The sequence below is a fragment of the Eretmochelys imbricata genome, chromosome 10 (genome assembly GCF_965152235.1).
Source record: "Eretmochelys imbricata isolate rEreImb1 chromosome 10, rEreImb1.hap1, whole genome shotgun sequence".
In the NCBI taxonomy this organism is placed as follows: domain Eukaryota; kingdom Metazoa; phylum Chordata; order Testudines; family Cheloniidae; genus Eretmochelys; species Eretmochelys imbricata.
This window is the reverse complement of record NC_135581.1, coordinates 8,580,700-8,652,336: the sequence shown is the minus strand read 5'-3', so window position 1 is coordinate 8,652,336 and position 71,637 is coordinate 8,580,700. Positions and strand designations below refer to the sequence as shown.

Here is a 71,637-nt window from a genome sequence, read left to right as displayed (position 1 = left end):
ACAGCCAGACTGGGTCAGACCGACAGTCCCTCTAGCTCAGTATCCTGTCCTCTGACATTGGTGAATGACAAATGCTTCAGAGGGAATGAACAGAGCAGGGCAATTATCAAGTGAACCATCCCCTGGCCTCCAGTCCCAGCTGCTGGCAGTCAGAGGTTTAGGGGCTCCCAGAGAATGGGGTTGTGGTCTGACCATAGTGACTAATAGCTATTGATGGACCTAGCCTCCATGAACAGAGCTAATTCTTTTTGAACCCATTTATACTTTTGGCCTTTGCAACATCCCCTGGCAAGGAGTTCCACAGGCTGACTGTGTGTTGTGTGGAGAAGTCCTTCCTTATGCTTGTTTTAAATCTGCTGCCTATTCATTTCATTCTTCAATTGTATCAAACAACTCCATCACCAATGCGACAGATGGAGCTGGATTCAGCATCTCACTCAGTGAGAATCTGTGTCCAGGTCTCTCTCTAACCTGCTTCCTGCTAGATCCCTGCAGTGCAGGGGCCGTAAGATAGCACTGTGGCACATATTAGGCATGGTAAACACAGGCCACGACACCATGATGAGTGAGTCATCCCACAGCAGACAGAGGGGGACCAGGGAGCTGGTGGTCTCCCGTCCTTTGCCCCCTCTTGTTGCTGATGCTCAAGAGCAGCGTCTGGGGCACGTTCCTGCTTATTCTCCTTTCAGCACAAATGCTGCTTGACCATCCCTCTGCAGAACTGTACGTTCTGATTAGGTGGCGCGTGAGGGAAAGCTGGGGACATGAGGGGCGCACTGAGGAGAGAGGAGATTGATTTGATTTGTAGTCTCGGCCCTCGGGGCAGATGGAGAGGAGGACTCCCCTGCTGCCTGGCACTTGGGTTTCTATCTGAATGTGATTTATAAAGAGAGACAGAGGAGAGCAAGTGCCACGGAGCTCACAGAGCTGGAACCAGAGACCAGAGGGCCACAGCTTCAAGTAAGGGAGAGGCAGCGTGTGGTGGACATCTGGACTCTCAACTGTAATCATAATATTAAATAGCTCTTACATCGTACTCTTCATCCGCAGCTCTCAAAGCGCTTTACAAAGGTCATGGTGATTATCCCCATTGTAGAGATGGGGCAACCGAGGCACAGCCTGAGGAAGTGACTTGCCCAATGTCACCCAGCAGGCCAGTGGTGGGACTAGAGCCAAGGTCTCCTGAATCCTGGCCCAGAGCTCTAGCCACTTGGCAATGCTGCCTCACTTAATAAGCCAGTAAGGGCTGAGGTGAGCGGCACTTGTTCAAAAGGGGCTTACCCAAGCTTGCCTCGGATGATAAATATCATGAGCTATGAATGTTTCTACCCTACCAATGGCTTACAGCTTCCCATACGACTGCCCAACACACCACTGGATTCCAGATTCCATAGGCCCCAGACCTCCTCCTTGCATTTGCTTTGAACGGCTAAAAAACAGAGGGTCCCCTGCTTTTTTGTATTAGTCGAAGAGCTGCATGGCCACCTGTATTTTTCCCAAGCTGCATGTCCCCATGGCAGAGCAAGCCCTTCTCCCGAGTACACCGGTTAGCCCATTAATCGTCTCCCCTGGATGTTTTGATTACGACTAGATTTGACCCAGTGAGCTGGACGTGAAAGGCTCGGCAGACCGTTGCTAAGCCCTGATTCTCCCCACACCTGTGTCTTCATGAATGAATGAGGCAGGCATCCCCTAGTACAAACAGGATGTGCTCACACAATTCAAGACTGTATCATCATGCGCACGCACGAAGGGGCTGAACCGAGGTGGCACGGTCAGCCTCAAACCTGGCCTTGCCTAACTTTGGAAAGTCTGACGCTGGGTCCAGAGGAAGGGGCTTTTTGAGCAGCTTTTGGCATGCATGCCATGTTTGGATCCGGCTGGCTGAAAAATTCTAACCTGAGGCCAGGAGCAAGCCTGGAAACTGTCCATCCAACCAGTTAAAGTTCATCAAAGATCTTGGCAGCTGGAAAGAGAAGGTGGTAACTGCAAAGTGTGGGGCAACCTTCCCCTAGGCATCGCTTCCAGCTACTCCTAGACTAGAGCAAATTCGTGTAGCAAAGTGCTTCAAGGCACATTAAAAATCCATCTCCTCGGACACACCTTCTGATAGCTTGGCTGTTTAATTCACTTTGCCTTCGATATGACAGAGCAGCTGCTAAGTGGAGCAGCTCCGAGGGCACTGACCATACAGGAGTTGTACGAGTGCCAACCGGAAAGGGAACAGCCTGTGGGGTGGGGAGAATTAGATCCTCTAGAGGGCTGTTTCCCCCTTGGGTGGGGGTGTAGTGCCCTCCTAGGCAACAGACTCTTGAGAATACGGAGCCCCAATCTCTGGGGCTGAAGACCTGCCGGATGCTGGTTTTCCCAGCGGGAGGGGCCCCTGCTGTTGCAGAGCCTTGAGGGGAAATGACTTGCCCAAGGTCACGCAGCAGGTCAGTGGCAGAGGTGGGAATAGAGCCCAGGTCTCTTGAGGCCTAGTCTTCTAACCACTAGGCCACGCTGCCTCACTTAATAAGCCACTAAGTGCTGTGGCAATCTGGGCTGGAGAACCCCTGTCATACGCAGGTGTTGATGGGGCTTCCCGGCTCACGCTGCATGGCCGAGCAGAGGCTGGATCCAGGTCACTCTTCTCGTGAGCCAAGCTGCACAGAGCAGCGCCCAAAGGCGTTTAACCTCAGGCCGCTCGCCCTGGGAGGCTGCCGGTGGCCACTTTGCATCCCACACCCGCTTAGCTGATCTGTAAGACCCTCAGAGGCCTTTCGCTGCCTTCCCTGCTCCTCAGCCCTTTACACCTTTCCCACAACCCTATTCCGTCTGGTGCTCTTCCCTCGCTATTCAAACCCCACCAGCTTCTTATGTCCAGCCCCACAGCCTCAGACCCCGGCAGTGCATGGGTTAACCCTGCTGCACCCCTACCCCAGGCTCTCACATCCCTAGGTTTGTGCAGCCCAGCTGCCTGGCTGTGTCCCAGCCCTTATTCACATGGGCTGGAAAGAACAATACGGGAACCTGTCGGGTGCTGCTGATCTGAGCGATGCCCCAATTACAGACTCCCCTGGTACTTTTCAACCCCCCCGGTGTCTCGCCCCCACCCCCCTTCCCTGCCGCAGGTTTCCTGAGTCAGCTCCTTCCCCGCCGAAGAGCAATTATTGCCAAAGTTACAGTATCTTCATTAAACCAAGCGTGGCTGAGCCTCCCCGGAGGAACGGGACGGGGCGGCCTGCCGGCTCCTGGGAACACGCCGGTGCAGCAGGGCAGACGACGTGGGAGAGATGAAAGGCTGTTTGAAAGCCAGAGGGGCTCTCGAGAGCCTGCTCCGTACACGCCCCCTCTGCAGCGAGGCAGGGCCTTGTCCAGCCCGGCAGCTGGCAGAGTCAAAAGAGGGACAGGGACAGACACACTGATCAGCTGGAGGGACCAGGAGGATGAATTATTGGCCCACTCGCCGCTGTCTGTGCAAAGGGGATGGAGCACGCTGAACGGGCAGGTTTCACACCCACCTTGTCCTGGTGTCAGTGGGGACGCCAGGCGCAAGGCAGGGGTGAATCAGGGTCACAGACTAGGCCTTTCCCCGCAGCAGGTACGTCTGTCCTGCCAGTAGCAGCGTGTCCAGGACCAAAAGGCGCCGGAGAGTGAATCCTTCTCTCAGCCCTAGCCCCGGTGACTCGAACAGGAGGGCGGGGTAACAGCGGCGCAGGATTGACATGTATTGGCAAGATCACGCTGGGAGCCGGGACTGGAATCCCAGGGGGCAGCGGGTTGGGACTGAGGGGCACTGGCAGAGCTGTGGGAGGACCCTGGACTGGAATTAACAGGGGACGCTGGGATTGAAGAACATGGGCAGCTGGCGGGACCCTGGACTGGAACAGCATGGACATGCGAGCTGGGACTGAGGTGCATCTGGCCATGCTGGGGGAGGCAAACCTGCACTCACCCCCTCCCCACGCCAGGCCCGGCTCTAACTGCTGCTCTCAATCCCTCAATTTCATGAGCACTTAAATTCACAGGGGAAAAAAATCAAGCTATATTTGGCTGGTAGTTCCTCTGGGAAATGATAATAATTAGCAATATTCAGGTGAGAGAGCGATAAAAGTGCTACAACCTGTCAGTCCCTTTCATCGGTGCCTTCTCCTCTCCCCAACACACACCCTGATGCCCTGTGTGCCCCCAGTCTCCAGTACCCCACTGCATCCTTTCCTTGGCTTGCAAGTTGCGTCCGCCCCCGTCTGATTTCAGGTCCCCGCTTTTCCCAGTTCTCTCACTTCCTTTCTTTGCCTTATTTTTAGAGGCGGGAGAACCCACTGGCATCGCAGAATTCTTTACATTAATTGCAGAGCTGCTAAACGAATAGCTTCTCCCCGGGCTGCACCTCCACCCGCTGCCGTAGGCGCTTGGCAAAATCCTTGCAAACTAGGCTCCAGATTCTAAAGGGTCCCGTGGGCATCGCAGCCTCCCAAGCCCGGCAGAACCTCTGTCCGGTGAGCGACTGCTGCAGAGAAATCCCTGCAACTGTAGCTACTGTCAATGCATACAGGATTGCGCGCTGTGCAACTTTTCCTCTCTCTCAGGTGCAAAGCAGGGGAGAATCAGGCTCATAGACTAGACACCAGCTCCACGGGCGTCCTTCTTGGCAGACTCAGCAGAAAGGCCAAGGACTGAATGGGCCGTGGACAGTGAACGCCCCTCTCGGCCCTAGCCCAGCACTCTAAGAGCGGGGACGTGCAGCAGCAGCAGGAGATGGAGGGGCACTGTCAGGACCATGGTGGTCTGTAACTGTAGGGGGCTGCGGGTTGAGATTGAGCAGGATCAGCAAAATCAGGGCGACCCAGCGCTGGGCGAGCAGGGTGCAGGTCTGACTCCCTCCCTACAATGCACTGCGGAGCCAGCCAGTCCTAATCTTCTTGTGTTCCCCTGTCCTCGATTGTGTCTCTAACAGGAACGTGAGCCCTTCCTTCCTCAGCAGGCCGGGGAACTGTAAGGAGTTTTGCGGGTGCATGTCATACAGGGGCAGCCCTTTGCAGTTAGTGATGGGCCCGGGCAGGAAAAGCGGGTCGAGAGCAGAACCAGAAACAGGCCCAGATCAGAATCTTTCCAAAGCTCTGAGCTGTTCGGTTCTGGCCCCTCGCTGCTTATAAATAGCTCATAGCCCTGGGGCACGGCAGCCAGGCACTAGGTAGAGAAGCGAATGCCCCTGAGACGGTTGCAGCTAGAGCCTGGCACAGAAGGGACTGGAGATAGCTTTTTATTGCAGCTGATTGTTTTCAGGCTAACAGCAGCAGCAAAGTGCCTGACTCAGCATTACCAGCCGGCCTTGCCAGCCTGATCGATGTGGGCCCCGTTCTCACCAGCGCCGCCAGCCGCCCCGGTCACATCATTTGCATTGCAAAGTTGCCACATGCTGGCCCACTTTAGGTGCGTGAAGGATGGCGAGCTGTCCCGATGAGCGGCCGGGGGGGGGGGCACTTTCAGCAAAGAAGGGCAGTTAACACCAACACAGTCATTAACTCGAGCTCCACCCAACTCTGTCCCAGAGCAGCAGGGGCCCCTGGATCCAGCCGGGAGCAAGCTCTCGTCTGGGGAAATGACTGGGGTCCATGGAAAGTCCGCACGGCTGGTATTTTGCTTGATGAGTTTCTGCTGCTTATGTGAGCAAGGGACTCATGGGGGGGATCTTCCTGGCCCACACTCCTAGAGGGACACTCTCACTCCCTGACTTGTAGCAAAACTGGCGCCAGCTGTCTGCCGCACGACGCCCAGCGTGCTTGGTGTCAGCCAGCCAACCTGCTGCCAGACAGCCCTTGCTGCTGACGCATGCAGCCCTCTGGCCGCTAACCCCACCCGGCTCCTTCCCCCCGGACCCAGGCTGGTCTGCGAGTGGCCCAGAATGACACGACTGTCCCAGCCACTCGGGCTGCGTCACTCAATAACGGTACCGTAAGCAGCGGCCGTCACCGCATCCACAGCCACCGGACCGGCTGCCGCTTCCCCCCGGCCAATCACTGGCTCTAGAACAACCCAGGCAGGAGTCGGCACAGAATCCGGGTCACCGGGTGCGGAAGTAAATGGCGCCACTTCGCCAGTCCCCTCTCTCCATTTCTTTGTGGGAGCAGGGCCAGGTCCTGGAAAGGGCCGGGCGCCCTCAGCTCCCCTCGACTACAGCAGGAGTCCAGGGCCCACAGCACTAGGCAGGAGGGACTCAGCACTGCACAGGATTATGCCTTGAGTGGCTCCGTCTTGCTTCAGACTTCTCCCAACACATGAGTCAGAACATCTGCCATGTCCCGGCAGCCCCCGTGGACAGAGGAAGGGAGTGGGACAAACTTCAGGTCCAAACAAGCCAAGGCTCCCACTAGCCCAATCTTTGGAGAGACAATGTCTCGTTCCTAGATGCTGGCCCTTGGTTCCTACTCAACACGCACCCAGCGGGATCAGCAGGGGCGTTTGGTCACTTGGACCCCGAACTGGTGGAGCTGATTGCTCAAGTGTCAGCCATGGGGAGGCTGTAAATGCTGTCCCTTGAGAAAGCATTGCTCCCTTCTCCTTCCCCACATACCACAGACCTGCCTCTGCCCCCGTGTCCTGCTGGCTTGTAAACCCCAGTGGGCTTTCCTCAGTACCCTCCGGCAGGCTAAGGATGGCCAGTCCTGCTGTGAGTGGAGATCCTCTATATTTGTGCCAGGCAGGCTCACACTCGCAGTCACTCCATCCTCCTAGGTGACCCTCCCCACTCCCCTGGGAGAGGAGCATTCATCCCACCTTCACGCCTCCTGCAAGCATTGGGCCTGATCCTTCCGCCTGTTCTCTGTAGCTTCTCATGCGGCCGGAGTGGAGTTTGACTCGTCTCGTCAGCGGGTGCAGGACTGCGCTCGTCACCCAGGACCACGCTGCCCCCCACTGGCAATGAGGAGGCTCAGATTTTGCAGGTGCCTCCAGCTAAGCTGGGGGGTGGGGTTCCTTTCAGAGGGGTTTTGCTTACGAATCTCAGGCTACCACAGCCCCCACTTTTCTTCCCTGCCTGAATCAGCATTGCCTGCTGCGCCCTTTCGAGCCCACTTCTCCTGCCCCCTCCACACACACACACACACACTGGTGCCGTGCATCACCCTCCTTTCCAGGCCCGTCACCGCTCTCCAGGCTACCAGCTCCCATAGGGACACACAGCTTCCTACTTGCTCTTTGTTCCATCAGCATCCAGAGAACAGGCTGCTCCAGACGGTGGGATGGTGCTACCTAGCACTGCATCCCGGCTTGGCCCTGTCACAATGCCAGCCCGCTATCGATCCATTGCCTCAGAGAGGGGAGCCGCTGGATTTACATGGCAGCTGCTGTGTGTTTACACAGCAGTTACATGCCCTACAAGGTAGGAGGCTCAGCGTATCGCCCAGGGGATTGTCAATTGCACTTTATACCATCCCAGGATAAGGCTTGGTCTCCACAGCCCAGAATGGAAAAGCAAATGGGCTGAATCTCTGTCAGGGAAGAAGAACCTGTGCTGGCAGGTAGAACCAGCCTGAATAAAGCACGCAAGGCTACTCTGCAGGGATCCGGCCCACACAGCCGGGAGCTGGGCTAAACCACATCATCCCCTAGGCCTTTTCCATCTCCAGCCTGTGTCTATGGAGATTTCCCCTCCTCCCACCCACGTACACAAAGCTTTTAGTCTGGGCGGAATATTAGACCAATATGGAAAGGGAGCAAAATACCAGAACCCTCGTGTCAAGGCTGGGATTGCGCAATTGCCAGTGTAAAGCCAGTTTTATTCTCTAGCCCTTTCCCCAAGCTGTAAAGTTGGAGCTTCGACTCACTAGAGCTTCATTAGAGCAGCAGTCGCTCCCTTTTGGGCACAAAGGGCCTGTTCCTGAGGGCCCAGCCACTAATTACGAAGGCTGGGGAAGCGGCATGTTCTGTAGATGAAATGCCGTCAGATAAATAAGTGATAAAACCATCTGAGCCTTATGTGCACCAGCATTTTCACCATTCACCCCCCCACACACACACTGGTGTTGGTGTCAATGCACAGCGGGTAGCTCTGCATAATTCAATACGTCTTCTTTGCAGAGGCACTAAGCGATCTGTTGCCTGTATCAGCATTCTGCATGGCTTTGGATCGCGTAACCAGTCCAGCTGGAAAATTATGGGCTGGCAGCAGCCATCTGCAGTCTGTGACTCTACAGAAATAAAGAGTTTGGCTGCTGACCTGGTGTGTCCTCTGATCTATCTGAGAGTCAACGGAAGTGCCCCGCATAGCAATGGCTTCTGTGCTCAGATATTGCGATAGCCACACGGGCTTGGCGGGTACACCTAACACAGACTGTGTTACACCGCAACGGGGCATCTGCTGCGGGGGTCACAGGGCATTGCAGGGCTCCTGCCGGAGCAGCTGGCTAAACCAATTTTGCAGTTAGATCTGGATTCCGGGCTGGGAAAGGCTCGTGCAGGCCAGTGCTGTGAGGTGGCTGCAGAGCCCAGTTCTGCTGACAGCGTGGCCGGGAGCGAGATCAAACAGCACCCACGACTTAGAGAGGGTCTGGGATCGGAAAGGGAGGGGCACGCTCACCGAGCGGTCACTCAAAGGATGCAGTCCTGTGACCTAGCCAGGGCACCTGTAAAGAGACTGAACTCCGGCCACAGCCTCCAGAAGCAGCAGAGAATGGAACGTGTCAGCTGTGACAGCATGAGCACTGGGATAATGGTAACACCTAGCACTTAGATAGCGTTTGCCATCAGTAGATCTCAACGTGCTTTACCAAGGAGGGCAGTAGCAGTAGCCCCATTTTAGAGATGGGGAGAGCGAGGCACAGAGCGGAGACGTGACTAGTCTGATGTCACTCAGCGGACCAGTAGCGGAACCCAGGTGTCCTGAGTCCCCGGCTAGAACATCATCCATTAGTTCACACTCCTTCCCCTAGCAGAACTACCTGCAGGCAGCCTGTTAACACCAGCCACATTCAGTGATTATAGGGGTGCCAAAGGGAAATGGCCGACCTCGTCACACTATCCGGAGGCGGCGAGGGAGTGGGTGGGACGCTCCCCTTTTGCCCCAAGCAGCACCAACATTAGGGTTTCCATAGGTCGGGATCCTTTGGGTCTGCCCCTCACAGACAGTTCTCAGCCATCAATCAAACCCAAACCGGAGTGGGTTGCCAGACTGGGGCCTGCACAGACAGCCTGGCCAATGCAGTTACCGGGGTCTGGAAATAAATGGCTCCTTCAAACGCTGCTTGAAATGGCCGTGGCATTTCAAGAAAGGTTAACACAGCAGGTGCAGCTATTCATGGCGCTGGCAAGCCACCAGGCAGGCATGCCGGAGTACTCAATCCTCCTTCACAGGGGATGAGCTCTCCCAGCCCTGAACCACTCCTAACATGCCTCCGGCCCTCCCAGAATCAGGTCAAAGGGGTCCCAGCTCAACATTCCTCAGCATCAGGTATTTCAGGCGACCCGCCTAAAAGTAGCTCCCCTGATGACCCCTCTCGGGGCTCGAACCAAGCAAAGGAAGCGGCAGAAAGGGAGGGCAGTGGCTTGGCTGGAGAGCTGCAGGGCTAAGGGGAAGCAGGAGTCATAGAATTCCAATCCCACCTCTGACACTCCCCTGCTTCCGTGACCTTGGTCAAGCCCACCTGTCGCTGTTCTCATTTACTGCACTTGCTGCTGTCTCTGCTTCTCCTATGTGGTGTCACTCACAGCAGAGAAGAAACACAAAGTTCCCCAACGTGGGGACTATAAAAGCCTCTTGATTGAAGCTGCTGGACACACCTAGGCCAGGTGGTTCCCTCTGGCTCACGGCCCGTGCTGTCTAACATCAACACATCCTAAGTCTTAGCCTAGCAAGCAGACATGGATTGTTAACTGCACCACAATTTGCCCATCTGTAGATTAGGGACAACAGAACCTGCCTCCTCATGGAGAGGCCAGAGTCAGGGCTTGAGTCAGTAGCAAGATAAAATGCTCCTTTCCAGGCTTGTCAGAGGGGCTTTTAGAAGTAGGTCAAAATAGAGTTTAGCCAGGAAACTGGCCACTAAAGCTCACTGTACAGTGCTGGTGTGGCCAATTCTCGCCATTTTATTTTTTGGTGTGTTTCTTAAAGCTCCAACTTCTGGAATCATGTGATTGCATCAGACTCTGAGCATCCATTTAGGAAGGAAAAAAAAGTTTCTAGCCCTCCTGTCTGCAGAGAAAAGCTTGAAAACAGGATCCCGAAAGGCTCAAAGACAATAAGAATACCACATCTATTATTGATTTAAATCTCACGGGCTTTGGGGTGGATGGTTCTGGCCATCATGATTTATCGTAAGGCCGAGTGCAAATATGTGATGGAATTGAGAGTCTAATCCACGGGGGCTGAAATCTTGCTATTCAGCATTGTCAGATCACTAGCACCTAGCTGCTACCATGGAGGGGTGTGTTAGAAGCGTCTAGGGTAGATAGCGATTAGAGAGCAGTAGAATGATAATTGTACACATAGGATAAGCCTCTGGCCTGTGTGAATGCTCTAATGCAGAGTGGTTACTGAAAAGGGGCCTAAAGCCCCTGCAGAGCAAAAATACCCTGAAACTGGACTCTGCAACTTTCCTATAAACCAGGACACCAGAATGTTCCCCATTTTGTGAACACAACTAGTTAGCTAGACGCCCCCCCTCAGCAAGAGGCTATTGAAGAGCTAGACCGTGTGGGCATTTGTACAGCACCCTCATCAATAGGGTTCTGATCTCAGCAACAATAACCCACAAGAGCCGGCAGCAAGAGACAGAAAACATGCCCCCTTTGTAGCATTTATATCATGCCCCCTTTGTAGCATTTATATCATTTATATAAATGCTACAAAGGGGGCATTTATATCATGCCCCCTTTGTAGCATTTATATTATATGTACAGCAAAGTGGGAGATCCCCTTTGTAATACAGTGAGCATGGTCCACACAGAAGCAGCCCCTTCCTTGCTGATAACTTAGTCCCTATTAGCTCAGCTCTACTGCAGTGCTGCATTCTTATAGAAACTTTTGTTCCCAGCATGCCTTTCTGGTGGGGCGGGGCTGGCCCTTTAAATCTAGTACAATCAGCCAGCTGCAGCCTTAATATTCCCATTCTCCCTTCCTCTGGGTTGGGAGATGCTCTTCTCTCCTGCTATTTTTGAAGGAAGAGCACGTTCTCCCACCCTTCTAGGAAGGGGTTGGTTTGAGGGAAGGCTGCGCATTAATGTCCAGGGTGATCAAAAAGGCCCTAGCAATATGGCTGGCTCAGCAGGCCTGGGATAATCCAGCAAGTAGGGAAGCAACAGATGGCAGGGGGTGGAAGGAAATAGCCTCCTTTTGCTGGTGTTCAAAAGGAAATAGAGAAAAATCTTTGTCCTAATAAGGTAACTTTAAGGGATGAATTTTGACTTTGGCTGAAAGCCTTTCCCTTAGAGTCACTAATACATTTTTAATGCTCCTTGATGTAGCTATTAAGAGTGTAATTGAAACAGAAAGTCCTCCCTGGCTTTATCTGGGACCCAGCCCTGGGCCATCCCAGGAGATTTATGATTCTGTCTTTGACCCAGTGTAACCCTTTCTCCCTGAGTTCTCCCTCGGAAGATGCTGCAGGCCCTGCCCACTTGGTATTTGTTGCTAACATTGTTTCAGCCCCTGTCTGGAAAGCGTTTTTCTTCCCATAAGGCTTGTGTTGTCTTCTCTCCCTTCATTCTGACTGCCGGCAGGGAGAATGCCGCCCAAAGATGACCATCCCTGGCTAAATGGTGCACATGTGGGGAGCCAGGATTAGAACCCGGCTCCTTCCTTTCTGCAAAATACACATCCCCAGCTGTGAGTAGAGGAGTAGGTTCTGTAGGCTGTCTAGGAGCCAGTCACTAGAGAGCAGCACTGATCTCACCCAAGCATGCCCAAAGCCTTCTCAGTGTAATGGGGTGCTGGAGATGAACGGTCTCGCTGGGGGTTTTCCTGGCCCCTGGCCAACATGGAGGCAAATTTAAATGCACAGGTCCAGCCTGCCGCATGCCCTCCTTGCCATGGGCCTGGGGCTGTTTGCCACACCTGCATATGCAGGCATTCCTTCTTTATCCATTGACCTCACAGTGCTTCTCCCTCCTTTGACCGTGCTTGGGGCTGACTCGAAAGCAAAACGTCCATCCCCAGAAGCAAACCCCTGAGTGAGACTCCCTACCTAGAGGTGAGCTGGCTGCATGTGTTTTGGGGGATCCCGCTTCTCCTGGCCCCACAAAGGCAGAGAGCAGTAGAGGGAAGAAGGTGAGAAACGGATGGACAGAGAGCCGGCAGCCAGCCTTTCTCCCTGGTCATTCTGATTACTAAGCAGCCTAATCTCCTCCAGCAAAGCATGCACCGTCTTGCCTGCTTTGCTTATCGGAGGGGGTCCCCTGGCACCCCACCTCCCATAATTAGAGCCTGGCAAAAGCTCATTGAAGATGAGTGCTTCCAGCTAAGGGGAAAGTGGAGGCTGGCTCAGGGAGAGCACGAGGTCTGCTCCAGGCACATGGGAGACAACCCTGTTGCTAGCAACATTAAAACTCATCTTGGTAAAGCACTGATAATACTTGGCCTGTCTCTACTGCTGCAGCTTAGGATTCTGCTGATGAAACGGGAATCAATGCTACAGCTGAAATGCAGCCGCCTCTGGGGTGCAGCCCTGCAGCTCTCTAACAGCACACAGCCGTGCGACACAGCAGTTGAGAGCAGGACGTGAAGAACACTGCGTCCAGATGATGCTATGGGGGAAGGTCCTAAGGTACTAGGCAGAGTGTGTTTGCCCGAGGTGGGTTTTGGGCAGGATGCTGGGGGTAGCACCCTTCTCTCCGGCCTCCTGGACAGAACACTGCACTAGAACTGGGGAGAGCTAGGTTCCCTGCCTGCCTCTGCCAGCGGCCCACTGAGTGACCTTGGGTGAGGAGTCGCTGCCCCTCACTTTTCCCATCTGTAAAATGGAGGGAATGAGAGTGACCGCCTGTGTGAAGTGTCTTGTGCTCTACTGCTGAGAAGGAGCTAGATGCTCTGATACACTGGGACCTTTCAATGGCCTCCTGTGGGCAGGACCTGTTCCTCCAGCCGCGCCTAGCCCTGAGTCTGTACGGACACAGAGAAGAGCAGCACTGCCTGGCTTCCCGATACCACTTCCTGCAGCACCTGGTTTTTCTTCCACTGACCAGGCCCACTGTGGCTTCACTTTAGAGCAAACCAGCTCCCCCTAACACAGTGGCACAGCTGCAGACGGTTAGAAAGCCCCTCGTAGGCACCAATCCTAGATGGGCTCCTGGAGCCATGAGGTCCCTTCCAGCTTGACTTCCCCCTGAAAAAATTCTGTACATAGCTAGCAGGCGGGGGTTAGCCATCCCTCTATGACCCGGGCCGTTCCTGCTGGACTTTCTATGCAGGTGTCTGAGCATCTGCCATCCCAGTCCAAGCTGGTGCACAAGTCACCCCGACCCTTATAAGAGGGGTGAACGCGTAGCACCCGCCCTTCACTGATGGGAAGCAGATAAGGCCTCACATATGGGCCCACCTGTCCCTGAGCAAGCAGATTAGGGGGATGGAGGGCTGAAAGCAGAACTTCAGATGCTCTGCAAGGGGCGGAGGCAGGAAGTGAACCAGATAGTGCTGGAGACAAGACACTTCTCCCCTCCCTCCCGAAATGCAGGCAGGAGAGTGGACAGGGGAAATTGTCTCCCCCCAACTCAGCCTTTGCCCTGACCCCAAAGCTCCTTTGCCTTTAATCTCAGATAAAGGGAGCAGGGGGGGGCAGAGCTGACCCTAGCACCTGCTCCCAGCTGGCTCGCCCCTGGGGGTTATTTGCCCTCCTCTCATGGCAACCTCAATCACCTAGACAATGAGAAAGTCTGGCTCTAATTACATGGTCTGGTGGCTGCACCGCAGCCCTCCTCCTAGATCTGTGAATGACAATCCTTTGGCTAGGAAACACAATGGCCGATCCCCCCCAACAAACACACCCCCACGGCCTTGACATTGACATGAAATGACTTGTATGAAAGCAAATTCCCCTATGGCCAAAGCACAAGTGGGGCCGCCTTCTCTGACATTGCCCCGTGCTGCTCTTCTGCTCCATCCCCTAGAGACGGACCATGCTTTTCCTACAGCTGACAGAGGTGCTGGGCCCAGAGGCAGGTGGGGAGGGACAGGCTCAGGGTTCTGGGTGCTCCAGGGCACAAGAGCATAGGAGGGCTGCTATGTTTCAGACAGATGCTTGATTTTAAAGGCCAAAGAGGGGGAAAGCAGCTAACGCCCGTCCGTGGGAGTCAGGACTGCTGGGTTCTGTTGTTGGCTCTGCGTTGCTGACTCCCTGCAAGATCTCTGCCAACTTCTCAAAAGCAGCCACTGCAGTGGGTACCCAGCTGGAGACACAACGGGCCTGATCCTGCAGAGGTCCCAGGCACCTGCAGGCAGGGTGGCTGTTCAGCACCTCTTGACTGGGGCCCCCAAACTGAGCGGCAGCTTTGGGCCCTTTGCGCCATTGGCCTTGTAGGGCCAGGACCACTGGCATCCTGGGGCGGGAGGCTGCATGTGTTTGTAAAGTACAGCAAGCTCCTGGTTAGGAAGGCAGACAGGAGCGGTGTTGCGAAATAGCCTGATCATGGCTCTCGCCGGCTCCTTTGGGGGCCACAGGGAGCCAGCGTAGTCCCTGATCAGCAGCTCCTGGCACATGGCCCTTTGCTCGGGGAAGAGAGAGGGATGCTGCGGCTGAAGGCTGGCCCGCACCCTCATGCTGAGTCAGCAGTTCTACCCACCTTGCCTCCTTTCCCTCTCTGCTGGCAGTAATACCAGCTACATGGGCTACTGCACTTGGGATGGGCAGGGCTTCTTGCATTGGCTTGGCCTCCTCTGACCCAGTTTCTGTGGGTACATCAGTCACCCGTTTCATAGAATATCAAGGTTGGAAGGGACCTCAGGAGGTCATCTAGTCCCACCCCCTGCTCAAAGCAGGACCAATCCCCAATTTTTGCCCCAGATCCCTAAATGGCGCCCTCAAGGATTGAGCTCACAACCCTGGGTTTAGCAGGCCAAAGCTCAAACCACTGAGCTATCCCTCCCCCCTCAGTTTCCTGAGGCTGCCCCTGAGCAGAGCCCCAAGGATTGCCTCTGCACTTCTCACCCCTTAGGTTCCCAAGAGCAAGGCAGTAGCGGGGAGGGAGCCCTGCCCAGACAGACTGCCCCCTGCAGCGCCAATAGCCAAGAAGGGTGTTGGGGGTGGGGAGGGGGGATGGATCAGATACAAATCCAGGCAGCAGGTGGCAAAGGAGTGAACGATTCTGCCCAGGGATGGGGCCGCCTTGCCAGCTGTTCCTTCCTCTGCTGCCCTCGGTGTGCTCATTAAACACACGAAGCCGAAGTCTCTTCCCACCAAAAGAGTAGAAGGACCAAGGCGTAATGAGCACGGGGCAGGTGCCAGCCACCCGCAGTGCAAGGGATGAGCCTTGCCCTGGGAAAACCACCTTCGTGATCATGGTATCTCCCCCACCAGGCAAGCTCCAGGCAGAATATAGGGGCCCAAGACCCCTGCCTTGTAATAATTGCTCAGCGCTGGGCCTCACAGGAGATGGAGGAGGCATTGCAGCAGGGGAAAGCAATGAAAAAGCACAGGACTATAGAGAGCCAGCCCAGCAAACACTAGCCACTACCTCCATCTAGTGGCTGTTTGGGAGGATAGTCTTCTCTCTCAGGAGCTGGGCCGGGTCAGATCCAAAGCCATTGCTAGGGGCCCAGCACGTAGGTACAGGCTCATCTCTGAGCTCCTCCCGCACCCCAGATCTTCCGCAAAAGGTCAGGTTAGGGTTTCCCCAACCCTCTTAGAAGGGAAGGGAAGGTTTGATGAAAGCAGAAGATCAGCGCTAGAGGGCCAGGAAAGGAGATTGGCTAGGGATGGGAGGGAGGTCCTGTCTACACACTTCGCATGTAAGAAGCCATGAAAACAAACCATGGGTGGAGAGTAGAATAGGCCAGGGGAGGCTAAGCCTCCGCAAACCCAGGCTGTGGCTCTGCCTCAAGGCCCCACCCTTGTTCCACCTCTCCCACAAAGCCGGCAGGGGCTCGGCTCAGGCTGGCAGCCCAGAGCTCGGGGCGGCTAGTGGCCAGGAGCAGCTCGTGCTGCGGTGCAGGGCTCGGGACTATTCTGGCTCCAGTAGGCCCGGGTCAGGGCCTTGGGCAAGGGACTAGCCTCCCCAAACAGGGGTTGCACCTCCCACCTATGAAACAACCCCCAAATTTAAGTCAACATCAGCTGAACGCTCATCCCACAAGGCAACGGGAAACTCCCACAACATTCCCACTAGAGAAGGGCAACTTAGAAAGTGGGTGATTAGTCCCAGAGTTTCTATGCAGCTGTTCAAGGGCAGTGAGGGGGATCAGGCAGGAGTCCTATTCTCACAGCCTATTAAAAAAACAAAACAAAACCCTAGCCTCTTAGATCAGTGTTCTCATGAACTATCCCTGCCTTGGAACAGCTCAAGGGTTGGAAGGGAGTGAATCCTCCACCACTGACTAGAGTTAAATGAGTTTGCTCCTAACTTCCTCCAAAGCCTACTTTGTCCATCTTCTTTGTCAACTTGACCCCACCCCAAGGTACTTTTCAGAAGGATTCAGCGGATTAAGCTCCGTCCACTACTGTTTTTTTTCTTTTTTATTATTCATAGCGATGCTGGCTCACTCTGTTAAAAATGAATACGCTCCAGTGCCGTTTCCACACAGCGTCTGCAGTGCTAGGGAATGGAATGGGGCCTGCTTGACAGCTGATGCGGGTGGCCAGAGGGATACTACACCAGCCTCAATCCGATCCCAATTTCTGATCAGAGCAACTAAGTGCATGGAGGGGTGTCGGCGGCAGGTGTCTGATCTCAGAGCGTCTGGGGGATGCAGTGACCCAGTGGAAGTATTAAAGCCCCATTATTATACCTCCCTGCTCCTCCTTGCAGGAATTAACAGGTGTTTGGGTAGCTACAGAACTGAAACACAGATGCCCTTGGCTCTGGAGGACAGAATTTAGACTGCCTGCTCTTCCGGGCAGGGACTGTGCGATGTTGGTACAGCAGGGCCCCAGGCACTACTACAATACCAATCAACAGCCATGAGAACCCCTGCTAGCTGGTGTCGGGCCACACACTGAACTATTTAACCTCTGTCCTCCGCAAAGTAGCTTAAAATTCCATTCTGCCAGGCCAGGGCAGGGTTGGGACTCTGGTTACTGAGCATGACTAACAGCAGCAGCAGCTAGCTCTGCTAGCCTATCTTATCTACAGCTTGTTAGCCATAGTTTTCAGAGCGCTTTCCGCAGCTCAGTGTCACTATCCCCATTGCACAGGTGGGGAAACCGAGGCACGGAGTGGCAAAGTGATTTGCCCATAGTCCCTCAGCAGCCCAGGAACAGAACAGAGGTCTCCTGCATCCCACTTTAGTGTTCTATCCATTAGGCAACACCGCTTATACCAGTACCTCTACAAACTGCGTACACCGCTGTTGCCCTGACCTTCCCCATTTGTTGCCTGGCTGTGTTGTCATGTGTTAAACTAAGACTGCAATCTCTGGGGCAGGAGCTGTCTTTTTATGTCTGTACAGCGCCTAGCACCATGGGGCCCGGCTCCAACCGGAGGGGGCATTCCTGTAATACACTTCATTTGTTTCAATACCAACTCCAACACTGAAAATAGACAACTGTTTGGGGCAGCTAGAATGAGCAAGTATTGATGTTCCAAGAAAAGCTCTTGAGAAGCTGGTTTGGGGGCTTATTTTATTGAAAACAATGACCAAGTTAATGGTTACAGACCATTCTCGTAAGCACAAGGTGAGAGGGCCTTCTCTCATGGCAACAATTCTCTCTCTCCAAGCTCAGCTGGGTTCCAACCAGTTACTTGGAGTTCTTCCACCAATCCACGGAGGGAAAGCAACAGAGCCAGAAGAATAAAGGCCTTGGAGCGGAAGAAAACAAGGGCACATACCAGAACGGTAAAGCTGAAATAAAATTTAACTAGCCCAGAGCGAGATTTACTCCCGGTGCAGGCAGTGAGAACAATACCTTGGCATCACGTCAGTCACAGGGTGCGAGATTTGCTCCCCAGATGGGATTTCCCCATACACAGGCAAAAGGAAAGTCCTTCCCAGGCCATCAGGAGTACAGCTGGAATCCAACCAGAGCCAGGGCTTTATCAGGCAAGGTGAAAGGCATCCAAAACCCACGCAGTAAACGATAACCAATCCCCAAAACACCCAAGGGGGAAATAAAGGAGGGAAAAGAGCTCAAAGTCAAAATAAAACAATCCCAACTAACCAACAAGGAAAAATACAATCGTACAGCTTAGCAGCAAAGCTGCCGTCCCAAGCCTGTAGAGTTGCACCTACAGGTCTCATGAGAGTTCCAGGTGGTTTGCAGAGTGGGTGAGAGGAAGGAGCAGCTGAAAGCGTTAAATCACTTTCTTACAACAGGTAAATCTAAAAAGGTACTTTGAACCATAGAACAGAGCAGGGCTTAGCCATCTCCAGTCAATAAACAGCGCTGGTTGTGGAAGGCATGGTCTAAAATGGGACATTAGCCAGAATAGCTATTGCAGAATAAGCTATTCTGCAATAAAACCACCACTGTGGACACTATTCCAGTGCAGTCCACTTATCCTGGAATAACTGCTCTGCTCTGGAAGTGCACTAATTGTGATGAAATACAAGTGACTCATTCCAGTATAGAGTCTCCACAACGGGAGCTACTCCGGTCAATTTCCCCTTGTAGAGAAGCCCTTAGATTGACTATGCAGCAGAACAACAAGAGCCATGAACTTAGGGGACCTGATTTATAAAGGGGCAGAGCACAAGTTAATGGAGCCGCACCCTGAAAGCCAGATCTCCCACGTACAAAGTTCCAAGAGGTGTCTTTAAAGAGGTTTGGTTAAAAAGATGCATTTTTATCAACAAAACCCAAACTACCCCACAATTTTTACGCCTTGTTGTGACCCATCCCGGCCACCCCAAATGTAACCAGAAAGTTGCTTGCATTCACCAACCCACTAGCCACATATACATTTGTATGTTCATCAGTGATTTAAAAATATATATATATATATATACACACACACACACACAAATATGTATTAGAAAGGAAAAAAAAATCAGAAAACTCATTCCATTTTAAAAACATCATCCACATATGGCATGTGCATTCTGTGATCACATACAGCAGAAGTCAGATAACTCCTCCATTCCCTGGCCCATTCAAAGGCCTCTATGGCTGCGGGAGGGGGGACCCATCTGGTTTTCACAGTGGATTTGTTAAGGAAGGGGGAGGCCCCCTCCTCCCACAAGGAAAGGGTTTAATTTATAGCTAGTTCAATTAAAACTAGGAAATGAGTTACAAAGTCCATTATATATACACATCAAATGTACAATTACCAGCACCACCTCGACACATCATTGGCTTTACATAGATTTTTTTTTTTTTTTTTTTTTGGTGAACACGGTACCGAATAGGCATTAAAGCAACCTCAGAAATGAACAAGAGTCACAGTGCTGGGTCAGTTCTTGAGCTCCGGGTGGGAGGGCCCAGCCACAGGGGGCAGAGGGGAAGGGGGAGAAGTCATAGCCTCTATGAACATCTGAAACATCGCTGAGGGTGGGATTTCGGCACCTAACTCACTGACTACCAATGGGAGCTGGCCGCCTAACTGCCTAGCCAATCTCAGCCCGGTTTACTGGGGCGGGGAAGGGCTGCACATGGAATCCTCTCCCCAAATGCCATGGGCCTGTGTCTGTTTGGACAGGGGTCCACTGGCCGGTGTGAGTGGGGAAGTGGTCCGAGGCGGGAATGCGGCTGCCCAGGGAGCGTGGTGCAGGAGCTTAGAACAAGCTGGGACCGTTTGAACAGGCTTTTGAGGGGGAACAGGGGGGTCTACTGTAACAGTCTAGGGAGACCTGACCCGTTTGTGGATTTGCCTCAAGAGGGCTCTGGGAAGGGAGGGGCACCTCAGCTGTGGAGCGGCCTTGGACAGCCGCGCGCTTCTGATCCTGGAGCCACGACACCCCCCGCCACCTCTTCCACAAGCAGCAGCAAACTGCAGCTGTGCCCAGATTTCCACAGACCCCTTTCTGAACAGAGCCCTGTGGGATCCCCGCAGCGAGGGTACCGGGCGGGGAGAGCAGGGCTTGAGGGAAGGCAGAACAAGACTGAACTCTGATGGAGGCAGCCTGTGCACCCTCAGGCCCCCAGTGGCTCAGGAAGAGACACCCTCCCACCCCTTCCCCAGGCCTCGGAGAGGTGGGGACAGGAGACTAGAGAGTGCCAGAAGAATCTCTTGACTCTGCTGCATAATGGAGGGAGCGAGTGCAAATATTCTCTGGACCCTTCACTGCCGCACCAGAATGGTATTGGGGGAGGGCTATTTCACACTCCCCCTGCCCCATCCTCAGGCATAGCAGATTCCTCAGCTCAGATACACAGGAGTCTGGTTCCCCTGACACAACTGAGGAGGAATGTCTGGCACCAGCAGGTCATCTCCCGAGCCCCCTCCATCCCATGGGTTAGTCAGTAACAGCACTGACTACTGTGTGTGTCAATTTCCACAAGGTCCTTCCTGTGTAACTTTCAGCATACAGGTGATAAAAACCAGAGTGCCCCCGCGCCCAGCTGGCTTGGAGACGCACACAGGCTGGGGAGATGCAATTTGTGCAAACCACTGTGAACATGAGTCCGCATCCTCTCTTGTGCAGGGAAGCCAGGGCATTGGGTTGAAGTGACTGTACGTGGCAGCGAGTCTGGTGAGTTAAGCGTCTTCCCCAAGGATCTCTGTCACAAAGGAGACCATGTCGGTCTCTTTGGCGTTGTGCAAGGTGAAGAAAGGATGTTCCTGCCAACAAGAACCAGGACGGAGTCAGCTTGAGCATGAGGAAGGACAAACACTGAACACAATTGTGGCAGCAGTCACAAAGTCAGCAATACATTGTGGTGGCCCCCCTGCCCCTCTCCCCCCCCCGGCAAATACAACAAGAATGCCCAAGGCTGGTACATTGATCCTTTTAGACAGCAGGTCTGAGGCCCTGGGCTGAATCTCAGAGGACACTGAGCTGAACAGATTCGTTGCACACTTTGTGACCTCTGCTTTCAAAGTACATACAAAATTCTAGGACAAAAGTCAGACATCGGGGACAACTCAACCACACAGCATCACAGGTGGCAGAAACCAGTGTAACCAGCTGATGGGCGTGTGTTACAGGTCCTCCTCTGTGCTGGTCAGCAGATTATCTGGGTTCTTACAGCCCCAACTAGGGAGCCCTCGTTCACTAGTTCAAGCTATAGCAGCTCATGCTTTTAGCTCTGGAGGTCCCCAGTTCAACCACAGGTGTGTCAGCCACGATAGCAGCTGTCACACCAACAGCTGAGATTGGTCCAAGCCAGCCAGCAGCAGAGGTGATGGGAGACGGTGGTGAAGGGATGGAAGTCTGAATACCCATGATGCACCTGGCTGGCAGACACCTCAATATGCCTGTTTCATCCGCACCTGTTCCATGTCACTGACTTGGGACTCAGCAAAAGAGTTCAAAGTGTACAGATAGCCCGGAGTCTAAACTAAGCTGTGTAGCATGTTGTACCACTGGTCTAACACTTACTGACTATTCATTTAGCTTTAGTTACAGGCCAAGATTTTGTGAGATCAAAAAATAAAAATCCATGCTCACCATAAGTTCTAAATAGTTCATTCGTTCTGCAGGGTTCTTCCTTAAGCTGGAATAGGGGGAAAGAAAAAAAAAAAAAATGTCCATGACACAGTGGCTTAATCTTTGCTGTCCATTGACTAAATAGGATGGGACAGGAGAGGGAGATCACTAGCCAGCATCCCCTTCTTTCTATTAGGCTACTACCAGTTCTTAACTCCCCTTGGTTACACACGTATTGGCTTTGAACCTAAGAGCCTAGCAAATCAATTAAGCAGGCAAACAGGAAAGCACTGTCAGACAGCAAACACGTTCCTGGCCTGGCAAATCAGTCACATGAAAACCTCACCCTTCACCTTGTACAGCCAGAACACGTGCAAGCTATGCCCAATATAAGAGGGTCTGGGTACCACCCAACAGGACAGATGCTGCATGCCAATACCTATGCCAGAATCACAGGCCCAGCTACAGCCCAGTTAAGAGCTGAAGGCTACTGCGGTGCAGATTCTAGGTGCGCTTAAAAAGTTGCGCGAAGCCCAGCATAGCTGAGATGTGCTTTATCCTCTGAAAGTCACAATGAACCTTCACCTAATTCTAAGTGGCAGCCAAAGGCAGCGTCAGGCAGCAGATGCATCAGGATGCTGCAACTGGGTTGAGTTTCTGCAGCTGAACAAGTCATCACCGAAATTCCAACAGGGTGAACCGTACAGAGCAGAAGAGCAATCTGTTCCTTTTCAGCCGGCCCAGGCAAAACCAAATGGATCTGTGGAGCGTTTGTGGCACGGATTGCAGGACAGTGGTGATTTGGGACGAGGGGACAGGAAAGACTTACGGGAGTCCCGAGGCAGAGTAAAGGTAAGTTTTGTGCTTTGATACGGGAGACCAGCACTCAGCATCGGGAAGCCTCCGTAGACTCAGACAGGAGACTGATGGGGTTCAGTTCAGACACTCACCACTGTGCTGTGAAGTCCACAAACTCCTTTGAGAAGCGATCAGCAGGGAGCTGGGGCGAAGGCTCCTCTACTACTTGCTTGAGTTGCTGGAAGGGGGTGCCCCAGGACTCGTAGGGGAAACGGAGAATTGCCATCTCAATCTAGGAGGGGAAGGGAGGGAAAAGAAGAAAAAAAAAAGACAGCCATGAGGAATTGGCTATACTGCATGTCCATGTCCTCAGACTGCTCCGCAGCATCATAGTACTTAGATAGTTCTCTGGGGTAGGGACTGTCTTTGTGTTTCTGCTAGCACAAGGGGTCCTGGGCCATGACTTCGGTTCCTAGACACTACAGCAATACAGTATACCAGCTTCAGGCCAACAGCCCCAAGTGTACACGGGCACTAGCAGTTGATAGTTGATACTGTTTCGGTGAAAAAATGGTGACATTTTTAAATGAACTTTTTGACCAAAATGAAAGTTTCCTGCCAAAACTTTCCTGTTTTTCATTAAAAAATTAAACCAGAAGCTAAAGTGCTTTTCCACAACTCCAATTCTTTTTCCAGATTTTGGCTTCTCACCCACATATATTATATGTTCTCCGAGGAAATTCTGAAAACGGGATTTATTTATTTTTTTTAAAAGGTTCTCCATGAAAAATGAGGCAGTTCTGAGCTGCTTTGCAGCTGGCCGCTTCGGTATTACTCAGCCCATTTTCAACATGTCCATCACGTGGCATTTGGGCATCTGAAGATTCCTAACACCCTCCTGAGTTTACACTAACCCCCACCGGGAATATTACTACACAAAAAGACACGCCCATGGAATAGGAAAGCCAATGGAAGAGAATTAGTTAGCAGAGAATCGGCTATTCCAGTTTGGACCATGAATCCACCAAACCTGCTATCTTTACTCTATCAGCAGCCTTTGCTACATGTTTCAGAGGCAGGCAAAATCCTACCAGGCACCCAGAGGCATCATGTAATGCCACATAGAGAAAGGATATTTATTTGGTGATCGGCTCATGCCCAGAATCAGGAGATTCAACCACCTCTACCCTGGCCTGCATAATTTCCAGTGTTCTCGGTCAAAGTCAGGCTGCCTAGTCAAACCCAACAAAAATCTCCAGCCTCCTGCACATTCCAGAGGCTTCTTTTCTTTTAAGTCTGATGGTAACTTGGAGCTCGTGCAATGGAAGCAAAACAAGAACAAGGATTGATCCCGCTCCAAGTACGGCCTACATACTTGCTGACTGCCCTCCAGCTCTTTTTTCAGACCTAAACACTCAGCCTTCCTTTTCTCCTTTTGATTGCAAGTTCTCCCACATCTCTAGACAGCTTCGCTGCCCTTCCTCTGGGTCCACAGCCGCAGCTGTATCTTTAAGGTACATCACCACGAACCCTGTCTCGGTAGCTAAGCTCAGTTAGGGGGCTCATGCGGTTGGCTCCTAAAGGAGAACTCTGCGGGCCAGTGGCAGAGCAAGCTCTGGAAGGGTTTGGAATGCATAGAAGCCAGAGTCTAGCCAGCTTCATGGCCCGATGCAAGCTGTGCTAAGTTTAGCTTCTGCTGTTTATGTCCTTAACCACTACAATGAGAGTTGCCCTGTAAAAATTCTCTATAGTGCTGCGAGGGATGGCACCGTGTTACAAAGGATTCGTTCCTGCCCTCAGACAGGCACTGTTACCTGCTGGAAGAGTCACTGACTGCCTGGCACAGGCCAGGATGGGAGGGCAGGAAGGAGCCCTCAATGAGCTCTGACACCCCGCAGGGACACTGGGCACACAATGCAGCAGCCCCAAGAGGCTTTGGTCTCATGATTGGTGACCAGTCTGGATTCGGATTCCTGCTGCCAGAAAACTCTGTGCAACCCACCCACGAAAAGATCCTATTTGGTACTAGCCAACAGTCCTGAATACATGCTGGCCCCTAGGTTACAAAAACAGGAAGCCAGCCCAGAGGAAGACATTAGTAAGAATCACACAGGCTGGGGCAAAAACCAGTGGCCTGCTGGCAACATTTCAGTGGAGCCCTCTCTCTGGCTTTTACATAAGCCGATAGATTTCCTCATTCACACAATTGCTCATTGCACGGCTTCCTGCATTTTGGGAGGAAAACTGAAGCATGATCACATTTCCAGGCTGCTGCGCAGGTGTCCGATCAGCTCAGCTCCAGACTGAATGCAAATTCGAACAGGCAAGTGTTGGAGGTTGCTTTTGTGGGGTGGTGGGAGGGACGGGATGATGGGACAGGGACGGACGACATTTGCCAAGGCAGTCCTTTGCCGCATGCACAAACCAACTTCATGAATCTCACAGTTAAAAGCATGGGGGAAATCCTTTAAAAAACAAAAAACAAAAAACAAACACACACTACCCCCTCAGCCTCTCCATCTCTTGGAAGGGGAGAAAACATTTCCCAGGCTTTAAATTCTTTGAGCCACGAACCGCGATTTCCTTCGTCCATTGGTGCCAGAAGGCTTTAGATGCTCACTGAAACAGCAGTTTCTTACGCTTGGTAGATAAGCTACCCTAAGCCACCACTACTCCAAATCAGATTTATAACGAGAGAGCAGCATGGCTGGCTTGAAACATTCCCTGTGTCCACGCATCATGAGAGTTGTGTGTTCCTCACCCTCCCCAGCTAGAGGTCTTGAGATGGGTGCAACTCACTTCTTGCAACACCCAGATCCCCAAAGCTCTGCTTTCTGTAACTGGTTGGGCTGGCCCTCCTTCCTCCCATCTCTCTGGGCAGTGACATATCCCACATCGCATTGACCCACCTGTTACTCTGTGTGCATGTTCTCTGGGCACTATGGCATGACTGACCCAGATACTCCCAGAATGCACTGCTACACAGGTCAGGCACATGGTACAAACAGCTGGGTTGGCAGAACAGTCGCTCCTTGGGTACAAGCTGAACCACATTCCTTGTGCCCAGCTACGGAGACCATGCCCCCAACTAGCACACGAGGGAACTGGAGGGTGGACAGGGCCGTGAATGTGGTGTTAAAAGCCTGGAATCCTGGCTTCCCACAAGAGGCACCAGCACCCTCTTCATCAACAGAGCCAGCCTGGACCCAGCACCCCTGGGAGCCCACAGCCCAGCCTGCCATTTTCATTTGCCTGCCAAGGGATTTAAGCCCCTCTGGAGTGGAGGGGGGCTCAGAGCTAACCTGATACTGCCCAACGTACTTGTGAAAACCACAGCCCCAGGCAGCAAAACATCTGTACTGGGGAATGCAAGGAGAAGTCTGTTGAGGGCCAAACCCCGAGGCCCTTACTGTGTCTTCATGCAGTCCTGCTCCCATAGACGTGAACAGGAACTGGCCTTAGGATTTGGCTTCTACTGGAAGATATCCTCCTGGGGTAGCAGTTTCCAAACCACTTTAAGCATGACCAGGCTACAAGCTGGAGGTAGGCCCTCCCCAGCGTGGTCATACAGACCACAGAGCGCGAGCACCATTACCATTGTGATTCCAAGACTCCACACATCAGACTTCACGTTGTAGCCCTTCTGGTTCAGTTCCGGGTTTATTCTCTCAGGCTGTAATGACAAGATGGAAGATGCATTCAACTCAATCTCATTTGCTCAACGTAGAAGACAGACAGACACCTACCAGCATATATTCTGGACTACGAAACCCAGCCTAGGTGGGCTCCCCATGGGCTGATGTTAGGGTATAGGCTCCCCCGAGAAAAGTTACCTCTAAACAAGACTGATCAAAGCAATGTCTTGATCAGCCTTACCCACATTAATTTTGTTCTTCTTTCCCCACATTCCAACTCCCAGAAATGGCTTCAACTGCAATTGCCAATATCATCAGTTATGGTGGCCCTCCTGGTGCGAGGCACTGTGCATCCATCTGAGAAAAGGACAGTTCCTGCCCCCAAGGAATGTACAGTCCGCACATATAACAAGACAGCAACAGGTGGGTAACGCTGGGCGGGGTGCTGGGAGGACAAGGCAAGCAGTGAAACAATCCTGATTAGCTCAGTAAGTAGAAATGTCAGCACACTGTCTAGCCAATGAGGAGGCAGCCAGCCAACAGGCGTCTTCTGCCAACGGCCAGGCTAGTAAGACGATTCCCTGTGCTATTTTGAGGATAGAAGATGGCAGGGGAGCAGCCTGGGTTACAGAGACAACGCTTGGTGCCCAGTCCAACAAAGCCCATGCTTAACTACACGGGTAACCCCGCTGACTCAATTAATCAGATGTGCAGTGACTTGAGTGGGGCCCATTACATGCTTCAAGTTAAACCAAGTGCTTTGCTGAATCGGGGCCCCCAGAGAACATTCTGTGAGCGGTTCAATTTCAGGGCAGGCCAAGGGGAGTGGGCAGGTGGTTTGTTTTCATTCTGTTCCTACTTAAAATTAGGAGCTGGGGAGGGGACAGAGCCACCCACAGCTGATCCAAGGCAGAATGCAGGCTCAAAATGACAGACCAGATTACACATCCACACACACTTACAGCCATGTAGGGTTTACAGCCAGCATCCATGGTCTTAGCAACGGAGTCCACCAAGTAGCCACTGATTCCAAAGTCACACATTTTCACGTGCCCCTCCTTGTTAATGAGAACGTTGGAAGGCTTCACATCTAACAGGATTACAGAGAGGGAGCGGATTACATCTTCCATTTAGAAAGCACAAAAGAAGTGGGCTACAGAATTAAGGAGGCTTAAAACCAGGAAGTCAATGTTCCTGTCTGGCAGAGACTTTGCAGGGAATCCTGGCTGACTCAAGAGAGAGAGGATAAGCCAAAGGAAACAAGATCAGAAGTCAAAAGCCCCACTGATCCTAGATTTTAATATTATACGCTCTTATTTTTAGTATACTTTGCACTTCTATAGCACCTTATACCCCAGGATGAGCTAAGCCTCTACCTCAAGGGTGGCCAATCTGAGCCTGAAAAGGAACCAGAATTTACCAATGTACATTGCCAAAGAGCCACAGTAATACGTCAGCAGCCCCCACATCAGCTCCTCCCCACCCCCGACTCCCAGCACGTCCCGCCCACTGGCAGCCCCACCCAATCAGCACCTCCCACTCCCTCCCCACACCTCCTGATCAGCTGTTTCGTGGCATGCAGGAGGCTCTGGGCGGGAGAGAGAGGAGCAAGGGCAGTGCAGGCTCATGAGAGGGCGCGGGAAGGGGTGGAGTGGGGGCAGGGCCTGTGGCAGAGCCAGGGGTTGAGCAGCGAGCACCCCCTGGCACGCTGGGAAGTTGGCGCTTGTCGCTCCAGCCCCGGAGTCGGTGCCAACACAAGGAGCCGCATAGTAACGTCTGAAGAGCCGCATCCGGCTCTGGAGCCACAGGTTGGCCACCCCTGCTCTACCTCCTTAGGCGACAGACAGATCTCTTCTGATGCAGAACCTGAAGCGCAGACAGAATAAGTGACTTGCCCAAGGTTATGCCTCTGCTATAGCAGAGCAAGGAAGAGGACCTAAGTCTCCTGACTTCCAGTCCCTGAGTTTTAGCCATGAGTTTATCCTTCAGCCCCCGGCCAGCTGCAAGGAATCTGAGGGAATTTTTCTAACAGTCTGCAATTTATGCTCATTCTTCAGGAGCTGAAGTTGTGAGTGGGAAGTATGTGGAAATAAAATTGTTACACATTCGAGCTGGAAAGGGGAAAAGGCCCAGAATCATGTGGTGGGTTAAAAATAAGGCTACATTTTAGTCATGGGCATTTTGAGTAAAAGTCATGGACAGGTCACGGGCAGTAAACAAAAATTCACAGCTTGTGACCTGACTATGACTTACTATATACCCCTAACTAAAACTTGGGCCGGGTGCTCTGGGAGGGCAATCTGGGAGCACCATGGGTGCTGGAGGTGGGGGGTGACCCGGCACCCCTGCTGGTGCCGGGGGGGTTGGGGGGGGGGCAGCAGCACAGGCCCAGGACCCCTACTGGTGCTGGAGGGGGGAGCGCGGGCGGGGGCATGTGACCCAGGATCCCTGCTGGTGCTGGGGGCTCGAGCAGCCCCTGAGCCAGCACCAGCCATTGCAGAAGTCACGGAGGTCACAGAATCTGTGTCTTCCGTGACAGACAAGCAGCCTTACTTATAAGGAACAACTTCAATGTGTCATGGGTGCAAAACATCCCTTAGGGTCAGGCCCGTAGGTTTGAAGCTTGTCTCAGAATTCTAAGCACCTTCTGCAAAATGAATCCAGGAGCCAGCCACACCCAGCATCCTACAGGATTTGAGCCCTTCTAAAATGGATTCCAAGGAGAGAGAATCATGCAGGCATGTCATTCTAGTCACCCAGCACTTACCTCTGTGAATCACTGACAGTTTACTGTGCAAATGCTCCAGTGCTCGCACAATCTAGAGATCAGAAGAGAAAGAACTTGTCAGACACACTGAACCTCACAGAGTAAGCCTTTCCCAGCAACACCGCCACCAGCTTCTAAACGAGTATGTGTTTGAACAGGTGGCGTGTGCCATTAGCTTCAGGGCAACAGAGCCGGCAACGCGTGGTCTCTTTGCATTCACACATAAATGTCACAATGCTTAGGACCTGTGCAGCATGCCCCAGGGCCAAGCCCTGGGGCAGTGCAAGCTTCCAGAACCGAAGGTGGGGTCGGTAGGGGGATGGTACCGAAGGACACCACCCAGCATTCTCCAATCAAAAGCCAGCCACTCACAGACACAGCGATCTTCCCGAGGATATCCTCAGGGATCGTCTTCTTCTTTTCCAGCACCTTCTTATAGAATTTATCCAGAGAGGTGTCCATCAGCTCCATGCAGATCCACACATCGCCCTAATGAGGAGAGAAGCCGTTCACGAGGAAGAGGAGGAGGAGGAATTTCCTTGCACAGAATCACCCTGAGATCAAATGAAGGTGGCAGTCCCTGCCCTTTTGATGCAGGAAAACCTGTAAGCTGTTGCTGTAAGCATCAGCTCCTTCTGTATCCGAGCACAATATTTGCCTGCGGCATGGGCGGGATGAAGACATATGGGCCAAAGCTGCACTTAAGATACCGTCGCAAGTACTGTTTTAGGGCCTGCTCCAAAGTACAGTGATATGGCTGGAAAGATCCCCATTGATGCAATGAGCTTTGAATCAGAGCCTTAGTATGGAGGTGGGACAGTGGAGGAGAGAGAGACTACTCCCCCTCCTCACCCAGGCTCCTTGGCACTTGGTGGATGTAATATGGTGACCTAGGATCTACTCCTTCTGGAGAATTGACGGATCTGTGCCATGCTGGAGTCCAACCAGCCACTAACACAGCCCCTGCAGAATGGACAGGAGAGGCTGGATACGGGGTTCTTCAAGAAACCATTTCACCCCTGTACCATAAGCAGGTTAAGAACCGAGCTGCCAGAGCACACCAGATCTAATACTGCCCCCTTACCTCTCGGAAGAGGGCTCCATAGAAGGTGACTGTATAGAAGCAGTCTACTGTCCTCATGGAGATATCCAAGTCCATCAGTAACCTCTTCTGCTCTTGAGTGTTCACGGTCGCTCGGATTCTCTGAGACAGAAAAAAGCTGTTAGCCAACAGTTATGCTCTTGGGCCCACACATGACACCTCAGACCTCCCATTACGTTCTTGGAGCTTTAAAGGGCCTCATTGTTAGCCTAACCCTCACTAGGCCTCTCATCTTGCATCTGCAGTGCTGACGGACAGAATTTCACCCACCCCTTAGGTCATTTAGACGCATAGGTCCCAGATTTCCAGGTAGTGTACTTGGGTACCACTGAGGGATCTCCGCTACCATTGGTGGACTCTGTGCCAGCCCCTGAAGCATGCCAGCCCCTGAAGAGGCACTTAGATATACAAGTGGCCTACACAGCAGGTCCAGGTGACCGAGGGCATGAACTTCGAGGGCTGGGATGTCATGCACTGAGCATTGAAATGCTTCAGAGTGTCCTGTGCTGCAGGAGTAGCACTCCATTCCCTACAGGAAGGTGGGTTCTGCTCATGCTTTTCCACTCGCCTAGTCAGTGCCTCCCCAAATCCAGCCCCACCAATGGAATGCTGGAGTCACACACGGAACTAGGCAGGGTCTCATTCACATCCAGGTACCCAAGGAGACGGGGGCTCAATCCAACAGCCAGAGGAGTCACTCAGGTTCTCTCCATAAACTCCAACGGGCGCTGGACTGGGTTTCTAGAGGAGCTGCTCCCTGCTCTCTCGAGCCTCACGCTCCACTGCGGGAGACCCCAGTGTGCTGTTCTCACCTTGACAGCCATGATGGTGCCACTCTGCGCATGCCGTACTTTCTCCACCACTCCATAGGCTCCACGGCCCAGCTCCGAAATGGTCACCAAGTCATCGGCTTCCACTTCAAAGTTCTGTAGGAGAGAGGACACACCACCATCTACACCAGCACCGACAGGAGACAGACGAAACATGACTAAGAGCGGAGGAGCTACAATCCCTCCCCTCGCTGCCACACGTGAAAATGGACACCAACCACAGAACCAAGCCTTGACCTGAAGCGTCCACCCCAGACATTCACTTTGACGAGACCGTAACACACTGGTTTAGTTCAGTCATGACTCCTGCTAGAGGTGGCCCACAGCACCATAACAGCCTGCTGCCGATAGCTAGTGAAGTTACTTCTTTGGCTCATGTGATAGACCTATAATTTTGGTCCCAGGTTTCGTCCCCACTGACCGCTGTGTCTGTAAGTAGGTCAGACGAACAACTTCATTTTGCTCGGGCAAGGGCACAGGAGGCTAAGTAGCCCTCTTTTCATTTGTCCCACCCAAACTTTCCTACCAAATAAGAGGAGAAACACTGTGGAGCTTCCATTGGATATGCCCAACCATGCTGGAAACCCAGCACCATCCTGTTTAGTCCTGTTCCGTACCCATTGTCACTGCACAGAAGATGCTACCATGCAAAGGGAAGACTTGCTTAGGGCCAACAGCATCCAGTGGGCTGAAATGAAGTCTGAATTCAGGGCATCAGAGAGCCTTCTCCTACCAAACCCCTGTGAAGTTGGCTCCGTCCAAAGTTATTGAAACATATCCACATTTGACAATCTCCCAGCATAAATCCAGTCACACTAGGTGCTAGCTGCTATCCATGAAGTGGTGGCATAGACTGGGCTTTTGCGTGCACTGGCTGGGACACACTTCACCTAAAGCATTTCCTCCAGTTTAGACAGCATAGACTGGGCCAGCACTCCACGCTAGACAAGGACTAACCAGACTGCGTCTGCGATGTTACAATATTAACATGAGAGACTCAGGCGCCATTGCAAGCAGACGTGGCTGGGCGAGTGGTACATAACTTGCTACACAATGTACGCTAAAGACGGCAACTGCACCGCGCGCTGCTAGGTTACTGCCTTTGTAAAGTGATTTAAACAGGACAGCGAGCTGGGCTCAGTGAACCATCACCTTCCCTGCCTCAGCACCTCCACCAAGCGCTTCCGCACCGTGGTCTCACTAAGTGGCTTTGCTCAAGCATGTGAAATCAATTAAATACACACTGGCGCCACCCAGCCACCTCAGGTGAACTCCGCAGCTGCCCTGAGGCAGGGAGACACATACGAAGACATATGCTGGCTGTTACAGAAGCCCAGATACTGTATATTTTCCCAGCCCATGTCGGAGATAACGGCTAAGACGGGAAAGCAGGTTCCTTGCTGCCTTCCTCCCCAGGACCTGTTTGAAGCCCAATGCCCCACGACCACTTGGCAGTCAGAGACCAGCCACGGCAAACTGCCATTGCAGAAGGCAGCTAACGCTCTCGGTTTCTCCCCCCCGACACACACGCTTCTCCGTATCAGAATTACTGGTACAAGGATGTGTCTATAGTGGCTGCAGGGGCAGCAAACCTGAGCTGAACGCCGGGCCCGCTCTATCCTGCACCATCTTGCGTTCCACAGGAAATTCTGGGAAGCCATAGGTCAACTTTGGGTGCAGCTGTGACCTGAGCGTGACCGCCAGCAATCCTGGGAACTATGGAGCTCTATAAGCCTGCCCCATCCCCTGCTCCATTCTGCTTTGCAAACTTTTCAGACTCCGGCCAAGCAGCAAATGTGTTGCTACAGAAACACAATCAATAGACCTTTAGGGACCCTTATCAACGGGCATGCGCATTGCAGCTATCCAAGAGATCTTCCACTTTCTGCCACTTTAAACTGACATGTACCCAAGGACGCAGAAGGAATTTCATTCAGTACTGATCATGGACCTTCATTTTTCTAGTTGGGTGAACCGATGTGAGAGAGAAAATGTTGACTCTCCGGCCTTAAGACTTGCAGACGTTCCTTGTTTTAAAGGAACAATGCATTGTTATCGGCGTATAACCCCATATATTCAAGGCAAATGGGGAAAAGGGGCTTCTGCCTTATTTACACTTCTTAGGAAGAAAGGCCTGAAAGTTGACTCTTCCCTCACCTCCCCAAAAAAACATTAATAGTCATCTTGTTGTTGATACCTAAGGTTGCAATTGCTTGTCTACCCTAGGAGACTCTGGACAGCTGGAGAACTAGCAAGATGGTCAGGAATCAAAAGAAGATTGGAGATGGATAACAAGAGTACACAGTTATAATAATATGGATTAAAAAACCCTGAGATCTAGAAGGATCCAAACAGGTTTCAGGGCATAAACCAACCTCTAACTAATTGGGGTTAGGGACAGACTTCCCTGGGGGCAGGTTATCCCACCACTGCCTCCTGCACCTTCCTCTGAAACTACTGCTACTAGCTATTGTTGGATCCAAATTCCTGGACCAGATGGTCTGATCCAGTCTAGCAATTCCTGTAATGTCCCTCATACCAATGAAGTGAAAGCTGGTTAATCAAGGAAGCGATTTTAATTGAGAGTGTTTAGCTTTGTTGCATTTAACACCTAAAATAAAGCAACAACTCCACTCATCCCTTCTATCCTAGGCTGGGATAGCTTTCCGCACATCTGAGAGTCACTCAACAGAGCTTCCTTCAAAGAGATGAAGACTAGACTTGACATTCCTGATATTTCTAAGGGTTGAGATCTTTTTTTAAACACACACACCTTTCCAGCCATCTTTATAAATAGTGAGGAGCAGAAAGGGCTGACACCCCCTTCTGCTCTTTGCATCAACAAGTTTGTTACATTATGGCTCTTGCTACAAGGCAAATGAGAATTTAAATAGGGGAACATAGCTGGTGAAGTAGGACACTTGCATGGCTGCTGGCAATGGCAGAGTACTGTCTTCACCCACTCCAGGGCTCTCCTACTTTCCATCTAGATATTATATGGCCATCATCCCCTGGTACCGGTGCACCTCAAAACTGTGAATGGATTTTATCCTTGTAATGCCCCATTTAACAGACAGGGAACGGAAAGACCCAGGGTAGACTAAGTGACTTGCCCAAGGTCACACAGGGAGCTTGTGCCCATGCTGATCCCCAGTCTCTTGAGCCCAACCCACAGCTCCATCCGCTAGATTATCCTTCCTCTCCTATGTACTCATGAGCTACTCCCTCAAGATTTATTTGCGCACCCATTCAGAGTAACAAAGACCAATCGGTTCCTTGCCCCGAGAATTGTGCGAGGAAGCTGCAAGCACTCCGCCCAGCGAGCAGCAGCCCTCCCTTTGCACGACAAGATTGGAATGGCCCCTCGTTTTGCTTTGGTCTTCAGGAAATCAACTATTTACACAGGAGTCAAAGCTAAGCTGTGAGGAAGGGCGGGTAAGGTACGACATTTGTTGCACAAGGGGGACTCTGCTCCAGAAACAACGCCCGCAGGTTACACCCAGAGCGGAGGGGGAACAGGGCTGTGTGCTGAAGACAGGCGGCCAGTGCACATCTGGGCCTAAAGAGCCCTCTCTGCGTAGCCACTGGGCCATGTAATGGTCAAAAGGAGAACTCTGCCACACGGTGCCTTTTAACTCTCAACACCGTCCACTAAAGCCAGATGACTCTGGTCCCCATATGGTCCAGGAAGCAGGGGAGTTCCATGCCTGAGCTCAGCCGTAAGGCATGCACTGCCCAGCACAGGAAGACACCAGCCGCTTCCCCTGCAATACAGCACATCCTGGAAGGAGCTGGCTAGGGCAGGGGGCAGGTCAGCAAGCAGAGTTAGGCTGACCGGAGACCCATGCAAAATCACTACCCAAGGGGGCTGCCTCCCGTCGGTGCCAGCGGATGAAGCGTGCAGCAGCAGGCTCCCAGCTCCCAAGAGGGCATCTGTGCTGCCTCCAGAGCAGCCATTCAGTGAGCGCTCCAGTTTATTCTTTTATTCGGGCGTTTGCACGAACCACTTCCAAAAGCCAGCGACTCCTTCCCCCCAGCATTAAGAGCCGATGGAGTTCCCAGCACAGCGTTCTGCCAGGATCATCCTCCCCGCGGCTTGCCAGGGTCTGAGTTCCCACCCGCCAGGGTGCAGGGGGACTAATCCCCTCCTCGCTGCTGTGCCAATGCCCGGCAGGGCTGGTTTAGGGTTAGCGCAGGGGCCAGGGTACACATATTTATGGGTTGTGCAGACACAGTGGACTACGGCTGAGTTTTTCAGCCACAACTGCAGGTGCCTCAATGCTCCCTCCCTGCCCCATGCTGCTCCAGTCTGATGGGCAGGCAGCACAAACTCCGGGTCCTAGGGAGCCAAAGCAAGACTCCTGCACGCAAAGGGGAAGTCGAGGGTCTGTAGAGACGCTCATACCACAGCACAGCAGCCTGAGGGGAAAGAGGCCACATGCACCTGCCGGGGCAGGTGGGGGACATTTCTGGCCAGCCAGTTCTGTCACTTGTTTAATTAAAATGAGGTGGGCAAGCGGCCTGTATGCTGCACGCTCAGCAGCATCTAGTATCTCTCAAGGTAGGGAGGCAGCGTGTGGCTCTGCACTGGGACTGCTTGGAGAGCCACAGGGCAAGGGAACAGACCAGCAGGCAAAGAGTCCTTTCCCTGAGCTCCAGCCCCCTTAGAGCACCACACTGCCAGGCTGCTACAAAGCGTCTCTCCCACCCCCGCCCCCTCCTCCCTCAAACCATTAACCTGCGCAGTACCCACCGGCCACTCAAACAAAGGCAACTGGGCCATTTTGTGGGAATGAGCGCAGGCTCCTCCTCCCCCCCCCACCACCACACACAGAGGGCTGGAGATCCAGATCTTATCTGACTTGCCACCTGCCCAGGATGGAAGGTAAACAGTTAGTTATAGCTCTCCTCCAAGGCACTATTTTTAGCCCCACTGCAAACAGCCTGACCCAGCCCCAGGAGGGCCCGTAACCAGAGACTGAACGAGCAGAGACAACAGCTATTTCCAGCTGGTGTTTTCCATCAGAGCACGAGGCATCGCAGGGTAAATCCAAGGGAGGCACGGGAGGAAAGGCATGGCGTCACGGAAGGGTTATGGCACCGTGCAAGACCCAGGCATGGCTTCTCTTTAGAGACCTGCAACAAACAGCCCTGGAAATGAGCAACACAAGCGGGGCTGTGTTAGTGAGAGTGCATGGAGCTCACTCGGACGGACTGCAGCTCGGCACACTGGGAGGAAGGGTCCTTCACCTTCTGCCCTTTAGCTGCACAGCGCTTCGCACAGCCGGGTAAGCTCATTCCCTCACACATGGCTTCAGTGCAGTCCACTGGCAATGTGATCAGGCAGGCACTGAAGCAAGCCACGTGACTGCCACATTGCCCTGTAGCCACAGAGGGGATAAAGGCCCTGCTACTACTGCCAGGGGAGGGAGATTTCTGCTTGCTCAAGCAGCAGCCCAGGCTTGCGGTGTGGGGGCCAAGAGATCAGGGTTGTAATCCCAGCCCTGCAGGTGGGGGATTGTGTCTGGTCTCTGCAGCACGTGGATTTGTTCTAGAAGCACAATAGCTTTGCACACCCACCACAAGACTTTCTATCCTGCAGGATCCCAAAGTGATCTAACCAAGGGAGGCCAGGTCTATACAACAAACTTTGGTCGACACAAGTGACATCGGCATTCAGCCACCGCAGCTGGTAAATCGCTTGCGTCAATACAAAGCACAATGTCTCCTGGGAAATTTTTGCAACATGTTGTGTGATAAAAATGACTCACCCAGGGATCTTTGGAAGCTAAGGGTCAAGTTCCCAGCATGCAAATTTCTCCATCCCATAATGCTATCCATAGCCCATTAATTTTCATGTCTTTTTTTTTTTTTAAGTCCCTCAAACCCACATGGCTCATTTCGCTGTCCGCCATCTGGGATAGAAGCAGGGAACCCGCAGAGCCCTGCTCTATTCACATGAGCATTGCTGGGCTGGTGGCCTAAAGGAGACAGACTGGGGCTCAGAAGACCCAGTTCTGCCACAGATTTTCTGTGCGACCTTGAACAAGTCTCTTGTCTTCTCGGTCCCTCAGCATCTCCATGTAGAAAACAGAGACAATGCTGCCCTACCTCACAGGGTGCATTTTGAGACCCTGACACAGAAGGTGCCAGAGACCTATTCACTACACAGCCCTGGTAATGGCCCCCACCTCTGAGGTGGAGGGTGTCACTAGGCTGATAGTGGATGCACAGGACAGTGAGATGGGGGGAGGTATTTTGGGCAAGCCTCCGTCTCTTACAATAAGGGACCAGGGGATTCCCTCATGTCCATGCATAGAAGAAGAGAGCCTCTCTTCTTAAAGGTGCCATCTTGATGAGCCCCCACAGGTGGTGCACTGCAAGGAATGCAGCAGGCTGTCTGTCTCTGAAGAACAATGGGTTTTGTCAGCCTGGACTCAATTCCAGGCAACACGGCAGAAGAGCATAGGTTTTGCAGTCCTGGAGCACAGATCCTCACCCACCTCCCACTGGAATCACTGCTGGTCTTGTTCCTTTCTGTACTGCAGGGCCCACCCAGGGAGCCAAGGACTCTGAGCTGCATCATCCCATTGCTCACTCTCTCCGGCACCTACCATGAACTGGGTGGAGTTCTCTGGCCTGTGCCATGCAGGGGGTCAGGCTGGTAGATCGGAATGGTCCCTTCTGGCCTTAATAGATTAACTGTTAAGCAGAACTGGTGACAGTGTTTCAAATTTCACCAATTCCTCACCCCATCTCCACCCGCTCTACCATTTGGCCATTCATCTTTTAGACCCTGGTGCAGACACTCATCACTGAATGTGGGGAAGGTTTTGTGGACGGAAATATCAACCCATTGTAGTAACCCCACTGCAGGCAGCAGGAGTGCAGGTTGCCACCAGGTTGAGCTCAGCGTGCTTTGAAATTTAAGACTGCTTTTGTAGACATTTGACAATTCGTGAGACAGACAGACAAGAGGGGTCTGACGCACGTATGGGGTGGCGAAGTACAAGCAAGGACCAGAAGAAGGAAAAACCATTGAAACATACTTTGTCTCCAATCGTAATGAAGGTTCTGGAGTCCAAGTTCCTTGGTGGCCTGCACGGAAAAAAGAGAAGTTAGCAAGGAGATCAGTGACTGTGCACTATCTCACAGCAGGTCTCAAACCCATGAAGCACTTGCATTGCCCACACCCCCTGTCCTTAGGGTCCCGTTTACAAATACAGGCCTCTATCCTGCCAGCACTGGAGTACATACATAGCCTTCCTCACACACGGAGCCTCTGCTGCCTACTCGCATGATTCAAGCGATGCATGTGCTCCAGTGTTTGTTGGATCCGGGCCATAGTCAACCCGAAGGAGTCAAATACATCCACGCAATGGGCCAGTGGAGATTCTCTCACTTCAGGAGATCAGCCAGAGACACCGATTTATGACATTCAATGATTTCATGGTGGACTAGCCCAGCCAATCACATCATGACATCCACCGTCAACACAACACGACTGCCAAGTAGCATGAAAAACCCAGCTATAGAAGACAAAAGCTATTTCCTAGATGCGGCATTTTGTCTACTTAAGGGCCTGTTTCACTCACCTCTGACATGCAAGTAGGCCTAACATTTTAGTGGCATTCTGCTGCAATGAACACTATCTGGCTGATTTCTTTTTTTTTTTTTTTTTTTTTAAAGACAGTAACAGGTAAGGAACTATCTACCACCTTCAATTATCGTTAAAATAGATTTTAAAAACTAGGTTTACTTTCCATTGCTCACACGTGGTTACTTCCCCCCCTCGCTCCCACACCTACTTAGCTTGGAGAATAAGAACAGCCAGTTAGTTTACCCTCCAGGTTCTCGTGTGCTAGCATAACATTGCAATGTCTGCCTTCAAGGAATGGTTTCATTCCAAAGCAAAAGCTCTGCACTGCTCTCTAAGGTCATGGAAATATTTCTGTTACAATAGCTTAGGCCCCAAACCCAGGTTTTTCTGAGCGTCATGAAGTGTATCACATCCCCTTTACGAGGAGCCCTCTGGGAGGGAGGACAAGCACAGGCAGATAACTGTATGTTCACACATTAGGCTTTCCCCTTCGGAGACTTGCATTCAAATGTTGAAAGGAGCATAACTGAATGAGCCTGATGGTTCGCCAACTGGCGGCCTCTGCTAGGAGCAGCTTAGGAATAAACCAGGTGAGGTGCTGCAGGTCAGTACAGAGGGACAGGCAGGGCCTTGTACCAGTCTGCATGCTGCCAAACTCTGATCACTGCTGCGAATGGCTCTCCATCCCATGTGCAATAAGGAATGACTTCCACAGTAAACAGGAGAGAGACACATTCCAGTGAGCTGAGATACGAGTGGGCACTAAACACAAGCACCGGATTGTGGCAACAAAAAAACAAACAAGATATTCTGTGCCCTCCTTGTACCAAGGCATTAGAGTGTTAATGATTGAAAATAACACCGATGCAGCAAGATTCCAGTGGCCCGTTAAACAACATTTCCCAGCTCTGACACCCGCAGCTGGCTAACAGGTCACATGACGCTTCTAATCCTAACACACACAACACTGCAGAACACCAGTGAGATCAATGGCTTGCTGCGTGGATTGGTCAATGCCACCATGAGCCAGGTGCCTAGGCACTATTGCAATACAGAGAAAAAGGTTTAAAAATTAAGTTTACACTAAAAGAATAGAAATAAAAGAAAGCTGGATTTCTAAAATTGAAATGGAATATTCCTCTTGCGTTGACAAATCTTTAAATCTTTAGCCTGAAATCTCAAGGCAGACTTGCAGGAGCATGGGAAGTCAGCATTCAGCAGCAGCGACTTACGTTGGGTTCACGACAGGTTGCTTGATGGGGACACACGTTATTTTCAGATCCCGTTTTTTCTTGCCTTTCACTGAAAGAGAGAAGACACATCTGACAGCTACAGACACGTTTGCTCATTTCCCCTCCCCCACCCTCAAAGCATCTTCCTACCCTGCACAAAAAGACTGGCTACAGATAAGTTACCAAAAAGAAAAGGAGGACTTGTGGCACCTTAGAGACTAACAAATTTATCTGAGCATAAGCTTTCGTGAGCTACAGCTCACTGAATTTGTCCGATGAAGTGGGCTGTAGCTCACGAAAGCTTATGCTCAAATAAATTGGTTAGTCTCTAAGGTGCCACGAGTACTCCTTTTCTTTTTGCGAATACAGACTAATATGGCTGCTTCTCTGAAACCTGAGATAAGTTACCGTCCAGTTCCACAGCCACTTGAATCCCAGGGCTGGCTGGTTGCTTTCCACTATAGCTGGATCCAAGCAGAATCCAGCTGTAGTGGAAAGCAGCTCGGGGGTTCAGAAATGGTTCGAAGCCAGATATCAGAGCCCAGTCTTAACCTCTCTGTCCCAAATCGTTCGGTCCCTAAGGGAAACCTATCTACCTTGGGCTTCTCCACAGCTGCTCCTTAGTCTAATCTTTTGTTCCTCCTCTCCCGAATTGCTCTGGTGGTTTCCTCCTCCTACCTCTCGAGGACAGTCTATGTCACAGCAGAACGTAGCCAGCAAGAGACGCTGAAGAGCAAATTGGCAGGGAATGCTCTCTTCATGACTGTCCCATTACATACAAGCCTATGGAACAGGGCAACTCCAGCACAACTGGGCTTGGAAGGGCTTTAAAAACAGACAAGTGGTGCAAGGAATCAGATGCACCAGCCTTTCATTTCTGGGGAGACCAGAGGCTTGATTCTCTTCTGCCTTGCACCTTGTCATCAAAGTGGGTCAAGTGCTACTAGCTGTAAGTGATAACAGGGCAGGGGAGGATCAAGCCCTTGCCTTTAAATTTTGTGTCAGTCACAAGTGAAAACAGGCTGTGGGTCTCATCACAGCCATTAACAGACATTTGTCCACATCACAGAAGCCCAGGCTAGAACACCACTGTCCAAGGACAGCAGGACAAAGAGGGGCATGGCAAAGCACGTTGGCCGAACTGTGCACGATCACACCACTCTTACTTCCCTGATACACTTTTAATTACACAGATCAGCTTAAATAAATCATTTTGCTGGGCACCTACCTGGCTTGGATGGCTCTAAAGATCCTCTGGAATCTTAAAAAAAAAAGAAAAGAAAAGAAAGATTAGATCTGTTTTAATGGAGTTAGACCAAGCTTGGTACAAATCAAGCCTCTATGCTATTGGGTAACACAAAATTCATTCCAGCACCCAACACACATCTGAAAAGGAAAGGGGCCCTGTTTGCATTTTCCACAAAGGTAGGAGATGCTCACAAAATGGAGCTGAAGCAGAACTGGAGAGACTATCCTGCAATGAAGTTGTTCCACCAAATTCGGCAGAATGCATTAGGCATGGAAGCTTCAGCCTACAGCGGAGACTCTGCAAAAGATCATGTTCACTAAGCCGAGCTCTCCTCTTATTTTATGCGTCAACTGTGCTGGGTTGATAGGAGATCTTTTGGCCACATGAGGTCGCCGCACCATTAATGTTACATGACAGAAGCCCAGGCCACCAGATCTTAAAAGATTCACTCAGCACAAGAATATCGCTGATTTCATCCGGAAGGAGCTAGTAGGCAGCTGTGGAAAGGTTTAAAAACCGCGTTTTACAGACACCAACCTACCTCAGCATTATGAACGTACCAAAAGGAAGACTGCAGTTTGCTGCCAACCGCTCTTTTAGCGCATTGACCTAGAAGACACCTGAAGAGAGGGATGTTCTAGTGATCTGATCGCAGGAACTCTCCGGTTCTACTAGCAGCTAAGTGCCCTTGAGCAAGTCACAACCTCCCTATGAAGTGGGAATGGTACCAACCCACCTGCCTCATGGGGGCCTAGTCAAAGTGTGACCACGCCTCTGAACACAACAGAGGGGGAGCAGAGCTTACTTTAGATTGATATCTCAGAGTGGAGACAACAGGACATCAGTGCTGAGTGGTAGGAAGGCTGCTGTGCGTACAGGAGAGGAGAATTCCTGCAGTAGCATTCACAGACCCAGAGAGGCAGCAATTGCCACAGCCCTCTGCATCCTGATCAGACAGATGAGACGTACAAAATGTTCCCAACACAAACTGTTGCTGTGCATGTCGCCAGCCGGCACCAGATGCCCCTGACAATAAGAACTCCTGAAATACACTTCTCCTCTTCCCCTCCTCCAGCAAACCACAGCCTTGCTAATGGCTCAGAACATGGAAGGGGGGGGGGGGCAGCGTGGAAAAAGCAGATCTGAAGGTTTCTGCTAGGCTGCTGCAGAGGAGGCCGTGCTGGATTCCAGCCCCTGGCACCCTAGTCAAAGCTTAATAATGCCACCTGCTTTCATACCATGCTGTACGATGGGTCGGACCAAATGCCAGGAGGGAAACTTTATGCAGACCACCAGATCAGAGCTGCCACTGGATATCAGAGGCCCTTCCTCCACCACCCACTGCCTTTCATCTCCCCTGCTCCAGAGTTCAATTGAGCAGCAGCCTCCTTATGTCACAGGCAATCCCTGTGATCTGGCGAACGTACACAACAGTGCTGAGCTAGAGCTCTGGGCAAGCCATCCATCTTTGGTCACCCAATGGCCGACTGCCCTATGGCCCTCTGGCTGCCAGGGTTCACCACAGGAAGATTCACTGGCAGCAGCTACACCAGGAGTTGCCCCATAGGGCATGCTCGGTTAACGACCATTGGTTCTACTCCGTGCAATGGAGAGGTCAAGGCTCCCCCAGGGGTGTTCTCTACCCCTGTCCAGGCCCTAAAGAGACCTGGTGGAGACCCTCTTTGGAGACGGTCATTTCTGCTCCTAGACCAACCAGGGCGCTGCTGTGCAAGACAACCCCCTTCCTTTTCCCCACGCCCAGTACCAAAGCACACTGCACCAGCAGCCCGTCCTGTCCCACAGAGGGAGGTGGGCTCAATCAGTAGCCCCTTATTATTAGCCTCGCCTTCCCCATCATGCACCAACAAAACCAGCCTGGCAGCTCCCATATTTATTCCCATTGTGCAGTTGCAACCCTTGAGATAAGGAAAAGGAACCTAACTTGCGTCACAACAAAATCGCTGCCACCTTAGCCAACAAGAGTCCTACGCTCCCGGGGGAGGGGGGTGCAAGCTCGCTGACTAGCCTCAGCAGCAAGTGGCCAGCTCCTAACTGAGCAAGCTCTGCTGAGAGTCTGCCTTCTGTTTAGCGAGCTGTCAACACCGCAGTAGTCACAGTTTCAGGTTTGCTAGCATGCAGCTTTTCCTCCTGGAGCCCAGATGGGTGAGAGAAGCTATAAATAACCCTGGGAGATTTACACTCTGATGATACTTCTCTGAATACTTTCTTGAGTACCACAGGAGCAAACACGAAACAAAGAACAAATCCATTCACCAGCTCTGAAATTCCCCACCCCCAGAAGTCACGTGTTTCCAGGTACCGAGAGCTCACCTCAGAGCCACAAATTAGAGCCCGCTGACGCCAGCTCAGCTCACCTCTCTGCTCGGCCCAATTCACCTGCAGCAGCACAGAGCACGCACCAAGACTCACTGGCTTCTCCTGCACTTCATTTTGGCCCTGAATCAGCAAAACTCTTTAGCACATATTTAACTTGCTACTTAGCACTTAAGCCCATTTGGAAAAATCCCACCCTAAGTGACTTGGGAGTACAAATCCCATTTACTTGCAGGGGGCGAATTCCCTTTCAGTGGGCCAAAAGTCAACAAGTCTGGAAAATCCCATCCACATACTTCAGTTCCATCAAAACGAAGGGATTTCAGTGCTTTGCTCAGTCAGGGCTTTTTAAGAGAACTCTTCCTCCTGCCCAACCCCCCCCGGCCCCAACCACAGAATGCAACCTTGCCCAAAAGGAGAGCCCTTTGCTCCCACACTTCCTGCAGTGTGCATTCACCCATTCCAGTGCACTGATAAAAGCCGTGAAAGCCTCTTAGGGCTAATTCAGATGGAGTGAAATTCCAGGTCTCAAATTGCCACCCTGCTATGCAGTGTACACGGCCCAGCTCCAGCTCCCCACTCAGCTGCCACTCAGAGAAGCAGTTCTGTGGGAGTGGACGTGTCATTCTAGGAGGGTCCTGTTGCATTTGTACATGGGACCTGCCACCTTTTAGATCCAGTATGAGTCCCGTGCTCTGGGGTGGCTTTATAAAAACACCAGCTTCCCTTTTTTTGTGCCTGCAAATGAGAACGAGTCAACATCTGCCTGCATGCCCCCCCTACCCCCATGAGATACCCACATGCCTGTGTGTGCACCTGAAAATCATTATGCCCATAAAACTGCATCTGTACTCGTTTGTGGGCACAAAAAGGGAGGCTGGTTTAAGGCCTCCATTGGGAGCCAGAGCTGAAGGTGGTTGTTAAAAAGCCTCCATCTCTGCTGGAAACGGAAATGAGCTGGATCTGGTTTAAAGGAAGCTATTTTGCTTAATCCTTCTGCTGCCCACTTAGCCACTATTGCCCTGAAGTTACCATAGGAACTACCAGCAGCGCATACAATGCTGCTTCTATGCTACAGGCTTCATTGATGCTTGCAGCACAGTGATAAGTGATGCATTCAGCTGGTGCCTAGGCAAGCTCCAGGTATCGTTCTGACTCGCTGCACACTCCCCTCTTGGCCCTGAACTTAGGGGTCAGTCCAGAGGTAGCTGGGGCCAAATCAAACATCTCTGCACTATGTTACTTAATAGATTGCGTGTCCGCAGAGAACAGTCCCCTTGCAACGGCAGAGAGGGAGGATGGTGTAGAAGAACTTAGGCGGTTAGCCTGGGATCGATACCCTGCTCTGCCACAGCCTTCCCGTGTTAAGTCACTTAGTCTCTCTGGGTACATCTACACTGCAGTTAGACACCCGCAGCTGGCCTGTGCCAGCCAACTCAGGCTAAGAGGCTCAGGCTAGGGGGTTACTTAACTGCAGAGTCGAGATTCAGACGCGGGCTGGAGCCCGGGGTTCTAGGACCCTGAGAGGTGGGAGGGTCCCACAATTCAGGCTGCAGCCTGAGCTGGAATCTCTACTCTTCAAAAGCTCCATGAGTCCGAGTCAGCAGGCATGGGCCAGCTGCAGATGTGTAACTGTAAGTGCAGACATATCCCTCTGTGCCTCATTTTCCTATCTGTACAGCGGAGATTACAGCACAGGGGTTTTGCAAGGACAAAACACACTGAAGACTGATGCACCTTGCAATATGGTCCCTTGGGGGGGAAACCAGATATAGACTGAAAAGGCAGCTCTCAGGAATGGTTTCAGAGCTCCTGGTGAAAACCCAAATGTAAGCATCCCTGCCCCTCACTCTTCTAGAAGCCAAGCACAGGACCTGTCTCTACTGGTGAACACGGGGGCTGTGTTGTTTCTTTTACACACTCCCCTGCCCCTTCTCCAAAATGTAGCTCTCTGCTGCAGACCAGCAGTACAGCTGCACTATCTTGGTGTCGAACGGGGCATGCACAGGAATGACCTACTCCAGTAAGCAACTGAGGTAGTGTGACTCTCCCCCCTCCTCTAGGCACACCCTGAAGGCACTTCCTGGCTCAGATCTAAAAACCGGTGACTAAACCAAGGCATGGAGGAGAAACTATCAGGCTCCATACCCAACTCCCTTGCTCTGGCAATGCCGCTAACCTCGATCCAAAGTACCCTCAGCGCTCACCTACAGTCACACTGATGACCACGTGCACAGCTGCTACAATACACCGCTTGCATGGGAGCCGGTGACCTGCCGCTGATCCCTGCGTTCTAGCTTGATCATTAGGGCTCTCCCCAGGAAGAGGAAAACAGCAACCCTCTAAGGGCTCTCTGTACTCTGGCAGCAGTCTCTCGCTCCAGAGGCATACGCATACTCAAGCCCAACACTGCACCAAGATCAGCCAGCACAGCTCCAAGCGGAGACCAACACTTCCACGACAGCAGGCTCTAGTGACCCCAGGGGTACCTGTCACAGCAGAGCTGTGTCATTCTTCCTAAGCACAAGAATGGACTAGGTCAGTGCCAGACACTGGCAGGTGCACTGTGATTGCTCCTGGTAGGTAGGTGGTGGGTGCGCTGTGATTGCCTCCTGACAAGCAGACGGACACCCCATTTCAGGGGAAAGGAAGGGGTGGGGGAAAAGAGGACTTTTTAAAGGGAGTGGGATGAGAATTACAAAACCCTGCAACTCAAGACCTTCCATCCTGGCCAACTCCTGGCAAAGCATCCATTTCCAGCCCAAGCAGGTGGCTACATATGAGCTCTTAACCACATGTGTCATCTTGATTACCATCTCTCCCACACACTCTAATTCCAACAAGGTTTCCGCTAGAGCTAGAAACAAATGCTTCCTGCTGCCTGAAAACCCTGGACACATCCCAGCTCCCCAGTGCATTGACCTCTAGCACGAGAAGCTTGAGAAACATGGGGTCAGATCCTCAGCTGCTGTAAACCCGAGCAGCCCCACAGTCTTCAGCATAGCTCCATTGATTTACGCCAGCCAAAGATCGGGCACATATGCTGCAAGGATCATGTCAGAATTCAAATGAGGCAAAGAGATGGTAATCGGAATGACATGATTTCAGGGATGCAGAGCTCAAAAGGCTTGTGAGCCTCATCTAACTCAGGCAACCCCTCAGAGCCATAGAAACAACACATGTCCATGAGAACATGAGAGCGGCCACACTGGGTCAGACCAAAGGTCCATCTAGCCCAGAATCCTGTCTTCCGATAGTGGCCGATGCTAGGTGCCCCAGAGGGAATGAAAAGAACACGTGATCATTACGTGATCCATGCCCTTTCACCCACTCCCAGTCCAACAGCAAGTACTCAGCTGCCTTAGGGTACATTTACACTGGGAACAATAGTAAGGTATTCTCTTGCACTGGTGCAGCTCTCCTAATGTGATGCTAACAACAGAGGAAATGGTCAACACAGACACGAACAGGCACACTGACTACCGCGTCCTCTGAGTGGAGCCGCCATTGGTTGCACCAGTGTAGGGGAAAAGTTGGCAGGAATTCCTTGCGTAGGCAGGATTCCAGTCCCCAGCATGTCGCCACAGGCACATCTCTGCATCCTTCATGCTGAGAGAGGAACTATTTCCCGCCCTAGAGAAAGCCACCGACTGAATTTCTCCTGCCACAACCTTGATAAAGTTTAAAACCAGCCAATTGCATTTCCTGGAGCTGTTTAATTCCACCTCGGTGTATGCATGTGTGTGGTACCTCTCCCTACTGGCTGACGTGGGTGGAAACTAGCAGGACAAATCTTAAGAACTGTAAATAAAGCTATTTGACTGAGCTGACCTTTGAAATGCAACCTCTGTTGCCTCATGGCCTCTGTACTCCCATGTGCCAGCCCCAGGTAAGGCACTGTGCAGAGGAAAGACAGCAGCGCTACAGAATCTACCATACAGGGGGAACTGGGACAAGAACTGGAGCATTAACAAGATAGTTGGCTTGAGGGCTCGGGAAAGGAAGTTAGCAACACCTCTCTAGAGGGTTTGATTTTGTATCCAGCACGTTCTGTTTGCCCCTGGACAGGACAGTCCGAGCACTGATTTGGGGATGAAGAAAGGCAAATGAAGGATGGGAAACCCAGTGTTTCATCCAAGCCACAGAAGAACAATAAATTTGTTAGTCTCTAAGGTGCCACAAGTCCTCCTTTTCTTTTTGCGGATACAGACTAACACGGCTGCTACTCTGAAACCAGTCAGATAATAGTCAGCTTTAAGGGCAAGATAAGAGATCAGGTGACAATCTCCTTAGATAAAGGCACAGCCAGCTGAAGCAAAGAGGGTTGTTGGCTCCTCCAGCAGAGAGCCATGGCAATATTTGCACCACTCTGCAGCCTGGAAAGAGCAATCAAAGTGGGGGGGGGGGGGCGGGGGGCATGCTAAGTGCAGTTACCCGCCCCACTGGGCAATTTTTCTGAGAAGCCGTCTTTGTAGAATTTTTGCAGAAGTTGAAAAAGCGCAACAAGTCAACCAGGAGGAGGAACAGGCAGTTCATAAAAAGCCCCTTATAGTCAGAGCCGCCCACAGACCAACAAAAAACAGTCACCTGTTAACCTCTGCTGAATCACAGCTCTGAACTGCAGCAGGTTCCCCGTTGGGCACTCAATTCTAGTGCAAAAGGACTTTTTGTGCAAAACAAACAAACAAACAAACAGCCTGTTGTGTTTGGCAAATGCTTTAAAAAAAAAAAAAACAACAACACACGCTTAGCTGCAAACCCTGCAGATTTTTCCATACTCATGCCAGCCTGTACACCTACAGCTGGCATTTCAACCCAACGCCTGCAAGTCTCCAATATCTTTAAAACTAGCTAACTGTCCGCAAGTACAGACCCCTCCGAGCAACGTTACAAAGCAAAACTGCACAGAATGAACTGACAGAAAGCCCCTTTTACCATCTGAACTGCTCTTTAGAGCTTCCCGCCACGTGTTTTGGAAATTGCAACATATACCTTGTTTCTTGTCCATGGTTTCCCAGAAATGAAGAACAGAAACAGCACGCCTTGAAACAGCTGGGGGGTGCGGGGGGGAGAAGGGGGAGAGGTCTGCAGGATCCAGTGCACAGAACTTGCTGCAAACAACACTGCTTATTATAAAAAAGCATGCATGGTCCAAAGTACTCAACAGCCCTTTTCGATGACCTCTCTTTCCTCCCCTCCACGCCCCGTGCACAAACTAGAAGCAATCAGATCGTTCTAAGTTTTCTAGCCTGAGTGTGCTGGAGGAAAGAGGAAAAGATAGTGAGATGGCAGAGTGCAGTGTTCCCTCACAGGCAGCTGCTGAAGTTGGCCAGTTTCAGCTCAGATTACACTTTGAAAGCTCAACAGTTGTAAAAGCTGTAGCAGTGAAATAGCACATGACGTCAAACAGGAAACTAGACCAGGGCCAATTATGGAGGCCATTGAAGTACAGGATTTTTAAAATGCATCCCATCAGGACACATTACTGGACAAAGTGGTCGTTAAACCCAAGCTGGATTTTAAAAGGCAGCTTTTACAGACACACCCCTTCCAACAAAATGTAGACGATTTTAGATCAAGGTCAATAATGAAACAGTTAAACATGACAGCTATGCAGACAGGCTAATTCGTTTTTTTATGTCCCCGCGCACAACCACGGGACGCAATGCAAGAACAGAGGAGCAGAATTCTATCCTGCTTTCCACAAAGCTGCAGGGCTCCGAAGCCACACAGCACGGCCCATTACTGAAATGGCGCGTGCTTCACTTGAAAGGAGGACTGGTCCCCGGCCCCAGTGAGCTTGCACTCTAAATAAAGCAAGATGCAAACAGTGAGAACTAATCAAAAGAAGAAAGAAAATGCAAGGCAAGGACAAGGCTTATAAACATAAAGCTGTGTGACTGCTTATGTCTCCACTTCGGTCTTCTTAAAGGGGCTTCGTTGAATTCAAGAGATACTGCAACAGAACCTGACAATGCACCAAACTTTTTTTTTTTTTTTTTTTAAACCAAAAATTTTAAACCAGGATTGTGTCTTTTAACATACACACCGTTGTGCAACTATGAAATCTCTGTTCATGGAAAATGCCTTGCCCTCCTAGTGGTTCACCTCACCTATCGGAGCTTTGCATGCCAGTTTGGAGTCCGGCCCGCACTGCAACCTGTGTCAGCAATAGAACAAAAAGAAAAGGAGTACTTGTGGCACCTTAGAGACTAACCAATTTATCTGAGCATGAGCTTAGAAGCTCCTTGGAGCAGGCAAGTGCCAGCTACTGCAGGGAAGAAGTGCAACTGACTGCCATGACAATAACTCTGTGGTGGGGGAAAACAAAGGGCTTGTTTAAAGTTAATAAGATGAAGGTGCACCAAATCATGCAGTAGTTACATTGAAGAAAGCAGACATTGCTTTTGGTCCACGGGGGGTGTGCGCAGAGTGCAAAGGGAAGAAAGGTGCTTGTATTTATTTATAGAGCAGGTGACATCCAAATTGCTGTGCGCTTCTGACAACTATTACCACAACAAATAATGCAAACATTGTTCCATTACAATGCCAGGATAACAGCCATTCCAGGATGACAGCCGTGGTGGCATCTCAGAAATAAAAATCACTGTACAGACTGTACTTGTAAATAAAGAGTTGGAGGCTGCAGGGGAAATCTCAATATTTTTGCACAAGTGTATGTAAAAAATAGGGGCCAAAGCATGTTTATTCTCTCCCATCCCTCAGATCAGGCCAACCAAAGCCAGTTTTGTACTTACTCTTTAGCTTCAAGCTTTGATAAGCACGTGCTTTTATTTGTTTCCATCACGAGTCAGCCTAGGAAAGATATTGCACCAAGTTCCTTCTTTACCTTAAGCTAATAATAGAAATACGCGCCTGCCTGATTCACTCATGAAATATTCACTAATTGTGTAGGCTATGCTGGACCACGTGCACTGGAAGGAAGAAAGGTCAGAGATGGAGATAACTGTACATACTTAACAAGGCTGCTCTAATTTTAAGTAGTGTTTATAACACGGCCCAGAAGGACCATCGAGGATGTTTTGGGGGGGGGGGGGGAGGAGATTTACACCGCAGGCTATAGATTCAGGCTGAGGTTTTCAAAGTTTCTTAAAACAGAAACTGCCAAACTGGATGAGAACAGAGATCCATCTAATCCAGTTTCATCTTTGACATTGTTCAGCACTGGATGATTTAAGAGGAAGATGTGGGATAATCTGCCGCTCATACTTGATCTCATCCTGATCTTTAACATGGAGACTGACATAAGCTCCTGAAGCATGGGGTTTAGTATCCCTTCTCCAATTTTTAGCAATAACTAACAACTCTGGATGTTCTTGTTATCCATACAAACATCCCATTCATCTTTTAATCTTATTAAGTTCTTGGCCTCAACAACTTTCTGTGGCAATGACTTCCACCGTCTATTTACACTTGGTGTGAAAAAGCGTTTCCTTTGATCAGTTTTGAAGTTAACACTTTCAATTTCATTGAATGTCCCCTTGTTTTTGTGTTATGAGACAATGAACAGAAATGCCGAATCCACCCTCTCATGTCTTATTCCCGAAGCTGTGAAAACTTCAACCTTAGTGGATGTGGGGAACTTGAGAAGAGTCTCAGCCAATGTTTTAGTTAGTGAGACAGATATTATTTACACAAACTCCCAGTCCAAAGGTTTGAATGCGCTGCAGACTCCCGCACCACAAAGGATGCGGAGTAACTTGACGTTCATCATCCAACATTTAATACTGTGCAGTTAGACCAGAGGTGGGCAAACTACCACCCGCGGGACTGTCCTGCCTGGCCCTTGAGTTCCCAGCCAGGGAGGCTAGCCCCTAGGCCCTCCCCTGCTGGCTGTCCTCCCTCCCCCACAGACTCTGCTCACTGTGCCACCAGTACTCGGGGGGGCGGGGGTGTTGGATAGGTGTGGGAGTCCTGGGGGGCCTGCCAGGGGGCAGGGGTGTGAATAGGGGTCGGGGCAGACAGGGGACAGGCAGCAGGGGGGATGGTTATGGGCAGGGGGTCCTGGGAGGGGGCGGTCAGGGGACAAGGAGCAGGGAGGGTTGGATAGGTCAGAGGTTCTGAGGGGGGCAGTCGGGGGCGGATAGGGGGTGGGGGCCAGGCTGTTTGGGGAGGCACAGCCTTCATACCGTTTCAGAACACCGATGTGGCCCTCTGGCCAAAAAGTTTGCCCACCTGAGTTAGACCCTTGAACAAAAGGCATTGTAAGTGTTTTACTAAAATTAATTTAGCCACATGACGTCCCCATGAGGTGGGTAAGTTATTTCGCCATTTCTCAGATGGGTAAACTGTGGCACGGGTGGGTTAAAAGGACTTGCCCAGCGGAGTCCATGGCAGAGCTGGGAATACAAAGCAAGGGTCCTGACTCAATCTGCTCTAACCAGAAGGCAACACTGCAGTCTTCTTGGCTTTCAGAGTCCATGCTATCTCCTGTACATCAGCAACCCTCAGTAAGTGGAAGAGCACACCCTAAACACAGCAGTGATCTAGAACAGCCCTCCCAACAAAGGCCTGTTCCATCACCCTTCCCCTCTAAACAGCTGCAGACAAATATGCTTTTGGAAATACTGAGTCAAGGTTAATACCTAATCAAGGATAACTGAAGACACGTATGGAAGATGCAAGGGCTTTTGAAAGAAATCAGAGAAAATAGTAATAGCTCGCCCCTTAACACCAACAACTTTAGCATGGTAAGAAGGGTCCCTTTCCCACCTCTTAAATGTTTGGGAGGGGAAAGGATTAAGAGTCCCTTAAAATAAGAAACATAAGGCAATGCTACACAGATCTGCCAACAGGAGCTGTGCAAATAACCAGTATTTCAGTTCACTAAGCAAAAAGTTAAAAATAATTAGCTTGGAGTTGAACTAAACATTTATTTAAATCCAAAACATTTTTTTCGACTAATGGCGGGGGGGTGGGGGGGAGAGAAGACTGTTTTGTCTTGGATTTTTTTTATTTTAAACAACTTTTTGTCTGGAATATTAATTGTTTTATTTAAAAAAGTAAAAAGCTTTGTTTCAGAAATGTCAAAACTATGTCAAAATGTCCCGTTTTCAAATGGAATAATTTGGCCAATTTGACAGAGATTCATGAAATCTTTTGGTGGACCCAAATCTGCACTTTTTTGACCAAAAATTTCATCCAGTTTTATAAACTGACAGGGACTGTATTTTGGGGGTGGGTGGGTGGGTGGGTGGGTGTGTGTGTGTGAGCATAATGGAGTCTAAGATTGGAGCCGCTAGGTGCTAGCACGATAGAAGTAGGAATTGATTATCTAGGAGGCTGGGGCGGACGGAGGGTTAAACAGCCAAGCGGAGTTCAGCAAGAGAAGAAACCAACACCATACAGACTCCTTAAACTCTTGATGGGATAAAGACCTTGCAATTAAAATACTAAAAGTTCCACTTGGGAAATTTCATGGTCACTTAGAGACTGCATAGCAGAAAATTCAGCTTCCATGTCTATATCAAGTTGGCTGCATTCAAGAATCCATAACTGCGCAGAAAGGTTTCACAGAAAGGACCATAATCCAGCCCCCCAAAAATTGCTCTAGTTATGGAAAGGGGGGTTGGTTTTAATCAAACATCTTAACATTTCTCTATCCTACAATAAAAATCCAGTGTTCTAGCTTGATGAATTAACATTCCCCTTAGCAGACATTTCTGTGCCTCCCTACAGCCGAGTAACAGAGAGAACAGTCTATTCCCAGCCAGACAATCCCCAGCGTTACAAGATGCTGCACTGTGCTGGGCTTCTAACAGTCTACAGTAATATGCACTTAGCGCACTGACTAGGCAGCCACAGTTTCCTCTGTACATATGCAACACTGACGCCCCCTAGGGTCTGAGAGCGCCCCATGCAAAGGAAATCCAACAATCAATGGGTCATAGTCGAAGTCTCATGTGCTCCGGCAAGCTGCACCTCAATCTCACAGCAAGGCCTGGGGATTCTGCTGTACATTAGTGTGGCGGACTAGAAGTTCTCCAGTAGCTCTATTTATATGCAGGCTTTCAAGTGAATCCAATATGAAAATACAGTCACCTCTGGGTTAGTTATTTGGATATTAAAATCTATGCTATGCCGTGCCCACATTCCCAGTTTTCAATACAACAGATCACTGTACTGACGATGTCTGACTGCAGTGCAGGGGCTGGAAGTCAGGGGAAACCTGGGGACTTTGGCAGATTTAGCTGGAGCTTTGGGGACCTGGACGCAGCACCGGATTTGTGGGAGCAGCACATTAGCAGCTGTTCCTGCTGAATGTGACCAGCTGTAAAGTAGTTCACAATATTGGCATTTAAATTGCCTGCTTTAAGTCTGAGTTAATCCCCCTAAGATGCATGGACCAGATAACACCTGTCTGAGCTACTGGTGTGGTCCATCTGACTTCCAGGAAGACACCACTGCACTGGTTACAGTCTCAGCGTCCAGGTTACCTGCACAACCACAAGCGTTGGGGAAAAAAAACGTTGTGGGTTTGTTTTTTAAATGCAAGCTGAGACTCTCAAGCTCAGGGCTGGTTCTGCAGCTGCAGGACTATGGCCTACAGAGGGCTGCGATCATACCACCAGGATCAGACCCAGAGCTGTGAGGAAGCTTCCCACTTATAATGGAGACCGGTCACCCCTCTAGGAGAAGGTGAAATGAGGAACCACTAGCTGGTGTTTGTACAATGCCTTAAATATGCAACATTGCTATATATGTGCTAAGAATTTGCAACAAGGGCTTATACGAAAGCTCAATAAGATGACTAGATGCATGGCAATGGCAGATAATGTCCCAGCTTGCATTTAAAAATGCACCAAGGCTCAAGGTAGAGAGCCAAGCGCAGCTCACGGGACACAGGACAGCCACGCACATCCGCATCTTCAGCTCTTTCGATGACTCCTTACATCAATGCCCATTTCCGTGGCTGGATTTTCAAGCTAGTTCTCAGTACTTGAGAGGAAGGCACTTGCAGGAGATCTCTTTCCCAAAGGGCCTGCTCAGAGCAGCAGCGTTGGCTACGCTTCCTCCCACGAACAGAAGTGCTCTGACTCAGACTCAAGCGGACGTCGGTGACTGCTCTACAGCGGCACACAGCACTAAACCACCTGCCTACCTCTCCTATTCATACCGCTCCCCATCCAGCTGGGCACTGTCCCCCTGCTTAAAGCTCGCACATAGGCCTAGTTAAGCATCTTCCTAATGCAGACCCAGCCATGGATAAAAGCATGCCCCGTGCTGACAGGCTTCTGAAGCAGCTGACTCCAGAACCCAACCCCTCAGCTCTGTGGTGCAAGGTCTAGTCAGGCAGTACAGAGCCCCAGCTGGTAGATTCCTCTAGTCTGCACAATTGCATCAAACAGCTAACCCTAAAGAGTAAAATATTCTTAGAATTATGAAACTTGGGACCGAAAGACAGGCTGCACTGACCCAGCTGCACACACACTTTGGGGTGGGGGGGGAGCAGAAAGGGGGCTGGCATGCAGCCACAAGACAAAGATCTGGAAAGCAATCCCAGCCCAAATGCATCTTAATTGTTAAGCAAAGGCAAGCGAGACTAAGAGAAAAGCAAGTCCTATGCATCCTCTCTCTCCCTGCCTCGCACCTTGTTCCTAGACCAAAAAGGTACACAAGCACAGAGGTGATAGCCATGGACAGTCAGAAAAGCCAGCAGCTCATTTATATCTTGAATCCTTCCAGACAGGCAGAGAGGGATTTTCATCTTTGCTGCAAGTTTAAAGCTGACTAGACACCTGCTCTAGCAAATGGAGCTGGGTGAAAAATAAGCAAACTTTTCCCATCTGCAGCTGTGTTCCCTGAACAGAGGTCAGAGGCATAGTGAAAACAAACACAGGTGTTCTGTCTGGCCCAGAGACCACAGTCAGGCTCTTCTTCAGAAAAAACAATTTCCAGTCTGAGAACAAGGCAGGCAGCTGCATGGAGCATTTAGAGGAAAGTTTCCCCCTCTGGGATCATAACTGTGGCATCATTGGACTCTGTGGTTATTGCTTCTCAACACTCCAGCTCAACACACAGTTTACACGTTTTGGTTTAACTGCTGGCTTTGCAGACGCCCCCTGGGATCCGTGAGTCCAGCTCACTCTCACAGGCATATGGGTCCTGCAGTAAAAGAAAGCCTGTCAGAAGCAACAAGTATAGTTGTGCATGAAACTCCAGAGATTCAAGGAGCAAGGAGGTGCCACTTGTACGATCAGTTGTCTGATTCTGTTCTCACTAAGGCAGCCTTCTCCAACCAGGACAGGCTGAGAAGAAACACAAGCCTGACAGACCTCATCACAAGTGAAAGTCTTAGTTAACAGTAAAAGGAAAAGGAGTACTTGTGGCAACTTAGAAACTAACAAATTTATTTGAGCATAAGCTTTCATGAGCTACAGCTCACTTCATCGGATGCATTCAGTGGAAAATACAGTGGGGAGATGCATCCACTGAATGTGAATACAGACACGGCTGCTACTCTGAAACCTGTCGTCATTAGTTAACAGTGGTACTAGAGGTTTCAGAGCAGCAGCCGTGTTAGTCTGTATTCGCAAAAAGAACAGGAGGACTTGTGGCACCTCAGAGACTAACCAATTTATTAGAGCATCAGCTTTCGTGAGCTACAGCTCACTTCATCCGCTGCAGTGGATTTCCACTGAATGCATCCGATGAAGTGAGCTGTAGCTCACGAAAGCTGATGATCAAATAAATTGGTTAGTCTCTGAGGTGCCACAAGTCCTCCTGTTCTTTTAGTGGTACTACAGAGGATTTTTTCCTGCTTTCACTGTCAATCTACCAAACGAATTGCTGCTACTTTTCTTTGGACATAACCCCGAGTACATCTTCAGAGGAGAAACTATATTCATTTGCACCTGGCTGCGTCATCATTTCAATCCAGTGGGAGGCTTTGATTATATATTATAGCGGAAAAGAATTCAAACTGGGATGCTGAACTGACAGTTCATTGAAGATGACAAACCAATGCAGCATTACATTTCTCTTTAATTTATAAGTGACAATATCTTGAATAACTCCCTCCCCATTTACACTAGTAGTTATATCTTAGACACTGTATTTCCTCCATTCCCATATCAAACCAACTGTGACTAAATTTCCAGGTCCCCACTATATTCCAATTGGCTTTTACGCACAGACACTTTAATAGGCTCTGTCAAGTGTTATACACTAAGCTCTATTTGGCTCTATGCATAATAGAGAAAACAAGAGTTAGTTTTAATTCCTGCTTAGCCCCCAGGTTCCCCACAAACCTTTCAAGAGGGATTTCTCTACCCCCCGTCAGCTGTCGGAGTTTGGAGAATTCCCATATCATTGAGGAGATAGCGGGGGTGGAAGAAAAAAACGGAACAGGTGATACTTGGTCCATTTCTCCATAAGCAGCCACTGGCCTTCACCTTAGGATATCAGCATCTCCATTCTCACATACAAAGCTCTGTATTCAACAACTGCCAGGTTACAAGCATTAATCCGAACCATTGAACAAATAATGCTACCAGGTCATAATGAAAGAGGTAGGTGACAAGCTTGGCCCACGTACCCCACCAGCAATGAGGCGACAAGAATTAAGAAAGCAAGTCCTCAACTCAGAAAGATACTTAGACACAGGCGTGACATTAAGGACGGTCGTAGTCTCATCAAAGTCAATAGCACTGCTCACGTCCTTGAAGGTGCTTCAAGTCCTTGGTGAATCAGGGTCTAAGTCAGAGGTGGGCAAACTATGGCCCACATCTGGCCCGCGGGACCATCCTGCCTGGCCCCTGAGCTCCTGGCCGGGAAGGCGAGCCCCCGGCCCCTCCCTTGCTGTTCCCCCTCCCCCGCAGCCTCACCTCGCCACGCCACCAGTCCTCTGGCCCACCGCTCCTGCTGGGCAGTGCTCTGGGCGGCATGGCTGGCTCCGGCCAGGCGGTGGGACTGCAAGCTCCTGCTGCATGTCCATGAACAGATACCTCAGCCCTCAAACAGCGAGTTTCCAAATGCCAACATCACAGCCTGCACGGCAGAGCCAGGTCACACTAGGTTATCCTAGATAGGGGAAGAGGATAGAGAGCAACACAATTCACTGTGCCAGTGTCATGGTTTACTGCACCTATTGCTTCCGTCTCTCAAATCAATTTATTTTAATTGCACAGAGTGTTTCTCAAAGTGAAGTGGAAATAAGCTATAAACTTTGCAGGTGGTTTTGTATCAAATCCCATGCAAACAACTGTCTCTCTGCTCTGTGGAAATAGCTTTTGCCGGGCAGACAGACAAGTTCCAACATGTCAGCTCATATCCTGGGTCAAGGTCTAACAGGCTGTGAGTCAACACAGCTTTCTCGGCTGCAGCCTACAGCCACTTGGAAGCCCTAGGCAGACCCTATACGAGGCATTCCTTAAAAAAAAAAAAAAAAGCCTCCCATATGAAAGAAGCCCAGAATCAGAAGTGCCACGGGGGGGCCATTCTGTCGAGAGGAATGTAGAATGGAATGGAATGTACAGAAGTCAAAGTTTTAAAGATTAAAAGGGAAAAACGTTGGCTTTCTTCCATGCAATTGTTACAGGCAGAGCTCACTGAGGGGAAGCCACGTGTAAAATCCCAAGTGGGAAAACCCACAATCACTGCACAAGAAACTCCTTGTGAAGGCAAAACTCAAGTGCAAACTTTCCTGGTGACTTGGGCTCCATACACAAAAAAAGGAGTCAGACACACACGACAACTGTATGGTGGCAGAAGGACAACCAGTGTGAGAAGGAATGTGGTGGGTGTCTAAATGAGGAATGTGTTGAGGCCAATAAAGTTTGGATTCATACAAAATTCACTTACAACTTTCTCCTGCAGTAGAACCTCAGAGTTACGAACCCCTCAGCACAGAGGTTGTTCCTAACTCTGAAATGTTCCTAACTCTGAACAAAACATTATAGTTGTTCTTTCAAAAGTTTACAACTGAACATTGACTTAATACAACTTTGAAACTTTGCTATGTAGAAGAAAAATGCTGCTTTCCCTTTATATTTTAGTAGTTTACATTTAACACAGTACTGTACTTGCTTTTTTTTTTGGGGGGTCTCTGCTGCTGCCTGATTGCGTACTTCTGGTTCCAAATGAAATGTGTGGTTGACTAGTCAGTTTATAATTCTGGTGTTCATAATGCTGAGGTTTTCTGTACTTATATTAAGATACCTTCTGCCACAACATCTTTATTCTCAAGTCATCTGTCCACATTTACAACTACTGACCCAAGACTTCAGATGCTCACAGAAGGCAGTGGCTGAGATCTATTTAGTATGTGTAGGGCCCTACCAAATTCACGGTCCATTTTGGTCAAATTCACAGTTAGAGGATTTTTTAAATTGTAAATGTCACGATTTCAGCTATTTAAATCTGAAATGTCACAGTGTTGTAATTTTAGGGGTCCTGACCCAAAAAGGAGTTGGGGGGGTCCAAAGGTTATTGTAGGGGGGGTTGGGGTACTTCTGCCCTTACTTCTGTGCCGCTACCGGTGGCGATGCTGCCTTCAGAGCTGGGCAACTGGAGAGTGCTGGCTGGGAGCCCAGCTCTGAAGGCAGAGCCACCGCCAGCAGCAGCATAGAAGTAAAGGAGGCATGGCACGATATTGCCATCCTTACTTCTGCACTGGTGGTGGCAGGATGCTGCCTTCAGAGCAGGGTGCCCGGTTAACAGCCACTGCTCTCCAGCCGCCCAGCTCTGAACGCAGTACAGAAATAAGGGTGGCAATACCACAACCCCCTAAAATAACCTTGTGACCCCCCCGCAACTCCCTTTTGGGTTAGGACCGCCAATTTTAGAAACACTGGTCTCCCCCGTGAAATTTGTATAGTATCAGGTAAAAGCACACAAAAGACCAGATTTCACGTTCTGTGATGCATTTTTCATGGCTGTCAATTTGGTAGGGCCCTCTAAGTATGTGACAGAAGCACCAATTGGGAAAGGGCCTGATTTTAGTGCAACTTTAGGGCAAAGAAACCAGGGCTATGCCTGGCCCCCAATGGAACACCCTAGGCATTGAATTGGCAGTTCCAGTTCTCTCAGCTCTAAAAAATTGCCCCTCTCCACCACGCAGCATGCCGAGAGGTACGCGACAAGCTTGCTCAAAGCCGGCTGTGGCTTTCTACACCTCAATAATGCTGGAGACCATAAACCAGTGAGAAAAGGTAATAAAGAGTTAATGAATGGAATGTGCAGGCCAGAGACCAGTAATCTCCCTTAACAGAGCACAGTATACTCGAGGAATTAAAATGTAAGTAATTAAAACACAGGGAGAGGCCATCAACCAGAATAGCAGCATGGCCTCAAGCTTTAAGAAATCCAAACACTGCCAGAGAGATAAAGCTAAACTCCAGCAGAGGCTCTTACGCTCAGGCCTGCACTGATCCCATTCACAGCACCTCCACCCACACACCACTCATCCCCACAGCTTGCATCCTCTTTTATACTGTTGCTTTATTTGGTTTCTGTGAACACTGAGCTTGTCAGCCAATAGGGAAGGGAGTCAACAGGAAGTGCAGGAAGGACAGCCTGCTGACAGGGTCTGATTTAAACAGGCAATGCTGGGTAGAAATGGTGGACCAACTTTACTTCTAGCAAGGCCAGGGAGACCTAGTATGCCAGCCAATACACTGGGACATTTAAAAAAAAAAAATTCATTAAGATGCAACTTTTGCTAATGGAAATGATTTTCTGGATGCAGTCAAATGGCTGTATTTGTGCCATCTGAGGCAGAGTGGCGGGGGCAGAACTCACAGCTATGCATTTCTGGGACACCTTACAAAGGATCTCAAAGGGTTTCAAATATTAGTTGAGCACTAGGTAAACAAGGGATTTTGTAACGACCACTTCACCCACTGCTGCAATGCAATTCGCAACAGCACTCCAGGACAGGAACTGACCGCCGCCACCACAGCCTGGAGAGGGAATTTAATTAGCCAGACTGTGGGGTTAGCATATTGGTCTCGTGCGGAAAGAGTCACGTCATCTTTAGTAGTAAGAAACACTTTCGCTGCCTTTCATCACAGCTCCCTGCAGAAGCACAGGATGCTAAGGCACTGATATCGTAATGGCTCAGAAGAAATGCCCTTGATCAACACCATCTCCTGTTTTGATCCCTGCAGGTCTCCCACCTGGGCACTGACAGAGTCGGAGTCTGAGCCTGCTCCGCTCGCAAGATCCAACAACCACTATGGCTCCAGGAAAGAGAACTTGATCCAAAAGACAAAGGAGACACTTAACCAAATGGAAGTGTTCCTCTTCAATGACAGAATAATCACACTAGCTTTAAGAGCACAGAGAAACCCTGCATGGAAAGATGTGGACAGTAAGAGCAGATACCTACTTGACTGCATTGCGGTATGCAGACAGCCAAATGCCCGCGTAGGGGACATATGGGTGTTCTGTTCTTGAACAATTAGTATCAGCAGACACAGCAAGGGAGCCCAGAGAGCATCCCTGACAGGGAGTTACACTTGTTGCAGAATCTGCTGAAATGCATTTTCTTGACCCATGCAGGAAAACTGCTTTTTCAGCTGTCCCCATTAAGTCCGTAGGAAGACTGTGTTCATACATATGCATCATGAAGCGATATTTATCAGGCCAAATAGTCCAGACTTGCAGATATTTCCCAGACAACCCCACGGTTGACTCATGCAATTACCTGACCCAGCACGTTTATAATTTGTCAAACGTATTACGACCACCTGCCAGCTCTTACAGCAGAACATTTTCCCCCTTATATCACCACCTCCCCAGCCTTTGGCTCGTACTTTGAATTGCCATTGTGCATTATATTTACTAATCACACAAGGCCCTGACCGCCTTTATAATAAACTTCAGAGGCTTCCAACTGGACCAGAGGAGCCCCAGGATGTGCTGCTACTCTGGACTGGTCCACACATGTTTTTTGTGCTGCTTTAACTGTGTTGGTGCAGAAATAGATCTAGTTAAAGCAGCACAATCCATTAGTGGGAACTGCAGTTATACCAGTAAATATACTGGCATGCTATTTCATAAATTGACTGGACTACAAGCACCTTTCCATCGGAATAGCTATGCCCACACTAGGAGATTGAACTGCCTTAGCTAGATCACTATTTAAAAAAAAGAGCACCCCTTACCCAAAATATGTTCAAATCAGTATGAACACTGTATAGACCAGGGCTCAGTATAATCACATAGGGCATTTTATCCTCTCACATTTTAACACCCATGGAAAGGAAGATATAGGCAAAATCTCTTACAAATTCACTCCTCTACCCCAAGACTAAGATACCACGATCCTATGTTGGATCCCAATGGTGAAATACAGTGTTTGCAGCTCAATTCCCAGTGTTAAGAGACCTTCATGTCACTCACACAGTGTCCACCTCCCACAAAAATGAAGGAGCAGTAGCTTTTACCTGATGCTTTACCCAAATCTAGTGTCCTGAACTCAGTATCAACCTGTCCCCCCCATCCCCAGTCAGATATTCATCCTCATGATCTGCTGGAACCAAAAAGAGCTCCTGAAAAATCAAAAGTCGCATTACTGTTTTTATATCCCTAGAAGGTGCCAAAAACTTCAATGTCAATATGATGAACAAGAGTACATTAGCTTGGTATACAAACAGGATGTGCATCACTAGTTGCCTTAACCTCTCTACTCCTACCAGCTCCTTGGGCAAGGAGAGCCATGGTGTTGCTGGAAACGTGCAACTGTGACATCAGACTCCTGGAACTTGGCACTAGCAACTGGACTCAGTTTTGACAGACACTGGTGCCAAACCACAGCCTATGGTTAGCCACCTCTTCTGGGAAATTACTTGTATTGTGCACTGTGGAGGTTTATCTCTTTCCAGCATTAGAATGTTTTTTTGGGGGGGTGACGTAACCTTGTGGTGAGTTTTGTTTCCTCCCCATCCTGCCTTCTGTTGGTCTACACTAGACTTTTTTAAATCTGGAGTTAACATGATTGTAAAATACATCCAGTTAACTGGCAAACTTGTTAAGGCTTTAAGATATGTGGCTTGTAACAAATATTTGGGGAGTGTCTACACACCAGCCTCTACAAAAGATGCTACCAAGGCACTCAGTTAACTAAAAGGCCTAGTGCACATGAACCCTTGGAGGGAAGAAGGGAGGTTATAGTGCGTTTAACTAATTCAGTTGTTTTATGCACCCCACATCATCTTGTTTCACTCTGGAAGTTTCTACCAGACCAGGCACCAGCTGGGCAATCACCTTTATACTGTACATCACTGAGAGAGTTTCTTCTCCTTGCTTCCTGGTAGGTGGAGCCATGATGTCATCCCATAAGGGGATGGGAGGGAGAACGGGAAAAGTAGTTAAGTGGTGTCATTTTCTTCCCAGTCTGCTGCTGCCATACCCCAGAGTAGAGAGAGCACAAATCAGACAACTCCTTGAATCTGCTGTGTTTAATTTTGGGGGTGGGAGGAATGTTTTGGATTAAGATAATCTCCAAAAGAGTCTAAACTACATCACTGATTTCCATTAGACAGGTAGGATGGTCCAGTGGTTAGGTCACTAACCTAGGACATGGGAGACCTAGGTTCAATTCTCTGCTCCACCACAGACTTCATGTATGACCTTGGGCAAGTCACTTAGCCTCAGTTTTCCACCTGTAAAAATAGGGAAAATAGTACTTCCATACCTCATGGGGTATTGTAAGGTAAGTACTGAGATCTGCTGATGAAAAGTGCTATATAAGAGACCTAGCTATTATTACCTGGAATCTTTAAAATCAACATCAGGTGTCTTTCTATGTGATATGCCCTAGTTCAACCACAGCCACCGGGCTTCATGCAGGAATTCCAGCCTGGGCAATGCAGGAGGTCAGACCAGGAAATCTTGTGCCTTAAAAACCAATGAATCAAAAATATTTTCATATTTCTCATTTAGAAAGTGTTATGAAAGCAGCCGCGTGCAAAGCGGTGAGACTGTACTGAATGTTTACCCTTCTCAAGGGCTTCAAAGGGATGTGTTTTGACATGTAGCATGACTGCGCTGTTTTAGGACTTGTCTTTACTGCTGTGGTTTTTACTACAGGTGTTATCCTGAGGTAAAAAACACAGTGAAGACACAGTACAAGGTCAGCACTATACCCTGCCTGGGGTTGACCTGGGTGAGTTTACCTTGAGGAAAAAGTAACATGCCTGGTCTTTCCTGTCTTTGCTCATGCTTGTTAGTTACCCTGAGGTGAAAAATAAGTTTTTAGCAGTGAAAACAACGCCTTCATGTCTCATATGCTCCAGACGCGAAGGAAGACTGATGGGGAGGAAGGGGAGCTGTTTTCTGACCAGACATGGTGGGAAGAGAATAGGAGTATCTAATGGTCAGCATAACAGATTCCTTCCCCGGGGATAGCACCTTGGTGCAACTGGAAGGCTCGTGCACATTCCAATCACCCCGAGAGCTCTGCTGGCAGGAGCTTTTAACTCCTGGAAGGACCACCCAAGCCAGACAAAAAGCAGTCCACTGGTCCTCCAGGGCGGGGTTGACTGACAGACCAACAACCTGTTCTCCGTTAAAAAAAAAAAAAAGTTTCACTCTAGAGACACAACAAGGCAGTCATTCCAGTAAACAGCATGATGGAAGGGACAGTACAGTCCTCATGCCCTAAACAATGTCTAAAGGCAGTGGAAGGATTCAGATCCAAACAGATGCTTAAGACAGTCTTCTTACCTTCACCTGTATCACAGTCAAAATCCCAGGCTAAGTTTGGCCCTTATGAATATTAAGCAGTATCCAGCCAGCCAGCAAAACAGATCAACACGTGATTAGAAATACTGGGATGTCTAAGCAAAATATTTTACTGGCTCCAAAGGAGTTCTTCCTGTCTGTGAAATGGCAATAGACACAGTGCAACAGAGTGTCATCAGGAGTGCAGAGAGAGCTTCTCTATGCCTTATAATTGTTAAATGAATCACATACACTACATTAAAATACAATCAAACTGAAAAATAGGAATGCTCCTGCTTTTGCGGGTTCAGAACTAAAATTCACCATTGTGCCTCCATACTAAAGCATACACTATATATAAAGTGACCCACTGCAAAACCTGGATCGAGCCTCGAATATGAATGCCTTATTTTTGGCCTGACCTTTATTTTACCGCAACTGGGTGTTATCAGGTGCAATAACTGTAGGAACAGTATGGACTGCACATGACAGCTCAGGAATCTAAGTCCACTGAATTGCATAACCATTTAACCAAGCTGCATTCCACATGGAAGACAAGTGAATCATCAAACCAAAGGGTGCAGTCCCTAAAAATGCAGGCTGGACGAGTCAATGCTAAAAATCACACTACTTATTTACCCACACTTGAGTGGAGCATATTGCCAGGAAAGCAGTAGTTCATTCACAGATGATTTTTCTGTATCTTCTGAAATGCAGCTGCCTTTTAATAAAAGTCTGGTTTCAATTCAAGCCCCACTGCAAAGAAAAATTTGACACTTTTTTTTTTGCTAACCCTCTCTTTATAATCTAATTTTGAAGCCACAATAACCGCAATCCACATAGAGGGCCATTGCTCCAGGAAAGACAGATCCACGGCTTCACATAAGTGTACATGAAAAGGGAAGTAAAAGCAGATGGGTTTGAAAAGCAGATGCTCATATGCATGACACCTTACATTTCTGTCACTCATTCCTTCCTGTCTCAGAGGAGAATCTCAGACCAAAAGAGAAGAATGTGCTTTTGCTACCTTGTTGCTGGTGCTACAGAAACTCCCCCAAGTCCAGTTCTCATACAGATTCTCTTCCAGATGTCATAATTGCATTTCTCCTCATTTCAATACTGTAACTTTCTACCTACCTTATTGGGGGAAATCAACCAAGACCTCTGTTTCTCAGGACACATAAAAACACCTTATTTGCTTCCCTCTCCACCTCCCCTCCCAGTTTTAGGACCCAAATGTCCCCTTAATTCTTTTAATTAAAGCATCTGCTTTTCAGAACAAAGAGCAGCATGGACTTCAAAAACAAAGCACAGTAAAAAGCCAGCCACATTCTGAGCCTCTTATCGGTGACAGCATCCCACTTAAATCTATGGAAGGGTGAATTATACACAGTTGCAAAGCTGAAGGCATAGTTACGCTTTAAATATAGTCCACGCAAGGGGTTTATGTTTGGACAAAGCCTCCTACCCAACATCATTCCATTGACAAGTGTTACACGCAACAGTTTGAAGTTACACAGCATCTAAAGAAACTGCAGGGGTAGAAGACGATGCTATGAGTAAACAGAAATGACAGTCTAATTTTGAAAGCTGCAATGGGATATATGTAGCTATTCCATTTGAGAGTTACAGAGAAACGGTCCCCGTTTCATATCCTGATCAGATTAAGACCAAGAAACAGAAGCAACAGACAAGAGGAAGCTGACTCTGCCAGACTCCATGCAGCGAGTTTCCCCAAACAGAAGCGAACTCTGGAAATTCAGCCTACCCAATAGGATGGCCACAGTGATCTAATGCCATGATGGTCAATGAAAGGGAGCCTGTGCAGTCTAATCAAACGAAGCCTTTCTTGCAGAGCAAACATGTCACCAGACAACAGGCAAGCAGTGCTCACCCACTAATAAGTTCCTGTCCTGAAGGGCCTATATTTCAAAGGTACAAAGCAAGTTAGAGGAGAAAAGAAGGGTGTGCAGTCATGGTAGCTGAGCACTCATGGGATAGGAGTAGGGCATCGGTTCTCAAACTGTGGGTCACGACCCTGTTTTAATGGAGTCGCCAGGGCTGTCTTAAACTTGCTGCGGCCCAGGACTGAAGCTGAAGCCTGAGCCCCGTAGCCCTAGGCCAAAGCTGAAGCCAGAGGGCTTCAGCCCTGGGCCGTGGGGCTCAGGTTACAGGCCCCCTGCCTGGCGCTGAAGCCCTTGGGCCTGGGCCCCCCTCCCCCATCTGGGGCAGCGGGGCTCAGGCTTTGATCCCCCTCCTGGGGTTGCGTCGTAATTTTTGTTGTCAGAAGGGGGTCACCTTAAAATGAAGTTTGAGAATCCCTGGAGTAGAGATTTCCAGCGGAAGCAGTTGCTTGGTCAATTAACTGGGCTGCTGATCCGAACATAGATCACAGCATAAGGGGAGACAAGGAAAACGCTCAGATCAGACAAAGGGTGGTAAATGATCTGGACAGAGATGGAGCTGTCAATCTCAGACCAATAAGAGAACCAGGTAATCAGTATACTTGAATGGACTCAAAATTTAACTATACATACTAGAAAGCAACAGGTCATGCACATGTTATGTGTCACAGAAGGGCACCCAGAAGGACATTAGCAGCAATTATATTTCAGGCAGGCACCAGCTCTTCTCAAAAGACTAGAAATGTCAATCTGTAGAAGCCAGCAGCTTTGAAATATGGATCATTTTAAAATACCCGCTTTCCCCAAAGCAAGCATGGGTATGTTCTGAAGGAAGCATATTCTTTGCAGTCAGTATCTGCCGACAGGCAAAGAACCTTGCAAATAAGTGCATGATTCCTTGCAAATCCTTCTCCTGTATTGAGCTCATGCCCTAGTCTTATCCAGCTCCTCAGTAGAGGACAGACTCTCAGCACTGTCAGACAGAAAGGCTGCTAAGCAAAGAGAGGGGTTCACCTCCCCTTTCCATCAGGCCAACTCACTATTGCCTCTTTAAGCAGCATAGCTGACCTCCTTCCATCCAGGAAGCATGTTCTAGCATATGTTCCCTTGCATATGACTCAGCAGCTCCATTCAGAACCATTATATTGCTGCTGATTCATACCGCAGTTACACAGCAAACAGGAAACTCAAGTTCACATTCCCCCCGTTTCAGACACAGTCATTTAAAACAAAGTCATATTTATGTGTTGTTCATCCACTCACATGAGCCCTGATTTCAAGTTTCCTGTGCATCATCCTGGGAGAAGAAAAGTCCCCCAAAATCTAAATCCAGTTTATTCCAGTGAGAAACGAGAAGCAGCAATTAAATCTCATGCATTCCCTTCCTGCCTTCATCCTACTGGCCATCACTAATCACAGGTCTGGAGTGATCTGCCCGCTCTTACCCTCTTCATCTTTAACAAGGCAAGGCATCACCAGAATGGTCAGGAATAATTTCTCCTCTCCACCTCCACCTCCCCCCTTTCCTTTCCTCCTCAACCCAGCCCAATGTAATTTCTTATTATGTTAGCTGCCTAATTTAGAATTGCAAGCACCTCAGGATAGAGAGCTTATCTTCTTACTCATCGGTAAGGCACAAGGCATACCACTGGAGCTATACAAATAATAATGTCCATGACACCTGCTCACGTTTGTTAGCTGCATATAACAAGGACACATGGGAAAATCTGGCAAGGCCTGACAGACATACACTCGTCAAGTCAGGCTGTGTCAGAACTCAGAATCAATGCCAGGTCCAGTGAAAGATCAAACACAGCTCTGCTCAAAAGCCAGGAGTACTAGAGGGACAGGTGTTCCTGTGTATTTCCTTTACATGCAATTTTATTTCACGCTATTGAAGTTACATCACATGCTACTGCTCTGTACCTGCACCACTCTCATCCACAGAAATTTACATTCAAAGTTAACTAAGCTGCAACAGTGATTTTATTTTTCTTTTTTTTGGGGGGGGGGGGGGAAACAGTTGCTATCATCTTTCCCATAGATCTATTGAAATAATGCAGTCATGAAGTTATAACAAACACAGTTTTTATTGTACTTTTGCCTATGCTGTTCTTCGAGTGGACACTTACTCCAGAACTTGCAACTAAATCTTTGGGATTGAATGGCAAACTGGCCTGACTCCCCATTTTTCTAAAAAGTATAAAATACACAAAAATAATGATTTTGCATCATGACGACGATGCAGATCACTAATCAGATTGCATATATGAAAATGCTGACGCAGCTTAGCTACAAACTGATGTCAGAATGAAAGAGAGTGATAACTGGTGTGTGCACTGCAATACAAACCCTTACTTTTGATATACCAGGGTGCATTTAAAACTAATATTTTGTTGTTTTTTATATCTCATACTGTCTCTAGTAGACAGTTACTCAGCTGAGCAGACTGTTTAACCAGTAGGTTTAGTTACTGTATTTTAATCCAGCGTTTCCAATGAAAGCCAGAGTCAGTCTTGCTCAGTTTTAGACTGTAACACCTCAACAAAGGACAGACAAAGCACACTGCCCCGTTGATCCATCTGTGGAAATCACTCGTCTGTTAATTCAGCCACAAACTTGTGGAAATCACTCGTCTGTTAATTCAGCCACAAACTTACGGCAGTAATTGAGCCAAAGCAAGTACGTGACTTAGTGCAGTAAAACCAAAGCACTGAGGTTTGTAATCAGCGTATTTCTATGAGCAACTTAAATCATATGCAGCTTTCTAACATCTTCGGCCACAATTCTGCAAACACTTCTGTGTGCACGCACATAGTCCCATTGACTACTATGGAACTACTCACCCGCTTCAAGTTAAGCAATTATGTAAGTGACAGCAAGATCAAGGCCTTAGATTGTAAATTCCTTGGAATAGGGAACCAGTCTTTCATATTTGTTTATACAGAACCAAAATCCTGCTAAAAGAACAGGAGGACTTGTGGCACCTTAGAGACTAACCAATTTATTTGAGCGTAAGCTTTCGTGAGCTACAGCTCACTTCATCGGATGCATAAAAGTGGAAAATGCAGTGAGGATGTTTTTATACACACAGACCATGAAAAAATGGGTGTTTATCACTTCAAAAGGTTTTCTCCCCCCACCCCACTCTCCTGCTGGTAATAGCTTATCTAAAGTGATCACTCTCCTTACAATGTGTATGATAATCAAGGTGGGCCATTTCCAGCACAAATCCAGGGTTTAACAAGAACTCTGGGGGGGGTGGGGGTGTAGGAAAAAACAAGGGGAAATAGGTTACCTTGCATAATGACTTAGCCACTCCCAGTCTCTATTCAAGCCTAAGTTAATTGTATCCAATTTGCAAATGAATTCCAATTCAGCAGTCTCTCGCTGGACTCTGGTTTTGAAGTTTTTCTGTTGTAATATCGCAACTTTCATGTCTGTAATCGCGTGACCAGAGAGATTGAAGTGTCCTCCGACTGGCATCCGAGGAAGTGAGCTGTAGTTCACGAAAGCTTATGCTCAAATAAATTGGTTAGTCTCTAAGGTGCCACAAGTACTCCTTTTCTTTTTGCGAATACAGACTAACACGGCTGCTACTCTAAAATCCTGCTAGGCTCTTTACAAAGAACTTGATTACAAGAGAGTTGAACTTTAAAGATTCTATTCTACATAATTGAGGTAAAGTAAAAGAGCCATAATTATTGCTACCTATTAATTTCTGGCTGTAAAGCAAGTATGCAGATAACAGGTAATTTACGCATGAAAGATTAGGCAACAATCAGGTATCTTCCCAGCTTATGTAACTTTACTCAAGTAATATACAGTCCATCCAATCCATATTTCAATGCTTGAGTCAGGACTGAGGAATATGCTTATAAAGGTTTTTTGTCTCTTTCTCTCTACTCCCAGAAAGAGACCAATGCAAAGCCCTCCCTCTGAATGCTCTGACACCATATTCAACACGTTTGAAGGCCAGAGCTTCAGAAATGCCATAGCACCTTCTCCAATCACACCTTCAGGCCCCTGGCTTTCAGACAGCACCCAAGTTGGAATACTAGTGGGAAAACATTTAGTCTGATCCAAGTGGAATTACATGGGTTCATCAAGTCTGTTCCGATGTTGGACTCTCAGGCCATCAAGCCTTTGCAGTTGCGCAGGAATGGACCAAATGGTGAACGATCGCTACGGCCGACCGTCTGGCTAAGTGTTGAAAAAGAAGAAGAACTGGAATTGCAGATATAACACTCGCTGTGACCAGGATACAACTCTGGCTGCTAATGCTGCAAAAGTTTCCGCAGGTGGCATCCCCACCCGTGAGCAAGTAACACCAACACTACTGTGAATCTATCTTGCATTAAAGGTCTCTTAGTACGGTATATTCCTGTAAATCAGATTAGCAGTATCAAAACACATGCAAATCTGATCTGTCATGCTGCTCATTCCCCCTGTCCATGAACCAGCCTTGTCCCACCCACCCACTCTCTTTCTTTGATTCTTGGCTGCTCCTGTTGTATTAATGCCATCCTCCACAGTCTCAGCCAATCTCAGCCCTGTATAGAGCAGTGCTTCTCAAGCTAGCTGATGTGGGGGACCAGCAATTTTTTTCCCCAATGCGCACACAGACCGGCAGCCGATGGCTCACGGACCGGCACCAGTCCGCGACCACCACTTTGAGTAGCACTAGTATAGAGGGTCTCCTGCAGCAACATTCCACCTGCAGGTAGCAGATACTCTCCCCCATCTCTACTGGATGACGGGAGGGAAAAATAACAAGCAACGTGAGACGTCCAAACATGCATCGGGCACCAGGTGCAAGCAGTTGTCTGGCCAGGCACCCTGCTGACAGAGCACACACCAAAATCTGCCCCACTGGCTGGAGAATTGCACTCAGTCAAGGAGCTCTGGAGCAGAGTCAATCTAAACTCCATGCGGCTACAGGGGAGAAGGATGAGGAGGTGGGCAGAAGATTTTAGGTGAACCAGGCGCACACTGGGCAGCTCTGTAACCGAGGAGGAGAACCAGAGAGCATGCTGGCAGGGCAACTCTGCAATGGATGCAGATGGGGCAGTGGGAGAAAGACAGAATATACCCGGCTCGCGATGCTGGCTAGAGGAGGGAGCTATACAACCAGCAAGGAGGACCCCCAGCCTGTAACCCAGCACGGCAGGGGCACCACCCGAGGAGCGCACTGGGGGGACCCCCCCAGCCCGTAACCCGAAGGGGGAGCACCCCGCATGCAGAACAAGGGGACCCCGGAACTTGGCGGGGGGCACCCCCAGCGCAGCAGGGCCACTCCCCGGGGAGCCCACTGAGGGGACCCCCCCCCCCAGCCCGTAGCCCAGAAGCGGAGCACCGCGCAGGGAGTGGGGGGGGCCCACCGGAGACCCCCGTAGCCCAGCGGGGAGGCTGCAGCTGGGGTGAAGCCCCCCGCTCTCTCCTACCTCTGGGGAGGGACATGGCTGGTCCCCGGGCCGGTCGCTGGGCTGAGCGGAGCTAGGCGCTGGCGGAGGCCGGGGGCCGGAGCATGTCCCCGGGCGGCGCGAGCCCGGCTGGCGAACGGCGAGATACTGAGCCGCGGGCTGGCGAGTCGCGCAGCTGGGCCGAGCGCAGCCAGCCCCGCCCCCACAGCCGGAACGCTTTCGCCATTGGGTCCTCGGAGAGGGGGGCGTGGCCACCGTCGCCCCGCCCTCCCGGCCCACACAGCTCTGACCTCCTGCCTAGATGCTGGGGTTTGGGGGAGGGCGGGAAATTCCACCAGTCACCGGCTTCCTGGCCCCGGAGAGTCACCGGTTCCCCGGCCCTGGAGAGTCACCGGTTCCCCTTAGGGAGGCTGGTCCCCAGGGGCC

At 50.0% G+C, this 71,637-nt stretch overlaps 1 protein-coding gene across 1 annotated transcript; it reads right to left on the bottom strand.

The window, feature by feature from the left end:
- Positions 1–19,122: 19,122 nt before the first annotated feature.
- MAP2K3 (mitogen-activated protein kinase kinase 3) lies at positions 19,123–71,356 on the bottom strand. The gene is made up of 13 exons (XM_077828754.1): positions 71,233–71,356; positions 40,842–40,874; positions 39,614–39,683; positions 37,831–37,879; positions 30,764–30,877; positions 29,934–30,053; positions 29,222–29,338; positions 28,850–28,901; positions 27,045–27,172; positions 26,043–26,120; positions 22,600–22,739; positions 21,671–21,716; positions 19,123–20,841 (listed from the first exon to the last, which is right to left on the bottom strand). Exons 1-13 carry the CDS (start codon positions 71,246–71,248, stop codon positions 20,758–20,760), a joined length of 1,047 nt encoding a protein of 348 aa, XP_077684880.1. The 5' UTR covers positions 71,249–71,356; the 3' UTR covers positions 19,123–20,757.
- Between the last annotated feature and the right edge of the window lie 281 nt (positions 71,357–71,637).

Bases quoted from the DNA above. Each gene is read 5' to 3' on its own strand.
- MAP2K3 (XM_077828754.1), bottom strand. The intron at 27,173-28,849 runs GTAAGTGCTGGG...TAATCCTGTTAG, and splicing joins ACTGTCAGTGATTCACAGAG to ATGTGAAGCCTTCCAACGTT. The intron at 21,717-22,599 runs GTGAGTGTCTGA...CCCCTATTCCAG, and splicing joins GTGGACTTCACAGCACAGTG to CTTAAGGAAGAACCCTGCAG.